The 72,089-nt window shown below is 36.7% G+C and overlaps 3 protein-coding genes and 1 pseudogene across 3 annotated transcripts; 1 reads left to right on the top strand and 3 right to left on the bottom strand.

Annotated features, from left to right (window-relative positions):
* Positions 1–12,200: 12,200 nt before the first annotated feature.
* On the bottom strand, positions 12,201–14,591 carry LOC121989967 (annotated as a pseudogene).
* A 9,693-nt stretch (positions 14,592–24,284) lies between these two features.
* On the top strand, positions 24,285–29,035 carry LOC121991726 (beta-galactosidase-like). The gene is made up of 18 exons (XM_042545745.1): positions 24,285–24,744; positions 24,843–24,938; positions 25,016–25,128; positions 25,227–25,293; positions 25,380–25,472; positions 25,568–25,714; positions 25,986–26,074; positions 26,185–26,290; positions 26,373–26,460; positions 26,744–26,862; positions 26,943–27,107; positions 27,222–27,391; positions 27,478–27,587; positions 27,679–27,788; positions 27,933–28,043; positions 28,120–28,221; positions 28,343–28,548; positions 28,633–29,035. Exons 1-18 carry the CDS (start codon positions 24,535–24,537, stop codon positions 28,742–28,744), a joined length of 2,214 nt encoding a protein of 737 aa, XP_042401679.1. The 5' UTR covers positions 24,285–24,534; the 3' UTR covers positions 28,745–29,035.
* A 1,330-nt stretch (positions 29,036–30,365) lies between these two features.
* LOC121991727 (GDSL esterase/lipase APG-like) lies at positions 30,366–33,428 on the bottom strand. Its single transcript, XM_042545746.1, has 5 exons — positions 33,124–33,428; positions 32,876–33,006; positions 31,405–31,635; positions 31,072–31,327; positions 30,366–30,773 (listed from the first exon to the last, which is right to left on the bottom strand). The coding sequence occupies exons 1-5, from the start codon at positions 33,374–33,376 to the stop codon at positions 30,577–30,579; spliced, it is 1,068 nt and encodes a 355-aa protein (XP_042401680.1). The 5' UTR covers positions 33,377–33,428; the 3' UTR covers positions 30,366–30,576.
* A 1,844-nt stretch (positions 33,429–35,272) lies between these two features.
* On the bottom strand, positions 35,273–70,224 carry LOC121991725. Its single transcript, XM_042545744.1, has 22 exons — positions 69,131–70,224; positions 65,695–65,810; positions 57,601–57,809; positions 55,726–55,845; positions 54,893–55,021; positions 54,649–54,774; positions 48,260–48,315; positions 48,048–48,147; positions 47,860–47,977; positions 45,369–45,578; positions 44,783–45,104; positions 43,410–43,503; positions 42,012–42,120; positions 41,572–41,843; positions 41,355–41,482; positions 40,950–41,184; positions 39,562–39,750; positions 39,152–39,435; positions 38,842–39,019; positions 38,488–38,730; positions 37,232–37,314; positions 35,273–35,770 (listed from the first exon to the last, which is right to left on the bottom strand). Exons 1-22 carry the CDS (start codon positions 69,964–69,966, stop codon positions 35,623–35,625), a joined length of 4,305 nt encoding a protein of 1,434 aa, XP_042401678.1. The 5' UTR covers positions 69,967–70,224; the 3' UTR covers positions 35,273–35,622.
* Positions 70,225–72,089: the final 1,865 nt, after the last annotated feature.

The raw sequence follows: 72,089 nt of genomic DNA, 5'->3' as shown, positions 1-72,089 counted from the left end.
CCCAAGCGAGCGGAGCAGGAGTGGAAGACCTGAACCAAGGCAAGCGGAACCGGAGCGGAAGACCCGGACGAAAATAGTCAATTGTGTTGACTTTCTTGGTTCGGGCGCTCGGACCAAGTCGGGGCACCAGGACTATCCGAGTGTCCGAAACCCTTCCGAGCGCCCAGATTCCAAACTTTACCCAAATCAATGTGGCATTTAACCGTTGCGTCGAAGATAGAATTTTATCCCATTACAGGTGCCTGGAACCCTTCTAGGCGCCCCGACCAAGGCTATAAATACAACCCTGGTCCAAGAGGTTCAGGACAACACTTGTGATTCATTCTAGTTTTGTTTTATTCTGTAATTGAGTACTTCAACTATTGTAAGAAGCTTCTCTGCCTGAAGGAAATTATTTACTAAGCTCCAACTTCTTTAGATTAACAACCTCCTCGGTTGTAACTAAGTAACCCTTTCATGCCTCTTTTCTTTCTGTCATTTATTTTATTTATGCAAGTGTTAGATTAATTGAGCCAGAAATTCGAGAAAGGTTCTTTTTATTTATCAGGGCTATTCACCTCCCTCTAGTCGGCCGCCAACAATCCAACAGTCCTAATTGGAGATTAGGCATGAGCAAGTCCAACGAGAAAGTTGGCAGAAAATGAAAATCCAGTTGGGTCAATGTTGACCGGACACTATGATGTGAAAGTCCTAGTGAGTGAAGCTAGGCAAATCCTAGTGAGTAAAGCCAAGTGAAAGTCTTATTGAGTGAAGCTAGGCTGATAAAAAGTCCTAGTGAGTGAAGCCAGATGAAAGTCCTAGTGAATGAAGCTAGGCAGATAGAAAAATCCTGGTGAATGAAGTCGAGCAGTTGGAAAATCCTAGTGAATAAAGTCAGTTGAAAGCCCTAGTGAGTGAAGCTAGGCAGATAGAAATCCTAGTGAGTGAAGCCAGGTGAAAAGTCCTAGTGAATAAAGCAAAGCAATAAGGAAGTCCTAATGAATGAAGTCAGGCATGTGGAAATCCAGGTGGGTTAAGGTTGACTGGACACCTGGTGTTTGGAAGTCCAAGTGGGTCATGGAGGACTGGACACTTGACACGAGATGGTAAGTCCAAGTAGGTCAAGGTTGATCGGACACTTGGCATATGGAGAAAAGTCCAAGTGGGTCAAAGGATTGACCAAACGCTTGGTGACGAAGTCCCAGCATGTCAAGGTTAACTAGATGCTAGGCACGAGGAAGTCCTAGTAAGTCAAGGTTGACCAAATATTGGGCAAGGGAACCTTAGACTTGTATTTAGTGAGATAGGGTTGGGCAATCGATCAAATGGATTGGCCCGAAGTCTAATCTATTAGTTGATCGATTGGGAGTTTATCACAAATACACAAAAGGGTTTCTAATCGATCGGTTGATCGATTGGGACATGCTGATCGATAAGGCGATCGATTGGGCTTAAATTTCTCACGATGACGCGAGGAAGCTAGAATCAATTGGTCAACCAATTCCAAGTCTTCTATGATAGCACAGAAAGATTATGGATCTATCAATCGATCGATCTAGATGCCTCTAATCGATCATCCGATAGATTGGGAGATGATCGTTGCACAGAATACGAGGTTTGGATGGCCGAGATCGATCAGATCTGATGTGGCAATCGATTGGGAGCAGGTCCAATCGATTAGAAGCCCTAAATCATGGAATATAAAGGTGACGACGATGTTCAAATGAAAACAACTCTCACACGCTCCTCTCCGCCAGTTCTTGGAAGTTTTGGGAGACAAAGTGTTGCTGCATTTTCCACCTTCAAGAGGTGCTTAAAGCAAGAAAATCTCAAGGGATTCAAGGTATAAAGTATTAGGTCATGTTTTGATTTGTATTTACATTTGCTTCCTTATTTCGAGTTGTGTTTTCTTGTTCTTAAGTTATATGAGGTTTCTCTACCTCCGGATTGTTCCGAGAAGGAGTGTATTTCATAGTAGAGAATATGCTCAGTGTAGATTCTTGGATTAGTCACCTCTTCTTGAGGTGGATATCAAGTAAATCCTTTGTGTTAGTATTGGAGGAGTTCACTTCATGTTTTTCCTCTACAAATCATCTTCAACGAAGCGAGATGAACTATTCACCCCCCCCCCCCTCTAGCTCCGGAGTGTCCCAACAAATATCAATGTTAGTATGATAATGGTGGAGTATTGAGATAAAAGTAAATAATTATAGAAAAAATAGCTTAAAATTATTTTAAATTAGGTTTTCAGGTTATTCGGGTCAGGTTCAGGTTGGTTGGGTTGGTCAGGTTCGGATTTAGAGGTTTCAGGTTGAATTCGGGTTTGGGTCGAGTTCGAGTTGGGTTTTAAAAAAAAATTCAACTCGACCCAAACCCTACTCGATCCTTCCAAATTGACACCCTTAAGCCTGAAGCAGCTCAAGAGTGACCGGATACTCATGGTGAGGCCTGGACCATGAGAGTAATGGTGGTCTTCCATTTGAGGGGAGGATTGTTAGAGATACAATCAAAGTCTCACCATGGAAAGATATAGAAAAGATCATGGGTTTAAAGGATACAAGATATCTCCATTGACATGAGGTGTTGGTGCAGGTAACACCATAATCAAACCTATATTTTGATGTTGTCAAAGGTTAAAGTTAAGTCCTGCTATTATCTGATAAATTAATCCACTGTACATGATGCTCAACTCGGAAATCCCTAATAGGTTAGCTGGACCTGATATGAGGCAAAGAAAGTTTCAGCAGATCGTGGAACTAGGCAGGAAGTCCAGATAGGTCAAGTGGACTTGACATCTGGCAAGTGAACTCGATAGGTTTGGAGGACCCGATATTGAGTCAAGTGGAAGCTCTAGTAGTCGATCCTGTTAGAGTATATACTAAAAGCCTAGCTTTTGTATAAACATTTATTTAGAAATAAGAATCACATTGGTCAAGTATCTACATTTATATATACTAAGTGTAGTCATTCAATTAATTTATATTGTAGATAACACGGTGTGTGGTGACACACACAGGAGATCGTGTTATCGGTTCTTTATAAATTATAAACAGTAGCTCACGACTAAGATGGAAAGGAACAAACCGTCGGTAAAGTCGTAGTGTGATTAGGGATTAGTTTATCTTGACTAATAAATTACACTAGTACACTCTAAGTGTATTAAGTAGGACCATTTTAGGTAAGTTCTTTTTATACTGACTTGATAAAAGAACTAGACCTTAGTTATTATGGAAGTGTGTGCTCTTAATCCTAATATAATAACAAACACATATATTTAGTATTTATTTCTTTGACTTATCAATGGGTGAGATTTAACTCAATAAATCAATAAGCCCGATAAGTTGGGAAATGATATTACTTATAGTGTGTGTTGTTGATTATAGAAGGAAATTGTGTCCTAGTAATCTAGGTTGAGAATGACCCCAAGAGGAGCTTATAAGGATTGTCATGTTAAACCCTGCAGGTGGACTTAGTCCGACATGACGATGAGGTTGAGTGGTACTACTCTTGGACTAAGATATTAATTAAGTGAGTTGTCAGTAACTCATTTAATTAGTGGGCATTTGATATCTTAAACACAGGGAGACTAACACACTCATAATAAGAAGGAGCCCAAAATGTAATTTGGGATTGGTGCGGTAGTTCAATAATAATTCTTTAATGGTATGAATTATTATTGATGAAGTTAAGTTGTGTGTTCGGGGTGAACACGGGAAGCTTAATTTCATCGGGAGACCAAAACCAATTCCTCCTCTCGGTCCCTATCTTAGCCTCTTGTATATAGAGAATTATATCCACCTATACCCACATTCTTACCCATCCTAATGGGGCCGACCAAGCTAGCTTGAAGCCCAAGCTAGGGCCGGCCAAGATCAAAGGATTGAGCCAAGTTAATTGGCCGACCATGGCTTGGAGCCCAAGCTTGATTGGTCGGCCATATTAAAAGGGATTTTATTTTTAATTTTTTCTTAATGTAGATATCATGGTTTTAAAAGAGAGTTTAAAATTTAAATCTTTCCTTTTATAGCTTTCTACAAAAGATTAAGAAAAGATTTGAAATCTTTCCTTATTTGTAGATTGAAAGGTGGATTTTAATTTTAAGAAAACTTTCCTTTTTTAACCATGTTCATGATTTAAAAGAGAGTTTAAAAATTAAATATTTCTTTTATAAGTTTCTATAAAAGATTAAGAAAAGATTTAATATCTTTCCTTATTTGTAGATTGAAAGGAGATTTTAATTTTTAGAGATAACTTTCCTTTTTGGAAATCATCCACATGTTTAAAAGAAAGATTTTAATTTATAAAATTTCCTTTTTACAAACCACCATAAAGGGAAAAATTATTGGAGAAATTTTTATAAATTTCCGGAAACAAATTAGGAGTTTTAATTCTTGTGTTGATTAAAACTCTCCTTGTTTGGGATTAGAAGGTGGCCGACCATGTTTAAATTGAGAATAAAATTATTTTTTAATTAAAATAAATTTTCCTTTTAATGGCAAAAGAATTAAGGAAGTTTTTTATTTAAATTTCCTTATTTGCCAAGACCAAGGATTATAAAAGAGGGGGTAGAGGTGCCTTCATGGCTAGAGAACTCTATTCTTTTTCTTCCTCTCTTTTCCTCCTTGGTGTGGCCGGCCCTAGAGGTTCTCCCTCTTCTCTTCTCTTATCTTCTTCTTTAGTGGCCGGTTTCATCTTTCTTTTGGAGTTGGTGATGGTGGCCGGTTCTAGCTAGGAGAAGAAGGAGAGAAAGGAGGTTTTGTTTCTAGCATCCCTTGGAGCTTGGTGGTGGTGGTCGGACCTCTACTTCTCTTGGAGAATTGATGGTGGCTGAATCTAGCTTGGAGAAGGAGCTTGGTGGTTCTCGTCTCAGAAGATCATTGCCCACATAACGTTCGAGATTAGAAGAGGAATACGGTAGAAGATCAAGAGGTTATTTGCTTACAAAGAAAGATATAACTAGTCATTAATTTTCGCATTATACTAGTTTTCTTTGTATAATTATTTTTGGAAATACCAAACACAAGAGGCATATGATTCTAGAGTTTTTGGATTTGTTTCGAATTTGTGTTTTTTTTTTATTTTTCGAATTTGTGATTCGATTGTTCTTTTTGGTTAAACCTAGAATTATATAAGAAAATTAAATATTAGCTTTCCTTAAAAGGCTTTGTCTAGGCGGTGGTGGATGCTCCCATATCCAAGAAGGTCATGTGCCTCGTCATGCAGTCCTGGAAGCCAATTTTGGAAATTAATATTTAATTGAATTTATAACATAGTTTGATTTGGATCAATAGTGTTAAGTTTCGCTTGCGATTCAAGTCTAAACCATTAAGAACAGATAAGTTAAATTTGGAATCAATAATGTTAAGTTCCGTTTGCAATTCCTAATTTAATTTCTAAAGAACACAATAGGTTGTTTAGGAAAGGTTCAACACTTGTACAAAATTTTTGTACAGTGGAACCGGTACGATCTTCCTAGGACTAACCCACATATCCGATGCTTAGCAATTAAGTATAAACAGGTCTGAAGGATCCGATGTTTGGCAGGTAAGTTAAGGTGAGTTACTGGAGGTAGTCTGGTGAGGTCGTGTCCCAGTAGGGACAAACCTTCGGTGTTGATCCAACTGAAGAAACCATCAGAAGTTTCTAAGTTGAGATCAAATAGTCATAACTATCTTATTCATGCTTTATATATCTATCTAACTCTGTTTTGTAGGACTATTATTGTTACACTAACTTTATTTTACAGATTGAACAAAGTTTGAATTGACCGAGGGTTCGGTCTACTGAACAAAAGGTTTGGTCAACCGATCCAGCCAGTGTGGCATTGTTACGATCAAGTTCTGCAAAGTTGGAAACAGAGGCTTATCGATTGACGAAACAGGTTGTTCAATCGATCGATCCAGTGAGATCAGATCAAATTGACGTAGAAGTGGTAAAATTCAGATTCGGTCGACTGACCAGTTGGATCAGTCGACTAAACAGCGTGATTTATGGGATCAAATAGATCGGATCGTGGCAAACAAGGAAGGGTGCGGAGTTCAATCGACCAATAAGAGGTTCAGTAAACTGATAGGTTTAGTCGCTCAAACAATTTTTCAGTTAACCAAATGATACCTATAAAAGAAGGCCTTGGGGTTCAAGCTAAGACAACAATTCTTTATTCTGCTTCATTCTATTTGCAATTCTATTGCAACAACGTCAGAAGGCTCACCGAAACCCAAGCTTCATCTTCATTTATATTTTGTCGGTATCTTTATTTTACATACACATTATATTCATACTTGTACTATTTCATCATTTAGTGGATTGTTCAAGGAAAGTGATCAAAGATTATGGACTTTGGAGTAGGAGTCGGTTGGACTCCAAACCAAGTAAAAAAGAAGACTTGTGTTAGTGCAGGGTGCACTAGATGATCGAACCTAAATTTTGATTATGGCAAAGAGTCCAAAGTTAAGATGTCTTATTATCTAACAAGTGTGAATGAGCTTACAGGAAAATCCTAAGTGTTCTTAGGCAAAAGTCCTAGTGTATTCTAGGCAGATGGAAAACCCTAGGGGGAGGTAACCGTAGGTCCTGGGGGGAGGTAACCCTAGGTGATGGAAAGTCCTAACTGCGGTTAGGCAAGGCAAAGTCTTGGCAGGTCGAGCACTTTGGATGAAATCCTAGAGTCGAGGACTCTAGGTGAAAATCCTGATGGTCGCGAACCAGGTGGAAGTCTAGACGGGTTGGGGATCGGACGTCTAGAAAAAAAGTCCTGAAGACTCGAACGCTGAGCAAAAGTTCATTCAGTCTGGAGGACTAGTCTGACAAAAGGTAAACTCTCCTGAGAGGAGTAGGTGAGGATGCGTTCACCGAAAAGGGAACAGTAGGCGTCAGTTCGACCTAGAGTTTCAGGGAAACTCAAAGTCAGAACCGGACAGTCCGGAGACTGTCAAAATAATTTCATATTTTATTGTGCTAACTCTATTTTGCAGATTATATTTTGTATTTGAGCTAATATGCCTTGCAGGAAGTGGAAAGAACAAAAGAGCCTCCAGTGAGCAGTGTTTAAGGCGTCTTCCATGGAGATTGAAGGCGCCTTCGGACAAATAGAATTCGCAAAAAGCAGATTTTATCAACGACCAAATCTGCGGGGATGGAATTTAAGCTGGAGGCAACTTCCATGGAGGCTGAAGGCGCCTTCAACATCCTATTTAAGTTAGGTTTGAGTAGATCCTTAATATACTTGATCTTCACAATCTTTCTATTGCGCGCTGCTTAAAAGACGATCCGATGAAACTGTAACGCAATTCCGACAACCGGAAGCCTGAAATTCCTTATTCGTAGTTGTCGGTATACTTTCAATTATTGTACTTGTAATTTTCAAATTGATAGTGAATTGCCCAAAGTAAACACTCAACGAGTGTGAGCCTTGGAGTAGAAGTCACTACAGGCTCCGAACCAAGTAAAAGAAAAGTGTTAGCGCTTGTTTTGCTTCCACTTTATTTCTTATTTCTGTTGTGTTACTCTGTGCTTTTCGAAATGAGTGAAAAAGCCACGAGCGCTATTCACCCCCTCTAGCACATCTCGATCCTACAATTGGTATCAGAGTGGGGTTGCTCTGAATTAGTACAACTATCGTTCAAGCATTTCTTCGTAGCTTTTTCGTTCATTTTTGGTAAAAATAAATTCTTACTCCTTTCATTTTTTTCCCTTCCAAATTTTTTGAAAAATCTATTCTCAAAGTTTCACCATTAGTTAGAATTGGTAAAATATCGCATTTAACAAAATTTATCACAATAATTTTTAATATTTTTTTTTATTTTTTAATTATTTTTTTTCTCGAAATTCTTGGAACATCCTTATTTTATCTTCTCCAGCACTACTAATTCAAAACTAAATCTTAGAACAAGTTTTATCGTTTTTGTCTTTGCAAGAGACTTTTCCTAAATGGCCTACCAAGAAGGGTATAGCACTGCACGTCCTCTCCTCTTCTCCGGCGAAGACTTCGGCTACTGGAAGAGCCGAATGGAGTGCTATTTGAAAACCGAGGTAGAAATGTGGATAATCGTCCAAACCGGCCTCGTACTTCCACTCGACGGTGATGGCAAACTAGTATCATGTGTAAACTAGGACGCAAGTCTAATGAAGAAAATCGAGGCTAATGCCAAGGCGACTTGAGCCCTATAATGCGGCCTAACAAAAGAAGAGCTAAACCGAGTTGGCCCATTTTTAAGCTCAAAGGAGTTGTGGGAGAAGCTAATCAAACTACATGAAGGGACTTCCAACACCAAGGTAAGTAAGCATGATTTAATATTAAATAAATTGTATAATATAAAAATGCAAGATGGTGAATTGGCAAGCCAACTTCACACTCGCATCCAAGACCTCCTCAACGGTCTTCACGCAATAGGACAAAAGGTGAAAAATTGTGATGTCATCAGGTATGCACTCAATGCATTTCCAAGGAACACTTTGTGGGCATCCATGATAGATGCTTACAAAGTATCCAAGGATCTTTCAATTATTAGATTAGATGAATTATTCTCAGAATTCAAATTACATGAACAGACTAATACACCTTCGTTCAAGAAAACTATTGTTGGCGCAGCGGGGCCGGCAAGAGGGGATGAATTGCCTACCAAAATAAAAGTACACCCTCCTTGATTCTTTCAACTCCAAAATATGCAACAGTAATAAAAGTAAACTAACATAAAGAAAAAGAAAGACTCAGCTATTTACTTGGTTACGACCAAGAAAGTTGTTAATCCAAGGCAGTAGAAAAAGCTCTGAAGAATTTCCTTCTCTAAAGGCAGAGAAGTCTTTTACATACTAGAAGCTCAGAACTATTGCAAGAAAGGAATACAGAGTTGTTTGCTTGATTTCGAGTAGCTGTTCGAGACCCCTTTATATAGGGGTTCCAACACTCATCCAGATCACCTGATCTTCGGGATCAGGCTTTGACTCGAGCGGGATCGGTCGACCGATCCCTAGGTTCGGTCGACCGAACCTGATGAACTTTCCCAGCTTTCCATCTGGATGCAGGCTCTGTGGATCGAGCTTAGATTCGGTCGACCGATCTTTTGTGTTCGGTCGACCGATCAGCCAATGGTCTCTACTCGATCTGACCCGATCAAATCGCTCGACCAAGTCTCTGATTATTTTCAGTTCGGTCGATCGATCAGAAGGTTCGGTCGACCGATCACTTCACCAACGGCTGGCTGCCTGTCGTGGCTTCTGACGTGTCACCAACAGCTGACTTTTTGATGATAGGGGTTCGGTCGACCGATAAGGGCGTTCGGTCGACCGAACACTTGCCAAGTCAACGTCCCAGTTGACTTGCTCTAGTTCTGCTCACTTGGGCGATGGCGGCTAACCGGAATAGGGCTCACCCGAATCCAATTCCCGGCCTTCTCCTCGATCAGTCTTCCGTCCTGGCTTTACGTCCCTCGAACGTCGTGCACGTTCTTCTCACCCACCAGTGTACTCTTCCGCAACTCTCTCGTCCTTCAGACGCACCGAGCCCGTCGACTCCCTTCCCGTGCCGTCCTTCTCGCTAGTTGCATCTTCCGCTCGACTTCCTGTGCTCCTAAGCTCCTGCACACTTAGACAAAGGGATCAAAAACAAACAGTACCTAACTAACTTGGTTGATCACATCAAAATAACCACGGGGTCCAACAATCTCCCCCTCTTTGATGTGCATCAACCCAAGTTCAAGTTAGGGTAAAAACAAATAGTAATTTCAAGAAAATTACTAAACTAACATTTTAAGCACAAAAATTACAATGATAAAATTTGCAACATAAGTTAGAAAAATATTAAAAATTTTAATTTTTCTAACTCCCTAAACTTAGAAAAATATTAAAACTTTTAATTTTCCTAACTCCCCCTGAACTTGTTACTTAACTCTCCCCCTTTGATCACAGCAAAAACGGGATAAAAACAATTTTCTAAGTCATTTCTAAAATCCTAAAAAAAATTTCTAAGTCATTTGAAAAGTTTGCTAAGTAAAAATTTAATATTATTTTAAGAAAAACTTAGCTTAGATAATTTTTTTTAAAAAAAATCTAATTTCAGAAAATTAATTTTAAAAAATTGAGAATTTTTCTAAGTAAAAAATTCAAGCAAGAAACATTTTTCTAGATATAAAAATATTTTTAAAGAATTTTCATGAAGATGTTTAAAAACTTTTCAAAGCATTTTTTAATTTCAATTTTAATGCTTTACCAGAAAGTTAATTAAACATTTTATTTCAATATTTTGGTTTCCAGGTAGTGGCGAGGCACTAGGCCTTCTTGGTTATTGGAGCAACAACCACTTCCTTAGATAATATCTCATAAAGAAATTGTAATGTTTAATTTTCTCGCTATAAGCCCTAACTTAAAAGTAATTTAAACTAGCAAAAATTTTGGAACCCAGTATAGGTTCCTTCCTATAGGATTGTTTAAGAACTTAGGGGGTATATAATTTCTTGGAATTCTTCTAAGTTGTCCCTGATGCTTTCTTACATACCAGTTTAATTTTTCATAAATTTTAATTTTTGATTTTGAAAAACATTAGTATTTAAACATGCATCAGATTTTAAACTTTCAATTTGAAGTTTCAATTTATCATTTTCAGATTTCAAATTTTCTAACATTTTATTTAAGTTAGCAATTTCTTTTTTTGATTCAGCTAAGTCTTTAGAAAGAGCTTTAATAAATTGAAACGACTGTTTAGGGTTTAGAGCACGTATCTTACTTACCTTACTTTGTGATGCTCCTCCTTCATCATAGCTTTCCTCTTCTGATGTTCAGCACCTTCAAGATGCTACAGTGACACTATAAAGGGGGTCTCCATCTACAGGCGAAGGTAGGAGATACTTTACTATTCAACACACTCATTGCTATAGTTTTTCTACTATTCTTCTCTGAACCGAGGACTGACTTGAGCGTCGGAGGGCCAACGCCAAGGACCCTTTCCCAACCTAGCACAAATGCTCCTGATTTTACAAGATGGCAAGGAGTCTTCATCTAGTCAACTACGGAGCTACATTCCCAGCCTACCATCTTCTCAGCTTTCGGACAGAATCAATTTACAATATATTAAATCAAAATTTATTCAAAGATCTACAATTGATTATCGGGTTCACTTGTAACAACCCAATTTCAAGCCCAAAAAAATTTGTTTGATACATTTTTAAAGGCCCAAAACAATTTGTCTTTTTTATCTTTTGCCAAGTTTAGGTTTTGAGGGTAATTTTCATCTTTGCAATGTTAGAATTTTGAGTTTATTTAAACACTCGTTTAGTTGTTTTTGAAAAGTTTTTGATAAATAATAATTTTCAACCACGTCATTCTCTTTTCCCAAACAACAAGTTTGATTGTCTATTTCCTGTTATTCTATTGAATTAATGGGGTTTAGAAGATTATTTTTAATATTCATGTTCGAATTAACAGAATCAATAGCTTTTGTTGCGTGGCAAAGCAAACAACATAATAGACCTCAAGCCATACTATAAGCTCTCTATCCCCTATTTTACTTTGTTTTTTTTTGTTCTCCTTCCTTTCTCTATCAACAACAACAACCATAACCACTAAGTTTATCCCACTATATGAGGTTAGTTATATAGATCCTTTTATATCATTGGACTCTATCCTCTACTATATCATCATCTATACTTAATAAATTTATCTTGTTTTATTATTGCTAATCAAGTCTTTTTTTGTCTTTCTCTTCCTCATTTGATGTGCGTGTTTGTCATAGTTTCACATCGCCAAACTAGAACATTTATTGGTCATTTAAGTGTATGCCCATACCATCTTAAACGTGTCTCTTGGAGTTTTTCCTCAATAGATGCAACTCTGACGTTCTCTCTAATGCTCTCATTTCTTATTCTATCCATCCTCGTATATCTACACATCCACCTTAACATCCTCATCTCTATAACTTTCATCTTTTACTGATGTGTTTAAGTCATAGCCCAACATTCAGGTTCATCCAGCATAGTAGGTTTAACTATAGTTTTATAGAATTTTCCTTTAAATTTTAGATGTACTTTATGATCACATACAGGGCCGTACCTGAGTTTTCGTAGGCCTGAGTCGAAGTTTTAAAATTAGGCCCCTGCAATCAATTTTTCTTAATCAAAAGTATTCTTTATTAAGACCTACAAAATACAAAGCAAAATATTAATTTGAAATTGTATATACAATATATGTAATTTAGTTAAACAATAATAAATTATAGATATTACCAATACTCACTTAAATATAACACGTCTTGTCGTTTTTGATGCAAAAATATCAATTAAGCATGAGTAATCAAGATATTCCACAATTTTCTTCTCAATTGATAGCATGGCCAGCCCGTTCAATCTTTCTTGTGACATAGTTGATCGAAGATAATTTTTGATCAATTTCAACTTTGAGAAACTTCTTTCGGCAGTTGCAACTGTAACTGGTATAGTCAACAAAATTCTGTAAGCAATATAAGCATTCGGATAACAGCCATCCACATCTTTGAGATGATTCAACACGTCTATTGCTCTTTTTGCTTCTGTTGGTAAAGAATGCTTCAAAGGAGTTAACTCCATGAATAACTCATGTCCATCAATATCAGAATTGCCATTATGCTTTAAACATTGTTCAAGATTTTCACAAGATCTTAACAAATTATCATCATCAACACACTTTAATTTCTCCAAACTGAATAAAAATCCAAAAGTTCTTCATATTTTTTAAATTGTTCAAACCGGCTTTGTAGAGAAGAATACCCTTGATCAATCAAAAAGAGAAAGTAGTTAACTCTGAAAGATTCCTCCGCTGATTGTGTTACCTCATTTGTAACAGTTTCATCAAACTATTTTTTTCTTCTAATAATACGTTTTTCCTTGAATGAAGCTTCAATTCCCAATTCATTTGCCATTTGTTTAGCTTCATTAACAGCCTTTTCAAATCCATGTGCTCTATATTCGTCAAAATTCAACATAAGACCCTTTATATGTTTAATAGCAACATCAATATCTACATCTTCAGCTTGAAGAATCTTGCTTACAATATTTACTGAATGCAACAACTTATACCAAATTACCAAACCAACCAAGAATTCAAAATTTTCAAGATCATGTGTTGCTAAAGACTCAGCCTCACTCTTTCCGGTTGGATCATCACCCATGTCTGCTAAGTCAAGTAAAGCATCCCTTATCTTTGAAATTTATTCTTTTATCGGTCTCACACTTTCAACGTGACTTTCCCAACGGGTTTGTGACAATGGCTTAAGTGTTAAACCTTCCACGTGATGTTTGAAAATTTTCCATCACTTGGTAGAAGATGAGAACAATTTATATATCCATTGTATTACTCCAAAAAATGACATAGCTTGAGGACAACAATTTGCAATATCACATAATGCCAAATTTAGGCTGTGACATCCACAAGGAGTATAGAAAGCTCTAGGGTTAATATCTAATAATCTTCTCTGCACTCCATTATGTTTTCCTTTCATATTTGATCCATTGTCATATCCTTGGCCTCTTATATCATCAAGATTAAGTCCAAGATTTTTCAACACAATTTTTAACTCAGTAAAAAGTCCATGTCCTGATGTATCATCTACCTTCAAAAATTCAACCCAATATTCTTCTATCATTGCAGAGCTTGCTGAATCATCCACACAACGTATTACAAGGGACATTTGTTCCTCATGACCTGCATCTGGAGTACAATCTAGTATAACTACATAATATTTGGCCTTTTTAACTTTTGCAATGATTGATTTTTTCACTTCATGTGCTAGCATCTGTATCAACTCATTTTGGATTTTAGGACCAAGATATGTATAATGAGTTTCCCTTGATTGTATCCGACGAATGTGTTCTTTCATTATTGGATCAAACTCCGCTATCATTTCAATCATTTGCAAAAAGTTGCCATTGTTTTCAGCATAAATTTTCTCATAATCTCCTCGAAATGCCAAGTTGTTTTTTGCCAATCTATGCACAATAGCAATTATCCTCTTTAATAGTTGTCTCCAATGCTCCTTCTCTTTGTTGATTTCTACTTGTATGCTATCATCAATTGTCTTATTTTTTCCAACCTTTTCTCCAATTCAATCCAATTAATCATACAATTAATATGTTCCTTACTTGCTTCATGATTTTTCAGACTACGACTCAAGTTATGCCAATCTTTGTACCCTTCATTAGCCAATTGACCAATTTTGTACATGGTACTTTGAGTTTTGAATAATTTGCAACAGAAGCAAAATACTTTGTCAGAAGAAATTGAATACACAAGCCACTTTCTATCTTTTTTTTCTCCATTAGGTAGTAATCTCTTGTAATGTGATGCATCAAAATGCCTACCATTATTGTCTTTAGGAAACAAAACAAAACACCATCAACTAAAAAATCCCGAATATTTTGATCAATCTTATCCCAATTTTCTGGATCATCAATATTAAGTGGAAACAAAGTCTCTTGATTTTCAGATTGATTATTAACCACATTCACATCATCTTCATCATTCGATTCATTTACATTGAGGGTTTGAATCAATTCTATATCCAAAGATTGATCAAGTTCTTCAACATGAATGTTGTTTTCATTCTCTTGCTCCACATTCGTTGGATTATCAATTGTTTCTTCTACCATCATTCTCTTGTTACTAGAAAAATATTTATCAATATCTCCTGCTTGACTTTGAATTAATGCTTCTTCCTTTTGCTTTCTCTTTCTTTTCTGATAGCCAGATAGATGTTTGGGATTGGGAGCCATTAATTATATATTTTACCTAAAAAATGTGTAAGAATTATCAAAATATTAAAACTCTTATAGTCTTATGTTGTCCAAATTTTTCTAAGGAATTACATTAACTACAAGAAAAACCCATCTCAAGGGAAGAATTTCCAATTTGATATTTTTGCCTATATTATGCTCCCCTTAGTTAACTGTAACCAAATATACAAGATATAAACAAGATTCCAATTCTTACTAATGATCTTAATTATCAAGACAAAATCAAAAAAAAAAAAAATCCAGCGGCATTGAAAGATACAAATGGAAGCTTTAATCTTGTGTCTCATACCTTATCGAACCTTAGGTAAAGAGAAATGGAAGCTCTAATCTTTAATCTTGTGCCAGATAAATGGAAGGCTTCAGCAAAATCTGTAAAGAGAAATGGAAGCTCTAGTCCATCATTGGCGAAATCTGATTTATTGTCTTGGCTGAAGCAAAATCCCAGATAGCAAAATCCAAACACAACAAATTCACCGACAAATTCTGATTTCTGCAATAAGTAAAGAGAAATAGGGTTATAACATTAAAACCCTAGATTGAAACATCATCAAATTCAAACCCACTAGAGAAGATGTGGAGGAGAAGAGACTGCAATAATAAGGGGAGGAGAAGCATCACAGGTGGCTTCGTGGAACAACGGCGAGTCGGCGACGCGGAACGACAGCAGCAGTGTGGACTGACGGCGACGGCGGGGAAGTGAAAAATCGAGAACATGTGGAAGAAAAAGGGAAAATAGGGTTCAACTTATTATTTTACACTTTTACATAAAGTTTTTAAAATTATAATTAAGTCCTTGAAAAGTGTAGCTCGATTATTACAAAGACCCATTATTGTGCTCCAACTATTGGGCCCCCTAAGATGATGGGCCCTGAGACAATTGACTCTTGGGACTGCGCTCAGGTCCGGCCCTGATCACATAAAACACTCAACGCTTTCCTTCATTTCAATCATCCTTCTTGTATTATATGTAAGACATTTCTCTTAATCCCTTTATCATTTTATAAAAATGATCCTAAATATTTAAATTTTTTAGTTCCAGATAACTCATCATCTCTTATCTTAACAATTGTCTTATTACATCTAATATTATTAAATTTGAATTTTATATATTATGTCTTTATTCTACTAAGTCTAAATCTTTCACTTTTAGTGTTTCTTGTCAAGATTCTAATTTAATATTTACTATTTTATGTAGTTTATCTATCAAAATAATATCATCGGTAAATAATATGCACACAGTAAATTTCCTTTTTTCCCTTTATCTGCTCTTCAGAAATTCACAAATATTCAAAACGACCCACTAGCAAAGAATTCTAAGTTGAAAATGTTTAATTCAGATTTTTTTTCCCCCTCATCCATTAGCTAACATATAGGAGCATATTAAGTTATTTTGTGAAATATCTTGAAGAAACTATTTTGTATTACAACGATGCTAAACATAATCTAGAGTATTTTGATAAATCTTAGCAATGCTAAAAATTGCATTATCTCTTCTTTCTTAAATAAATAAAGCATAGGAAGTCTCTCCCTCCATACATACCATATCTTCTTGGATATTACAAAAAAGCAAAATAAAAAAAAATGATTCATACCAATTTTCATAAATTTCCATTCAATTTTATCCGATGTCTCCTACGAAACTCACATATGATGATTGTGGATGTTGAACCAATCTTTGATGGACCATCTAATCTTACCGAGGGGACCAAATTAGAGTGTCACATCTTCCATTTATATATCTTTGGCATTGGTTGTGGCTTGGAAGATCTAGATTATCGGTGGGACAATGAAGTGCATGGACTCAAAAGACAAACAAATAATATGGACACAAAGATAAATAGATGAACTTGGAGGTGCTTGCATATACACAATGCATTCGATCATGTTTTAATGTATAAAATATGGAGTTAATAGGTTAATGGATATTTTATGATTGAGCAGTTACTCGATCACTAGATGTTTTATAATTGAATAATTAGTGAGATAGTGGATATTTCTTTTAGACTGATTTTAGTTACATTGAAAGGGAGCTTTGATGTAATAGTAAAATTATTATCATGTGATCTGATGATTATCAATTTTGATCATAAAAATAATTTCTTATAATGTAGAATAAAATTGCGTATAATAGATGTAATATGTTTAGATGGAACCTATTTCCTAGGATCTCTTCATTTCTTATCTTTTACATATTTCATCAAGATGAAACTTTCAAAGTCAAACTGTAGGATACAATCAAAGTCCCATATTAAAAAGATATAAAAAAGATCATGAGTTTAAAAGGATATAAGATATCTCACTTGGCATGAGGTATTTTAGGTAGAGTCCAAAAATAAAGTCATGAGTGTTTAGACCAAAAGTGGACAATATCATGTCATTATGGAGATATGTGAATTCCTTTTGGACATAACAAATGGTATCAGAATTATGGTCTAGATCAAATGTCATGTAGGGTGACCTTGAACTAAGTTACAGGGAGGCTCGGAACAGGTCAAGAGTGATCAGATGCTCGTGAAAAGACCTGGAGCAGGTTAGGGTGACCGGATGATCGTTGGGAGGCCTGAATAGGGGTATCAAAAATGAACTCGACCCGACGACCCAACCTGAGTCAATCCGAAAAAATAGGCTCAGATTGGAGGGATTTTGGGTTGAAAATTTTTAGGTCATGTTTGAGTTGCTTCGGGTTGACCCAAATTTAGGGTTTAATGGTTTTTTAGAGTTAAATCAAATTTTATTTGAAAATTTAAGATATTTTAATGTATATTAATATTATTGGTGCAATTTTTCTTGGGTCAAGGTTGATTGATTTGACTAAACTTGAATTGGCTCAAGCTTGAGACTTGATGTTTGAGTTTTGATGTTTGACAATATATGGAGATTATAGGTACAATTATCCATATGAAGATTGATGGTCAAAATTTGACCAGAAGCAAAGTAAGTCAAGGTTGATCAGATACTTAACAAGAAAGTCCTTGTTGGAACCCCAAGGTAGTTTTGATGTGATCAAACAAGTTAGGTTAGGTTCTATTGGGTTTAACCTTGTGTCTAAGTGTACAGGAACTTAGGAGCACAGGAAGTTGAGCAAAAGACGCAACTAGCAAGAAGGACAACACGAAAGAGAGCTGACGGACTCGGTACGTCTGAGGGACGAGGTGCTGCGGAAGAGTACGCGGGCAAACAAGAAGGAGGCACGCGATATTTTCGAGGGACGAGAAGTCGAAGCGGAAGGTTGCTCGAGAAGGCCAAAAGTTGGATTCGGGTGAGTCCTATTTCGAATGGTCGAAATCACCCAAGCGAGCGAAATAGGAGCGAAAGACCCGGATTGAGGCGAGTAGAACCGGAGCGGAAGACTCGGATGGAAAAAGTCGACTATGTTGACTTTCCTAGTCCGGGCGCCCAGACCTGGTCGAGGCACCAGGACAAGGTCGGGGTGCCCGGACCAGGTCAGGGCGCCCGGATCAGGTCGGGGTGCCTGAACCAGCTCGGGGTGCCCGGACCAGCTCGGGGCGCCCGGACCAACTCGGGGCGCCCGGACCATCCGAGCGACCGAAACCCTTCCAGGCGCTCGGAATCTAAACTTTACCCAAATCAATGTGGCATTGAACCGTTGCATCAGAGATAGAATTCTATCCCACTCCAGGCACCTGGAACCCTTCCAGGCGCTCCGACCAGGGCTATAAATACATCCCTGGTCCAAGAGGTTTAGTACAACACTTGTGATTCATTCTAGTTTTGTTTTGTTCTGTAATTGAGTATTTCAACTGCTGTAAGAGGCTTCTTTGCCTGAAGGAGATTGTTTACTGAGCTCCAACTTCTTTGGATTAACAACCTCTCTGATTATAACTAAGTAACCCTTTCGTGTCTCTTTTCTTTTAATCATTCATTTTATGTATACAAGCGTTAGATTAATTAAGCCGTAAATTCTAAAAAGGTTCTTTTTATTTGTCAGGGCTATTCATCTCTCTCTAGCCGGCCGCCAACAGTCTGACAGTCTTAACTAGAGGTTAGGCAAGAGCAAGTCCAACGAGAAAGTTGGCAGAAAATAAAAATCCAAGTGGATCAATGTTGACCGGTCACTTGGTGTGAAAGTCCTAGTGAGTTAAGCTAGGTAGATCATAGTGAGTGAAGCCAGGTGAAAGTCTTAGTGAGTGAAGCTAGGCTGATGAAAAGTCCTGGTGAGTGAAGTAAGATAAAAGTCCTAGTGAGTGAAGCTAGGCAGATGGAAAAGTCCTGGTGAATGAAGTTAAGTAGTTGGAAAATCCTGGTGAGTAAAGTCAGTTGAAAACCCTAGTGAGTGAAGCTAGGCAGATATAAATCCTAGTGAGTGAAGTCAGGTAAAAAGTCCTAGTAAATAAAGCTAAGTAGTGAGGAAGTCCTAATAAATGAAGTCAGGCATGTGGAAATCTAGGTGGGTCAAGGTTGACTGGACACCTGGTGTTTGGAAGTTCAAGTGGGTCATAGAGGATCGGACACTTGGCATGAGATGGTAAGTCCAAGTAGGTCAAGGTTGACCGGACACTTGGCACGGAGAGAAAAATCCAAGTGGGTCAAAGGATTGACCAAACACTTGGTGACCAAGTCCCACCAGGTCAAAGCTAACTAGATGCTAGGCACGAGGAAGTCCCAGCAAGTCAAGGTTGATTGAATGTTGGGCAAGGGAACCTTAGACTTGTATTTAGTGAGATAAGGCTGGGCAATCGATCAAATTGATTGGCCCGAAGCCTAATCGATTAGTTGATTGATTGGGAGTTTATCACAAACACACAGAAGGATTTTTAATCGATCAGTTGATCGATTGGGACATGCTAATCGATAAGGCGATCGATTGGGCTCGAATTTCTCATGATGATGCGAGGAAGCTAGAATCAATTGGTCAATCAATTCCAAGTCTTATACGATAGTACAGAAGGATTCTGGATCTATCAATTGATCGATCTAGATGCCCCTAATCGATCAGCCGATAGATTGGGAGATGATCGTTGCACAGAATACAATGTTTGGATGGTCGAGATCGATCATATCTGATGTGCAATCGATTGGGAGCAGGTCTAATCGATTGGAAGCCCTAAATCGTGGAATATAAAGGCGACGATGATGTTCAAACGAAAACAACTCTTACACGCTCCTCTTTGCCAGTTCTTGGAAGTTATAGGAGACAAAGTGTTGTTGCATTTCCCACCTTCAAGAGGTGCTCAAAGCAAGAAAATCTCAAGGGATTCAAGGTTTAAAGTATTAGGTCATGTTTCGATTTGTATTTACATTTGCTTCCTTGTTTCGAGTTATGTTTTCTTGTTCTTGAGTTATATGAGGTTTCTCCACCTCCGGATTGTTCCGAGAAAGAGTGTATTTCATAGTAAAGAATATGCTCAGCGTAAATCCTTGGATTAGTCACCTCTTCTTGAGGTGAATATCAAGTAAACCCTTTGTGTTAGTTTTGGACGAGTTCACTTCATGTTTTTCCGCTACAAATCATCTTCAAAGAAGCGAGACGAGTTATTCACCCCCCTCTAGCTCCGGAGTGTCCCAACAAATATCAATGTTAGTATGATAATGATGGAATATTGAGATAAAAGTAAAGAATTATAGAAAAATAGCTTAAAAATTTATTTTGAATCAGGTTTTCGGGTTATTCGGTCAGGTTCGAGTTTAGGGATTTTAGATTGAATTCGGGTTTGGGTTGAGTTCGGGTTAGGTTTTTAAAAAAAATTCAACTCGACCCAAACTCTACTCAATCCGTCCGAATTGACACCCTTAAGCCTGAAGCAGCTCATGAGTGATCAGATACTCGCGGGGAGGCCTGGACCATGAGAGTAATGGTGGTCTTCCATTTGAGGGGAGGATAGAGATACAATCAAAGTCTCACCTTGGAAAGATATACAAAAGATCATAGGTTTAAAAAGATATAAGATATCTCCATTGGCATGAGGTGTTGGTGCAGGTAACACCATAATCAAACCTATATTTTGATGTTATCAAAAGTTCAAGTTAAGTCTTGTTATTATCTGATAAATTAATCCACTGTATAGGATGCTCAACTCGGAAAGCCCTAATAGGTCAGCTGGACTTGAAACTAGGCAAAGAAAGTTTCAGCAGATCGTGGAACTAGGTAGGAAGTCCAGATAGGTCAAGTGGACTTGACATCTGGCAGGTGAACTCGATAGGTTTGGAGGACTCGATATTGAGTCAAGTGGAAGCCCTAGTAGTCGATCTGATGCTGAGCAGTTAAGTCTAAACAGGTCTGAAGGATCCGATGTTTGGCAAGTGAGTTGAGGTAAGTTACTAGAGGTAGTCCGGTGAGGTCGTGTCCCAATAGGGACAAACCTTAGGTGTTAATCCAACTGAAGAAACCATCAGAGGTTTCTAAGTTGAGATCAAACAACCATAATTGTCTTATTCATGCATTTATATATCTATCTAACTCTGTTTTGCAGGACTATTATTGTTGCACTAACTTTATTTTGCAGATTGAACAAAGTTTGAATTGACCTAGGGTTCGGTCTACTGAATAGAAGGTTTGGTCAACCGATCCAGCTAGTGTGGCACTGTTATGATCAAGTTCTACAAAGTTGGAAACAGAGGCTTATCGATCGACCAAACAGGTTGTTCAATCGACCAATCCAGTGAGATCAGATCAAATTGACGTCGAAGTGGTAAGATTCAGATTCGGTTCACTGACTAGCTAGATTAGTCGACCAAACAACGTGATTTATGGGATCAGACAGATCAGATCGTGGCAAACAAGGAAGGGTGCGGAGTTCAATCGACCAATAAGAGGTTCAGTCGATTGATAGGTTCAGTTGATCAAACGGTTTTTCAGTCGACTGAACGATACCTATAAAAGAAGGCCTTGGGGTTCAACCCAAGACAACAATTCTTTATTCTGCTTCATTCTATTTGCAATTCTACTGCTTTGACGTCAGAAGGCTCACCGAACCCCAAGCTTTATCTTCATTTCTATTTTGTCGGTATCTTTATTTTACATACACATTATATTCATACTTGTACTATTTCATCATTTAGTGGATTGTTTAAGGAAAGTGATCAAAGATCATGGACCTTAGAGTAGGATTCGGTTGGACTCCGAACCAAGTAAAAAAGGAGACGTGTGTTGGTGCAGGTTGTACTAGATGATCGAACCTAAGTTTTGATTATGGCAAAGAGTCCAAAGTTAAGATGTCTTGTTATCTAACAAGTGTGAATAAGGTTGCAGAAAAATCCTAAGTGTTCTTAGACAAAAGTCCTAGTGTATTCTAGGAAGATGAAAAACCCTAAGGGAAGGTAACCGTAGGTCCTAGGGGAAGGTAATCGTAGGTGATGAAAAGTTCTAACTGCAGTTAGGTAAGGCGAAGTCTTGGTGGGTCGAGCACTTTGGGCAAAATCCTAGAGTCGGGGACTCTAGGTAAAAATCCTAGTGGTTGCAAACCATGTGGAAGTCTGGACGGGTCGGAGATTAGACGTCCAGCAGAAAAGTTTTGAAGACTCGGACGCTGAACAAAAGTCCAGTTGGTCTAGAGGACCGGTCTGGCAAAGGTAAACTCTCCTGAGAGGAGTAGGTGAGGACGTGTTCCCCGAAGAGGGAACAGTAGGCGTCAGTTCGACCTAGAGTTTCAGCGAAACTCAAAGTCAGAACCGGACAGTCCGGAGATTGTCAAAATAATTTCATATTTTATTGTGCTAACTCTATTTTGCAGAGTATATTTTATATTTGAACCAATATGCCTTGCAGGAAGTGGAAAGCACAAAAGAGCCTTAGTGAACAGTGTTCAAGGCACTTTCCATGGAGCTTGAAGACGCCTTCGGACAGTTAGAATTCGCAGAAAGCGGATTTTATCGACGACCGAATCTGCGGGGATGGAATTCAAGCTGAAGGCGCCTTCCATGGAGGCTGAAGGCACCTTCAACAGCCTATTTAAGGCAGGTTTGAGTAGAACCTTAATATACTTGATCTTCGTAATCTTTCTATTGCGCGCTGCTCAAAAGACGATCTGACAAAACTGTAACGCAACTTCGACAACCGGAAGCCCAAAATTCATTATTCGTAGTTGTCGGTAGACTTTCAATTATTGTACTTAAATTATTGTACTTGTAATTTCCAGATTGACAGTGAATTGCCTAAAGTAAATACTCAACGAGTGTGGACCTTGGAGTAGGAGTCATCACATGCTCCAAACCAAGTAAAAGAAAAGTATTACCGCTTGTTTTGCTTCTGCTTTATTTCTTATTTCCGCTGCGTTACTCTGTGCTTTCCGAAACGAGTGAAAAAGTCACGAGTGCTATTCACCCCTCCCCCTCTAGCGCATCTCGATCCTGCAACTTGTCTTTTGTCTTTATTTGTTTTTATTTCCGCTGCTTAACTCGTGTTTTTATTATTACGAAAAGAAAAGATTTCAAACGAACAAGATTCTGCCCTTTCTCTCGTCTTTCTCAATCCAACACATGGTCTTTTAGGTAGAACTCAAAAATAAAGTCACGAAGAATTAGGTCCAAAATGGACAATATATTTATATATCATGTCATTATAGAGATATATGTATTCCTTTTGGTCACAACACAATGTGAAAAAAAACAAGTTGTATCATTATGCGCCAAGAGAATCTATGACTATGAGACCAATAGGTAATTACAATAATGGAGCTTACTAATCTGAGATAACCCGATGCTTCATTTTTTCGAAGAAAACCATGAATTATAATATCTAACATCTTCTGCAAAAAATAAATAAATAAATAAATCTGTATAATAATCAAAATTGGGTGGATGGTCAGTAGGAGATTACGGTTGTTAGGGTATCCATTCTGTAACGGAGGAGCTCGGTTAATGGTCAGAAGGGAAGAATCTAAAAGATAAAGAGTACTTGTCAAGTGTTTTGCCAACAACAAGAAAAACATAAAAATCAAAGATGTACCAGAGCTTGTTTCAGTAATGTAGGTTTCTTATGGAGTTCATATATCTACTTGATGTACAAAGATTCCAAAAGATGAATGATAAGCATTTAGGTATGATGTTGTCCATCCACCAAATTTCTTGAGCGAGATCACTTTAAAGTTGGACTGAACTGTGTGTTCTGAGGCTAGTTAATACACACACAGGCAAGCCTTTGAGCAACCACAAGCATGATCCTAAGAAGCCCTTGTCTCTTGATTGTTAATTATATATATGAGAAAAATATTCTATGCCAACCAACTTTTATCTTCACAAGTAGAAAAGGGAACCAAGAATCAAATTGATTTAAAGTTTTTATTGTTTTTTTAATCCCATGGTATGGCAAAGAGCATGCAACATGACAAACTTGGTTGTTTCGTGCAGTTGGTGCAGTGTCCTCTTCAAGATATCTTTGATGCCGGCTTAGCATGCAAATACAAGAGACTCATGGAAAAACCTTGCAGCAAAGGATTGAATAAGCTCCATGAAAAATGTGAAGAGAACAACCTCTTTATCTTGCTTCTCAGCATCAATTGTGCACATTGTGGAAGGTGTTTTTTTCTCCTAATCTTTATGCCAAAATTTCTTTTTTATGTTCCTTCGCTTCTCTCTTTATTCTGTGGACAGGTTTAAGAAGACTGTCCGTATACGGGCTCGCTTTCACTCACCGGTATTAAATTGCAGCGGTCTTGCTTGCATCCACTGCACATTCTCCAAGGTCCTCTCTTTCTCGGTGAAGACGATGCTGCAGAGAAGGCAAACGAAGGGAGGAAGATAACAGTGGCGTGTTAAAGAGAATCATAGCGAAATCGAAGTAGAGAAAGCCGATATTTGAATAAAGGTGACACCTTTGCAGTGGAGAACATCTGACGAGATAATGGGCGCCGACGCTGTAACGCTTGGGCGCCGCCGGGGGCTTTCCGCGCCGCTGCTACTGGCGATGGTCGCAGCGATAGCGATTTGTTCGCCATCTCCGTTCACTCCGGTCGACGCCTCCGTTTCCTACGACCGCAAGGCCCTCATCATCGATGGCCGTCGGAGGATCCTCATCTCTGGTTCCATTCACTATCCCCGGAGCACTCCGGAGGTGAGGAGTCTGCTCTCGCGCCAAATGTGGCTCCTTTCTGGTAGTTCGATTTAGATTGCTGCGCAAAGGACCAATTTTTATTCGCCGCTTGTCCCCAGATGTGGCCGGATCTAATCAAGAAGGCCAAAGATGGCGGCTTGGATGTCATCCAGACCTACGTGTTCTGGAACGGCCATGAGCCTTCGCCCGGCCAGGTATGCCGGTTATTCCATCCCAACATCTCTCTCTGTGGTAACTTTTGGTATCTTTAATAGAGTTTAGGGTTTTGCAGTATTATTTTGGAGGGAATTATGATCTAGTTCGCTTCGTCAAGCTGGTGAACCAAGCTGGTCTCTATGTTCATCTCCGAATCGGCCCTTATGTCTGTGCAGAATGGAACTTTGGGTAAGCTTCTGATTGATTGTCAAGAAGAACTAAGTGAAATCGAATTTTCGACTTTGCTTTGGATTTTATTTGGTTCTTCATCTTCGATTGTGGAACAGGGGATTTCCTATCTGGCTAAAGTATGTTCCTGGTATCAGCTTCCGGACTAACAATGGGCCTTTCAAGGTGAGTTTTTAGACTTTTTTTTTTGTTTTTTTTTGTTTCTCTCAACCTATCGTTTCGATCAAATCATTCATTTGTTGATATAAAAGGTTGCAATGGAGAGATTCACAGCCAAGATAGTCTCCATATTGAAGTCTGAACGACTATTCGGGTCTCAAGGTGGTCCAATAATCCTCTCTCAGGTATCGTTTACTCATTCTTTTCCTTCCTCTAATGAATCTGATATCAAGGTTGACAATGTAGTTTCATCCAAGAAATTCTTTGTTAAATTGAACAGATTGAAAACGAATATGGTCCGATGGAGGACTACTATGGTGGTTCCGTTGCAAAGAGTTATGCAACTTGGGCAGCTCAAATGGCAGTTGGCCTCAACACTGGTGTCCCATGGGTCATGTGTAAACAAGATGATGCACCAGATCCAGTAGTAAGTTTAAAAATCAGTACTCCGTTCTCGCTCGCCTGAATTCTCACTGCAATGAATGGTTATAAATGTGCATAGCATCAATTTAAACTGTTTGCATCCTCAATGAAACACCAGTGCCTTTTGCTTTGAGTTCACTTTATTTGTCACAGATAATAGCATTGATTTCATATGATTCCAATTCATCCTGTTCCTATCCATCTTCGATGTTATGTTTCCTATCTTTTAGGGGGCCAATGTTATATGCGATAGTATAATCGAAGTTTCTTCACAGATTAATACTTGCAATGGATTCTACTGTGATGACTTCTCTCCAAACAAGCCTTATAAACCATCTATCTGGACTGAAGCTTGGACTGGCTGGTAATGTTCCCTTCAACTATTAATTCATGTAAAAGTAAACTAGCTTTGAGTTTGAACTATGATTTATTTCAGAACGAACCACACTTTACCGTATTCATTTTATCCAACAGGTTTACGGCTTTTGGGGGTCCAGTTCCTCACAGGCCAGTTGAGGATTTGGCTTTTGCTGTTGCAAGGTTTATACAAAAAGGTGGATCCTTCGTTAATTACTATATGGTAAGAAGTCGAATGTTCTATTCAGATCCACTGATTGTTAATCCTTTATGTGATGCCTATGAACTTTCTTTGTCGAATCTAGTACCATGGAGGAACAAACTTTGGTCGGACAGCTGGTGGTCCTTTCATATCGACGAGCTATGACTACGATGCTCCTATTGATGAATATGGTATGCAGGTTATAACTTGTTCAATACATCTACAGCCAAAGTTTGGTTTTGGCCTACTGGTGTCTTTCATTGATACTATGTTCATGGTTTCTCATCAGTTTAACACTCGCAACTTCTGTATTACAAAACCAGGCCGATACGTTTGCTTTTTCTTTTTCTTTTTCTTTTTGTTCTTTGAAGCCTTAAAGTAGCCTTGTTATGCAATCGGTCATCGGTGACAAACATATGTCAAGCACCAAACTAGAAATTCCTTCATCTAGTGTTGTTCACTATATGTACTCAGGTCTCCTGAGGCAACCAAAATGGGGTCATCTGAGAGACCTGCATAAAGCAATCAAAATGACTGAACCGGCACTCGTATCTGCAGATCCGACCATTTCAAAACTCGGAGATCATGAGCAGGTTTATATCTAATGAGTTTTTGTACGATTAGGAACGAATCATTCAAATAGTTGAAACAATTCATACATAATTCCTTTCAGGCACATGTTTACAGAACAAAATCGGGTGCTTGTGCAGCATTCCTTTCTAATGACAACCCGAGATCGGCTGCAAGAATTAGTTTTAATGGATTGAAGTATGACCTTCCGGCTTGGTCCATCAGTATACTTCCTGATTGCAAAACCGATGTATTCAACACTGCAAGGGTGAGAAATTTTTTTGTAACCTATTTTCTATGCTTGCTTCAATTTTATGATGGTTTTTTCCTCAACATTTGTACTCGACATTCTTGAACAACTTGATGCAAATCATGATCATAGGTAGTAGCCCCAACAATTCAGTACAGAATGGCATCGGTTGGCAAGTTTTCTTGGAAGTCCTTTAGTGAACCGACCAACTCATTGGACGATGAATCATTCGCGAAGAATGGGCTAGTGGAGCAGCTTAGCCAGACGTGGGACAAATCAGACTACCTGTGGTACACTACTATGTGAGTAGAAGAGTGCCATAAACATATTTTGGGATCTTGATTTGCAGCTTCCATTCAGTTGAATAAAACGAGTTCTCATCTTCCAGTGTTGATATAAGCCCAAATGAGCAATTTTTGAGCAATGGTCGGAACCCCTACCTCGCCGTGATGTCAGCAGGTCATGCTATGCATGTTTTCATCAATGGAGAAAGAGTTGGTAAGTAAGTTTAGTTCAAGCACTGCAGTTTCTTCTGTAAGAATTTATCGAATTTGATGTGTTTCGATCAACTCCTTGAACTCTGTGGCAGGGATTGTTTATGGTGGCCTAGACAGTCCAAAGCTGACTTACACAGGAAATGTAAAGCTCTGGGCAGGAAGGAACAAGATATCTATTCTAAGTGTAGCTGTTGGTCTACCAGTGAGTACCTGTGTCCCGAAAGTTTTCAAGATGATAAAATTAAACAATAGGTTAAGATGATATGTAAATTATCTTCAAAGATGATCGACTAACAAGTTCTAAAACCAATACTAGTGATGATTTTTCTCTATTTGTTTCTTTCAGAATGTGGGTAACCACTTTGAGACATGGAATGCCGGGGTTCTCGGTCCCGTGACTCTAGAAGGACTCAATGAAGGAAAAAGAGACCTCGGATCTCAGACATGGACTTACCAGGTCTATGAATGTGCACAACTTGCTTCTTTTTTTTCGCGGCAGTATCCTAAATTGTAACCTTGATGATTGTGTGCAGATTGGCTTGCGAGGTGAGCATTTAAATCTTCATACGCTTAATGGAGGTTCTTCAGTTGAGTGGGATGGTGCTTCCACAAGAATGCCCTTGACATGGCACAAGGTTTGTATCGCATAGCACAAACATCGTCATAGCTCGAAATGCTTAGCATATCATTTTTAAATGTTTATAGTGGGATAATGCTTGGTTATTGTTGTTATTGATTATCTTATTGTCATCCCAGGCTTACTTCAATGCTCCAACAGGGAATGACCCGTTGGCCTTAGATATGAGCGCGATGGGTAAAGGTCAAATATGGATAAATGGACAAAGTATCGGTCGATATTGGCCGGCCTATAAAGCATATGGTTCGTGCGGTGGTTGCGATTACCGTGGAACATACGATGAGAAAAAATGCCAAACTAATTGCGGGGATTCTTCTCAAAAATGGTAAGAAATGTCAAAGTACCACAAGCATAATGATTATGCTAAAAGTAGATATAGTTAACTTTTCAAGTGATTGCTAATTCTCAGGTATCATGTTCCTCGCTCCTGGCTAAACCCGACCGGAAATCTTCTGGTTGTGTTCGAAGAGATGGGTGCCGACCGATCTGGAATTTCGATGGTAAGAAGAACAGCTCAGTAAAAGAGCTTATGGTTCGAGATGTCTATGAATAATAGCTAAGGTGGGGATTAAGTTAAATTGCCAATTGCGCCATAATGGTGGATATAGTTCTAGGATCACTTGTGCAAAGACATAGTCGACATTCCTGGTGATCAATGGAGAAGCACGAACTGCGCGCAGCCATTGAAAACCAAGATTTGACCGGCGAAGTCGAGTAAGTGTAGTACATTACATAGAGCAAGTGTGCTCGATATGAATTGCTATAAGATGTATATGAATTATTTGTGCACTAGTATATTTCACAATGTATTATTCTACGTTCATGCAACCGTATAGACGAGAGCAATTCTACTTATGAACTTTAAGTCATGATCTTGAAGTCGCCGAATCAACTTGATGATCAAGAAGCAAATCAAACAACAAGTTTGAGGTTAGGGGAACAAGAAGAAGAAGAACAAGTTTGAGGTTAGGGGAACCAAAAGAAGAGTCAATCATGGTTATTCTAGGAGATCACAATCCTTTATATATAGCTTTAGATCCATTTTCATTATCAACCCGTTAACAGATTTCATGCAATAAAAGGTAATTCGTTCCCCCCTAGCACTCCCGTCATACTGTCCCTAGGCCAACACAAAGAAGGTAAATCAAAGGTAGTTACTAGTCACTAGTGCAGGTGGCTAAGGCATGGGGGAGGCATATTCGGACACGCCTAATTTCGACCTCAAGACCTCATATGGCAATACCTCATGTCTTAACCATCGCACCACCCCAAGGGGACACTTGTTAACGAATTTCAACACACATAATTCATATTCATTAAATAAAAAATCGACAGTAAATTATTTTAAAATCTTCAATCACAATTTCAACTTTACATACAGTATCCATGTCCAAAAAACTTTGTTTCCATTCTATACATGCAAAATTTTATTTGCTTCAACTCCCTCGTATAAACATCGTTACCTAATTACCCCTCATATTTGTTAGGTTAAAAAAAGTCTAAAAATAAATATAATTCCTCTTAAATTCAACATTTTAAACTAGAATCGAATATATTTTTTATCAAATTGAACACGATTTTTTTCCGCTTAATATAATTCCTCCTAAATTCAGTACTATTTAAAGAGAATTTAGTATATTTTTCATCAAATGAAGCATCATAAAAGAGTCATGCTCAATTTAATAGAAAATAGAGGAATTACATTCACTTTTAGATTTTTTGTATCTAAAAAATATGAGGGGCAATTAAGTAAATAGGTATTCATTATGTTATTCATTATGTTTGATTAGGGAGTGAAATAAAAAAAATTTGGATATGGGGATTACATGTAAAGTTAAGTTGTACTTGCGGATTTTAAGACAATTTTTCCTCCAATCAACTCATAATTATATAATTAATTAAATCATTTTATTGAACTAATTTTTATGACAAATTCATGTGTTGTGATCTTAACCCACTACAACTAAGCAAAAGACATTTGGCATAACTAAATAAATACATCAATATTTTATTTTTATTAAAATATAATGAAGACACTAATTACAATTAGATAAACAACATCTAATATAATAAACACAAACTTATTGAAAAATTAAGAAAGATATTTTTAAATTAATTCTATATCAAGATTCCTATAATATCTATGTAAATATCTTCGCATTTTTACATTTTATTCATGTATTCAAATAAATACACAAGCCTATAACGGAATTCGAGTAAGCATTAATTATGCAACTTAATTGTGACATACAACCTTCTATATAGCTACTTTAATTATTTCAACAATTAACACACTTAATTAATTTATTGTGCTCTTAAGCTCCTTTGCATTATATCGACGCACATTGTTGGGCTAGAGAATGAGGTTGATCCCTTGGCCGATGAGGGAGTCGGAGAGTAGTTGGTTGGCCGACTCCGATGGATGCACCGCATCCCAAAACACATACCCCGTAGCATTTGGGCACGTCCCGATCGAGTGAGGATTGCACAAGAACACCGTCGTCTCCACTGTTCCGGTGCCGCAGCACCCTCTCCTCGACTCGAAGAACCCTAGTCCATGTGCACAAAATTTTAACATAGTGCAATTTGAACAGTGCTGATCTTAAAGGTAAACTGTAATTTATGAAACTCTAAAGAGTAAAATGCAAAATAGAGCATATCTAAAATACGAAATTATCAAACGGTTATCAGTCTAATCCTGAAAGTTTAGGAAATTATCATTCGCCCCCTATAATTCTTGCAACTGTTTCATTTTCACGTAACGGCCTTCTTCTTGTTTTTGGTTTATAAAAATGAAGCCAATTCAAAATATTAGAAAAGTGAGGGAGCAAAACATAAATAATGTTACCGAAGTCAGCGGGTCTGTTGACGAGGTCATAGAACGGCTGATAGATATCGAAGATCGAGATCCGGAGATCAGGGAACTCCCGCGTCAACGACTCTGTCGACGCGTTGACCTGCCTGTTGAACTCCTGCGCGGCGGCGTTGAGGAAACCGATGCACCCGCCGCTGCCATGGCCGTACAGCGTGATCGACACCGGCACGCAGCCCAGCGGCGGAAGGTTGGTCACGCCGATCCGGCGAGCTCCTAAATGGTACAAATCCTACACGCAGCTAGCAACCGATCGATCGATCAACAGGTTCGCAAATGTGAGTCGTCGGAGAATAATTAGATTCTGACCCTGATGAAGTTTGCGTAGATGCCGACGAGGAAGGCGGAGAACTGCGCCGGCGACTGCGTCTTGAAGAGAAAAGGGTTGACGTAGTAGTTCTGGATGAAGTCGCTGGATCCGGTGCTGACCACGTAGAGGGATTCGGTGATGATGGACGACGTCTGGCCGCCGGCCACCTGAGCAAGCCGCGACTGGTATTCCCGGAAGTACTCCAACTGCTGAGACAGTGGAATCGCATGCTGCAAGACGTGCGTGTACACGCATAGAGGATTATTGTGTAATTGATGCTTAATTACAAACTACTTTGTTTTTTTTAAAAAAAATTAGCTCGTAAAATAAGAATAAAAATAGAGGGGTGTTATTTATCATCGCTAGAAAAGTAATTTAAAAGAACTAAAATATCCTTTAATATTCCTTTTTTTTTAAAAAAAAAAAGTTAGTATTACATTAGGGTTACGTGGCCAAAGTATGCATGCAAGAGGAGACAATCTTGTAGTAAAGGTTCCTACTTTATATTGGATTATAAAGGGATTAAATGATATATAATTCTTCACGATAAAATTATCGTTGTGTGATTTAAAAGTATCAGGCTGACCCAAGTTTGAGCTGAGACTCGATTCGTTATCCCTAATTAAGCTCGAGCTTGGCTTGGCATGGCTTCGATATAAACTTTAGTTTTTAAGCTCAAGCTCGGCTCAAAATAAAATTAAATAATTCTAGCTCAATTAAAAAAAATTCGTTTGAAAATTAAATAAGGTTAGTCAAAGCTCATTTAAAATAATTAGTTATAATAATTAATAATTTATTATTATTATTATTATTATTATTATTATTATATATATATATATATATATATATATATATATAAATGATATGCTGCGAATAAAGCCGTGCGAATAGCTGCGGACTTATCTTCCTGATCGGTCACCAGTCCGATCAGGGAATCTCCTGATCGATCTGTAGACCGATCAGAAAATGATCGGTTCCCTGATCGGTCTACAGACCGATCAGGAGGTTCCCTGATCGGTCCAGAGACCGATCAGGAGGTTCCCTGATCGGACTGGTGACCGATCAAGAAGGCATGTCCGCAGCGGTCCGTACGATATTATTCGCAGCATAGCACTTCTATATATATATATATATATATATATATAGTCTTTTAAAGAGTATTTTTGTAAATCTCTTAATGAATATGTTCGTGAGCCTCTAAATGGATATATTCGAGAGTTCATGAACTAAATACTGTTAAACTCGAGTTTGAAATCAGACTCGATCGAGCTTGGTTCGATAATATTTTTGAGTTCGAAATTAGACTCGAACTCGGCTTGTTAAATTAATTGAACTTACTCGAACAAATTTTTTTTCAAACCAACCGAAATCCCAATATCTATAATTGATCTTTTATAAGAATCTATATTAACGGAGCTTCGTCGGTGAGGTAAAAATGAGAAAACAGAGAGGGAGGGGGCATGCACTCACAGCACTGTTGGAAGTGTCATCGGAATAACCAGAGCCAGCAGAGGCGAAGTTGGCTCCGATCAGCAGGTTGCTTCCTGACGCCTGCGGACTGAGATAAGCAGGCGCGTAGCTGGTGAATCCCAGCGTATCAGCTGCAATTACGTACAGCAACGCTCGATGATATATTCAGTACTTTCACCGGAGAATTAATTAATAGATACATAGAAATAATGCAAGGTAGACGACGCCGGCCCAAAATTAATTCCTACCAGTGAGGTCCGTCGCCAGTTTTCCATTGCAGAACCTTCCTGTCGCCTGATGGTTAGGGAAGTCCCTTCCGTAGGGAGGAAAGTCGGCTCTGAAGAGGGTTTTGAGGTAGTTGTTGTTGCCCACGTCCACGGAGGAGTCGCCGAAGGTAAAAATCGCAGGGACCAGCGGCTGTGCGCCGCCGCCGCCGGTGAGCTGAAGCAGCAAGAGGGCCACCAAGCCAATGCCGGCCAGCATCCTCATCTCGCTTCCCATCTCTATAGCTCCTAGCTCCTAGCTCCTCGCTCCTCCTAATTAACGCTGACAATGTAGGTATAAATAAGGATTATATTATGCAAGCATTGTTAGCGATCTGCATTCGCTTCATTAATCTCTGCAACTGCAATGGCGACTCATAACTTCGATGAACTTGGAGTGGTTGAGGAGTTGGGTGTGCCATAATAATGAGAGGCATTTGTGTGGGGCTGTGTGGCGTACGTGCAGTCCTTATGTGCAAACTAACACTGTTTGTCAGCAACAGCTGCCTCCGATCGATCGAGAAGGAGCAGCAGTAAGTAGATTCCACGGCGACGAGAGAGGCAGTAACACAATTGTCTGACAACTTTGGTACTTTCAAATCGGAGAATTAATACCAAGTAGTTATGGTTACTCCTTTTCTGGGAGCTAGGCTTTACTGCATGAATATGAGAATTCAGATGGATTGATCGAACTGCAGTTTGTTCACCGTGGCAATTTAAGAATAAGAGATGAAGGAGTTGGGCCCTGGGAGAAGTGACCAAGGGGGCAGTGCCGGAGATGGCATGGAATCAGTACTACTGAAGAAAACTCAGGGGCAATAAATGGGGGAAGTAATGATAAGGGATGTCATTAACGTTAGGCAAGGTCAAATCAACCTAGAAGATATTGTGGGAAGACGAAACTGAATGGTAGCTAGCCAACAGAGCACGTGAAGGTCTTAAATCAGAAGCCAGGCGGGCTGACAGGGTTTGGTTAAGGGTCAGGAACCAAGCATTGAGAGCAAATTGTTTTTATTTTTTATTTTTTTTTTATTTTTTTGAGACTCTTGATTTGTTCACTGGGAATTAGATGTTATGGAACTGTTTGTTTAGGTTATGGAGAACAGACTTGAAGAAGCATTTGCATTCACGTCATGCATGTTTGTATCTTTGAATAGAGAGGGGCTTGCTAACTAATGCAATTACTTTGAACGGCCCACACCATTAAGGACGAGGTTAATTAGGAAAAATGGGAATAATTTATTTGACCATCTACTAATTTTTTAAAAATGGTCCCCTTTTCAGTTTTATGATCGTCAAAGTACTTTTGGAGTTTAAAAAGTTTTATTATTTAGAAATTAAAATAGAAGAACGTAAATGTGTATTTGATAGAAGTAGCAGCAACATTTGAATGTTTAAAGTGTGATGCAGATTGCTAAGAACAAGGGAAGCTTGACAAAGATATGAATGTCTATGACCCATTTTCCAGCCTCATTTCTGTTTGTCTGATTGCTTGCGTCCAAGTAAATAATGAGAAGAATTTTTTTATCCGCTATTTTCTATCCATTTTCCTTCCCTATTTTAATTTCCACCCAAGTAAAGAACTATTAATCTCTTTTGCTTAAACATGGAACGTATTGTTACTAGGATGTATTTGGTAGGAAGGAATAGAATTGAAATAGTTATACTTTAAATTAGGTGGACAAGACACGTCAACTGATCTAGTGAACCGAAAGAATTGATCCAATTTAGCTAAGTTGGATTACTGAGAATCAGACGGACCGAGAATATCAAACAGGTCATACAGACTGAACTGGGTATAGAGAAGCAGATACATTGAACATGTTAGATAATTGACAGACCAAGCATGTCGGCAAATTAAGAATACTAAACTGATATTTTAAATTGAGGGGAAAATATAAAATGAATCATCCCACATATGACATTGCCATTTCTTTTATGCAATCAAATAAAGGAAATGAATCATTCATCTTCCATTCTATTTCCACTCCCGTACAATTCCTTTTTATTGCCATCTACCAAACTAATTATTCAACAAAAAGAGAAGAAAAAACAAGAATATGTAATAATACTTCGATAGCTCATGACCAACAATCACAAGGGTACAACACTATTGACAATCAAACGACAAATGTAAAATCTAATGAGTCGTTGATAATTTCATCCAAATAAAGCAGTCTAAAGTTTACATATAGCTTTCTAGTTTCGAACTACCAAAAGTACAACTTTATATTGGAACCTATTGGCCTACAAAAGAATGAATGGTACACTATTATATTTACAGAGGAGAAAACTGTAACTGCACAATGTTCATTAGGGTTAGTCTGCATCATGAGTGATAAATAGGGCCAGATGCAGAGACATGAAAAAGGGAGAAGAAAAAAAAACAAAAACAAAAAAACTTGTTTTCTTCTATAGCCTTCACATGACTCCAAAAAAAGGGTCAAGTTCGCTACTAGCTTGGGTAACTCCAACTCAAATATGTCATGATTGCCAGAAAATGGTTGGATCATTGCTATACAATGAACGATCTTGAATCTCTAAATTAGCAACATGCCAATCCACGAGTCTCGCTTGAACACATTTACACAGAACAAGAACAGCTGGGAACAACCACCATCCACTCTCTTCTCTGGTTGTAAACAGTAAGAAACAAGAGTTAGATTTCAATTTATCCATCTGTATGCAGCTAATCAATATGTAAGGAAGTGAAAATTAAAAAAATAAAAATAAAAATAACACTAAGTGCACACGGGTTGCCCATAACAAAACTCTCCTCTCTCTCTCTCACTCTCACGCATATATATATATATATATATATATATATATAATATTAATATCCTGCGCGGCACGTACAGTGCGTGACTGTGCGCGTCGCGCAGGATATCAGCACTTTTTTTTTCTTTTTTATTTTTATTTTAATTTTGAATTAAAAAAATAATTAAAATATTTTTTAAAATTTTATTTCTAGGATTCATGCTTTCCAATTGGGTTATAATTTGTAAGCTCTTTTTTTTAAAAAGATTTTACCTCTAGGGTTCAGATTTTCCAATTGAGTTATAGTATTTAGTAAAAAGAAAAATTAAAAATAAAATAAATTTAAGTATTTATGGAGTATTGTAATATGTTTAGGGGATATATTCATGGATTAAGGATTTATATATAAGGAAATATTGATTTTTTAAAATTCAAAATCGAAATAATAGATATCGTATGTTATTATTTGTTATTATTATTTTTTTAAAATTTTGAATTAAAAATATTAATTAAAATATTTTTTAAGATTTTATTTTAGGGTTCATGCATCCCAATTAGGTTATAATTTTCAATCTAATTTTTTTTAAGATTTTACCTCTAGGGTTTAAGCATCCCAATTGGGTTATAATGTTTAGTAAAAAGAAAAATTAAAAATGAAATAAATTTAAATATTTATGGAATATTATAATGTGTTTAGGGGATATATTAAGAATTTATATATAGAAATATGGATTTTAATTCAAATTATAAAAAAAAATAATTCTATTAGAGTGTGATATGCTGCGCGCGCACTGTGCGGCACGCAACATATCACCATATTATATATATATATATAGAAATCTTATGCTGCGGTGCCTTATGTGCGGTTTTGCTGCGGTACTTGACACGTCAGCGGCCTGGACCGATCAGGCTCCAACCTGATCGGTCTGGGAGTCTCCTGATCAGTCTGTGAACCGATCAGGAGACTCCTAGAAAACACAAAAAAAAATCAACCTATAGCCTGTCAGGAGGCAGAAAAAGGTAGGGGGATCGGTCTGTGGACCGATCCACCTATAGCCTGATCGGTCCACAGACCGATCAGGTTGGAGCCTGATCGGTCCAGGCCGCTGACATGGCAAGTACCGCAGCAAAACCGCACATAAGGCACCGCAGCATAAGATTTCTCTCTCTCTCTATATATATATATATATCACCGTTATCCACATGGGGTGTGCATCATATCATCCCCTCTATATATATATATATATATATATATATATATATATAGGAAATATTACAGCTATGGAGAAAATAATGGATAACAATTTGCTTTAGAGAGGCAAGGAAAGCTTCTTACATGCCCAGATTCCACGGCTGCAGGTTTTGATGTTTTTGACTTGATGACTTGTAATGCACAAACCCACATATGAACGCTACAATCTGCAAAGTTGGCATTCAAGGAAAAAAATGAACATTATGCTTAGGAGCATCAATGTTATATTTCTATCTTCATTGAACGATGAAAAGATGCCTACTGTAAAACAACATTATGAGCTCACTATTTAAATACGCAAGTTTGAGCTGTTAGGAAAAGAAAAAAAAAGTTATTAGTTATCAAGAAAATATGGCAATTTTCCCAGATACCTTCATATCAACATAAATGGTAATTTTTCCAGTTAATGTCTCACACCAACAGGAGTACTACGTTCTAACAGTTCTAGGCTAAAGAAACCTGAATATAATCCAATTCAATCGATTGATTCTGACCCATATAAAGTCACTCCTAAAGGGATTGTTTATTCTGACTAATTCTATCTATCCTAGCTTGAAATTGTAGCAGGGACCCTTTGTCAAGCTTAGAACTAATTAAACAAAATATTAACATTTCACAACAGACTGATGTTTATCATGGGCAGAACCCAATGTGCAATCAAAATATCATTTTCGTCACCAACATTAGAGATAAAAAAAACTTGAGGCAGAATTACTCTACAATATAAAACCAGATAATATTGATTCATTCAATTAAGTGGAATTATTAAGACCCTGTGCAAATATAATACTAACCTAACCAAGTATAGACCAAAAAAATGTTAGATTAAGATCAAACAAAACAAACCAAGTGAATAAATTTTGTATTCTTGGCAACTCTTTCTGTCACTCAAGGATGCAAGAACAAAATTCTAAAGGTCTTTGGGTGTTACTGATATAGCAATATCAGTACCTAGGTCATTGTCATCCCAGTTTAATACCATGTCTAGTATTGACACATAAATCAAAGATCCTCAACAACAGACAATTCAAGCTCAAACATGCAACACTGTCCAATGTTGCCTCAACCAAAAGACAATAGAGACAAATGAGCACAAGGATACAAGGCCATGGTCATTAGCATTCTCCTGTAAAAGTAACCTTTCATACCATACTACAATCTCATCCCATATTATTAAAGGTTTCTTTGTCGACCATATCCACTAGATTCAAAATTGGATTCATTTCCAGTATAAATGGAATTTAGAAACATTTAAATGTACCTAAACAGGGCCCTATAGATTTGCAGGAAGATGACAAAATATAGTCTAGAGTAACTAATGAAGAGAATAAACAACTTACGACATTGATCAAAGATGTAATGTTCCATAGTGCATATACACGAGCAAGTCCTGCAGATCGTCGAGGTCCATGACTAAAAAGCGCATTGATTCCAGCAGGGAAAGGTGAAAGTATACCAAGGGGAAGAACAAACAAAACAAACAAAACGTCTGCCATTGAAAATGAATATAGTTGAAGCAAAGTAAGCAAGACCAAGCTGAAATCTGCTAATAACAATATCGATATAATCAAACCAACAAGATCCTGCAACCAATAAACAAATAAAGAAAAAAATCAAGATCATTGTCAACAAGTTATTCATATATCTATAAGACTAAGATGGGAAAATTAAATAAATTCAGTTCAAGAACACACCTGATGTCCAATAGGTTTAGTATTGTGCAAAATGAGTGAGAAGGGGTAGAACAAATCCTTTTTCTCCTCAAGCAATTTAAGGTTATCACCATCTAGAAGTCCACCAATCCTTTTATGTGTAAACAACCCTTTGTTCCTCATATCATTAGATTTACTAGCCCTACTAGGCCTATGAACACTGTAGAACACATCAATAATGAATTGGAGGTTATGACATAACTTCAGCTCAACTACAAGGTCTTGGTGAATATTAAATAACAATATCAAGAGGAAAAAACTAATAGTTAGAGATAAATTCTGAAAGACTTACTGTGAAAGTTCATCCATTTTTGAAACTCTAAAGACACCATCAATTGCTGAAGTTTCCCGTTCCACAGCATAAACTACCAAACCAAGTTGGGAATAGCCTAATGTACTAGCTTGAATCTGAGTCAGATCAATGCAAACACCATGCTGTTTCAAAGGAAGACTAGCATGGGTCTCAATCCAACTGAGGACAGGCATAAGAGTTGTTTTAAGCAGACCACGACGAACTAGGCGCAACTGTGCATTCAGTCCAGCAACTAACCTGTACCATATTGTTGGTGGTACAGCCTGCAATATAAAAAGACCAAAACATTGTATCTATTTATTGGGCATCAGTATAAGACCCTTTTTTCAAACCATAAAAAAAAAGCAGGATAAGTTTAGAGATTTTTCAGAGAAGAGAAGAACCAAAACCTGACTCATGAGGCTAGTCAGAACATTATCGCTCTGAAGCGAAAAAGGAGCCATGTAACTACCATCACCTCCAAAAACAAGGCACATTGGAAATCTTTGATGGAGGCGAGGAGGAAGATCAGGTCTCTTCTCATCTCCACCAAGAAAGAAATCTACATAACCAAGCATCAGATCTGGGGTAGCAGCCACCTGTACAGACAAACATCTATATCTAAGAAACTTGTGATCTTGGTATTCTGAACTTTCGGAGAGCATAAGATTAAAACCAGCAAAGCAGAATGGAGAATGAAACCAACTGTTACTGATTTCAAAATTTGTTATGTTACTTGTTTGACTTAACAGTGGCATCCGCCAGTTTAACAGCCAGAGAACACAAGTAGAGAAATTGTTCTAAAAAAATTGGCATTACTGCACTCCTAAACCAAACTGAACAGCAAGGCTGTTCACGCCAGAGTTCAAATGTGAGCCAGATCATCAACGACTCGACACTAAACAAAGTCCTATCAAATAATTGGCATTCACATAGCTTAAAACACGGTCTAATTTTAGTTTGAACAGGTGGAACGTGAAAGAACTAAGACCATGCATGTGAACCATCATTTAAAATCTCGAGTCATGCCTGTTGAGAGAGGTGAAACTTTTCATTCTGCACACTGACTAACATGCAAGATCCTTGATATTGGTGGTGAGCGATTGTGGTTCCTTCATTGGCATTTTCCACGAAATCCAAAATACACCTTCTTGGCTTCCTTCGTGGCTCCTCATCTATGCCCAAAAATGAAAGTCTAGCTTTATTGAAATCCAGGTTCAGCGTCAGCTTCCTTGTCTCGTACTCTTCTTCCTCTTTCTCAACATTGCCATTCTTCCTCTTCTCCTTCTCTTCCTCTAGCATTATTGGTGCACCGTTCAACACACCTCCAACATAGATCCGACTCCTACTTCCCTTCTTCTCCTTCAGCATACCTTCGACACAGATCTGGTTCCTACTTCTGTTCTTCCTTCTCCTCAAACACCGGCATCCTATCTCCTCTGGGACACCTTTGACACCAATATCATCACTGGCGACATCATCTTAACTAACTGAGGGCTTGAGATTTCAATCCCCTAATATGAACTTCAATCCCCCTTCTATCCAGAACATGGACACACATTGAGTAACGTCTTTTCACAATTCCCTATTTCTACTTCTGATTTATGCAAGTGATCCATGAAGCTACCAAATGGGGGTTACCAACAAACTATAATTTCCTTCTTGAAAGGAGAAGAGACAAATTTTTAATAAAATATATGCATAACTGTGCTTTGTCCTCCAATTGAATTTGAATTAGGACAAAATCTGAAGAGAGACAAAGTATGAAAATGGTTCGAAAATTATTCTAATAACAAACCTTAAGCCCTTCATAGAGAGCGCGTGATCGGCAAGAACGCAAACAAGCATGATCGTACTCTGAGCGAACAAATTCCCGCAGTCGCTGTAACTTCTTTCTCCTCCTCCACTGCTGCCAAGACCAAGCAAGTGGATAGGCAACTATACAAAGAATGCTGTGGACAGCTCCTTCCCACCAGTGATAAGCAGCAAGTGCATTTATCTCATCAACAAATCTATTATACGCATCCTCATACCTAATAAAATATCAAAGAGAGTTAAGTTCAGAATTTATTTAGACATATAATTGTTTTTTATAAGATAAATACAACAAAAGGAAATAATATATATATCCAAACATAGACAAACCAAATTAAAGGTAAGAAACATTGTAACACATAATATCAACACCAAACATCCAACTCACACTATCTCCGTAATTTGTTCAGGTGGACAGTGCGGAAGATGCCAAGGCTCACTGAAAGTGTTTGGGCCCATGAAGAACATTCGATGCACATGACTTTGAGATTCCTCAGCCCTGTGTGTTTCCAAAACCTATCCACAGTAAAAGGAATCAAAATAATATTTGAACTTGGAAAACAGAAAGGATGAATGTGGAATTGGAGAACTGAAATGTTGAGAACCTCATTCAATGATTCAAGAAAGGGGAATGAATGATCAATATGAGACCCATGTTGAGTTGGTGCAGGACCTGGTAACTCATCCGTACCAACAAATTTCATTCGTGCAACACTTAGAACTAGAGCTAATAAGATAAGAAGACCAGAAAGGAGAAGACCAAACAGCCATGGGCCACCAAAAGTGTATATCAATTCTTCAAGAGCTGTGAAACAGTGTGGCATATGATATCTCTCGGAAACACATTTGTATGGGCAAGGAGCTTCAGCAACACCTCCTGTTAAGAATGACTCAATAAATAATTCATTGAGTGGTGAGAACATTAACTACATTGACCAATTTTTTCAAAAAAAAAAGAAGAGAAAAATAAATGAGCTAGCTAATAAATGGTAATATTTGATCAGGTAAAGTTCAAGAAAATTACGAAGATATCTACAGGGAATACCTCGAACACTCGTATATACAGCCCGATGGGGAAGTTCATTAGAAGGACATGGATAACATAGAGCTTTATCAGATCCAGTAATGTTCTTGAACGTTCCCAACGGACATTCCTAAAGCATTCAAAAAGAAACTTAAATTTCTCAAGAGTGGGTATCAAAGTTACAACCAATAAAGTATTATGGAATGATGAAGTATCAACCTAACAGTGTAATATGCGAAGAACCAAAACAAGAATGCCCAAATACAACAAGCAAAGCATATAGAAATGCATTTCTCAAAGTATGAACTCTCAAATGTCATCAAATGGAGTTTCAAGGCCATAGAAACTATGTTGGCACACATGCTACAGAACAAGGGCAAAAAGTACTAGGAGTGCATTATGATCAAGTTCAAAATGACATAGAGCAATCAAAGTCTCATGGCATGCGAGAGTTTCTGTCTCCTACCAGGGTAGTACAATTTTAGTGTTGTCTCCTATCGACACTCGACACACTAAGCATGCCAAGATGAATTTGAATAAGTTTTAATTAATGATTCTCAACTTGTTTACTTTCAAATATAAGTGCAGAGCAATTAAAGAAATGTTGAATTAAAATTTCATAGCAATAAGTTACATAATAGAATCAACTATTGATTATACTATGCTGATATCAAAACATGTTGCATAGCATAGGAGCATGGTTTAAAGTATTGCTCTGCATTGGAGATGTGATCCCCAGCTGAGCAAGTACGGCCCAATACCATATTATGTCTAACACTTGGCACATTTTGGCACACATTGAAACATGCCAAAATGAATTTAGATGAAGTTTACTCCTTTAATCCTCTTAATTTATTTATTCTAAAAATAACCTTATAGCAATTAAATAGTTATTAAATTAAAATTTTATTGCACTATACCATACCAACACACCACACTTCAAAATGTGTTGAAGCTTAACAAAATGAATCCACATATAGAGTATTCATGTAACCTTTTTTCATTTACATTTCTAAATTTTAATAAGGCTAAATAATTTTTTATATTTGAATTGAAAATGATTTTTTACTTCAATGTTTGTAGAGTTGAACTAAATTGTATTGCTGTAATCTTCTGTCACTTAATCTGTTTTAGAAATAAGGCAGACAAATAAATAGCCAATTAAATTAGAATTTTAAAGAAACAAGATATAAGAATAATAAACATTTGGAATTCATCGTCACACTTGTTGAATGATGCCAAAAAGCATGTCAAGTATTTGCATGGTACAAACGGAGGGGCAGCAAAGGAAACATAACTGATACTGATAAATATCAAATTTTGGTTAATTTAGCAGATGAGAAAGTTTCAATAGACGTCCAACACAGTATGAGGCTTCAAACCATGGCATAGAGTACTATATTAAAAGCAATAAGTTACCTTGCAAAAAATCCCATAAAGCCCTTTAGGGCAAGCTTTTCCAGTAAGTGTTCCATTCTCCCCTGCGACACCATGGCCTCTACTAATGCCTCCACTGTCAAAAGATGCTAAAATTCAGATGAAAGATAAGGAAATGTGGCATATATTGCAAGTATTGTACAATGACAATTGTATAGCAAAGTATCCTAGCAAATCAGAAATTCATGGAAATCAATTGATAGGCTAGCATTATTAGATTTACAACACTTGTTGTAGTAATGCACAGGCAACAAACATTTGAATATTAACTTTAGTTAATAGGCTAAGATAAACACCAGACAAAGCAATATTATTAAAATTTGATTACAAATATAATAAACTCAAATAATAAAATAAAATTTTAAAATCTGATAATTAAAATATTTATTTTTAAAACATTAACAAGATAAAATATCGCAATATATTGCACATTATTATAAATAAATAAAGATTGAAATGTAAATAAACAATTTAATTTAAATCTAAATCAACAATATTTATTGTTTTACTTGGATTGAAAAGTGTTATCTAAATACACAAAACATTACAGGTCACAAGCAACTTTGAGATATACATTATCATACACTAACTGTCAGTGATACAGGCCGTCAATGACTAAACTAATTTTGCATAATGCTCTTTAGCACAAAATTCATTTCCTAAATGCATTTTTAAAATGTAAGTACAATGTCAATACCAGTTTTAATTTATTGAAATTAGATTTGTTAGGTTGGCTGTAGAATTATTGTGGAATTGTAAACTTAAAAAAAAAATATATATAGTAACCTTTTTGACTTACAAAACCATAATCCAACTATATATTATCCTTCAAAACTAAAAATAATTTTAAAAAAATGTATGAAGTGCAAATAACCTATAATTAACCGCTTGAATATACCATGTAAAGATGGTTTACTTCTAATGATCCAAAGAGGCCTCAGATGATGATAAACATCGAACATAAATGGATTCCTACATCCGACCAAAAAGATGGATCTTATCAAATTGAAATCATTAGAGATCCTATATAAGTAGGGGATGTTTATCTTGTAGTTTTTAAATCTTAAAATGGCAATCAAGACAGTGGTCAAGATAAACAGGCTTTAGATTGGCAATAGTGTATACAAATAGACAGCAATTCATAAGGAAATGAAGTATAAACTTAGCCACCAAGATCACTAAACAGGTATGTAGTTCAACTGGATACTGTGTTTTTGGCATCAAGCATATATGCTAAACATATTAAGACATGTGTAACAAACTTCCTCAAAGTAGGTAAGGACCTAAACTTTTGACAATTCCAACATAATAGATAATAATGTTTTCCTTATCTACTTAGAGAAATTAACTCAGACCTTGTGTTTATGACTCCCTTTACATTTGCAACTGGAAGATATTCATCACCGGTGGGAATATCTGACCAATGGAAGTGAATCCTTCCACCACCTCCTCCACCACCACCACTACTACTGCCAAGCCCACCAACACTAGAAAGGATAGATGAATCACCCAGGGTTAAGGAGTGCAGAAATAGAAGAATAGTACCACCAGAACCACCACCAGGCCCTGCATCTAACAAGCCAGTGCTAATGGTAGCTTCTTTGAAATCTTCCCCATCTGCTTCAACTGAGCCATCGACTGAGAAGCTGACTAGGGCATGCTCCATTGAACCCATAACTGAAGTGGTTGTCATGATAAGAACAGCATTCCAGAACAAGATATCAGCAGTTTTACAAAGATAGTTTCAAAAAAATTAAAAACATGAATAAACACATACTAATGTTGTGAAATTGATTCACAGATCACAGACATAATAGAATAGACAACAACTAAGTAGATTTTTTTTTCCTATGAATCAAAATCCATTCTCCCTTTGGACCTCTTTTACCTAAATGATCTAGCAATAAACAAAGCCGAAAGTTGATCACAGGCAAGACATACCTATGATACCACCACCAGAAGTTGCATATGGTAGACTATCATTTCCACTACCACTACCAAGCTCACAAGGAAAATCAGCATTTCCATAGGCAATGCCACCCTTAACAACAAGATCTTTAAAATGACCATCTCCTCCCTTTCCACCATGCCCACCACCACCACCAACACCATTCTCTAATATATTTCCATGTCCAACACCACCTTTACAGCCTGCACATAAGCAAAAAAAAAAATGCATCTAGCTGAATTTATCATGTTGTATTCAAGTCCCACACTTTATGGAATTCCAAAAAAAGTTAAGGTAAAAAAAACTAAGCCATCAGATCCAATACAGAATATATAAATTTGTGTGAATGAATGCCCTTTTAACACTTATAGATATGATGATGCAGGAATAATCATTTTAAGACAATTTTGTAATCTATAGCCAGAAACAATAAATTATTCCAAACTGAAAAATAACCCAAGTGAGAAGCCTCACAATTTAAGCTTTCCATCAAATTATGAAAACAAAAGAATGAAGAAATAAACAAAAGATGAAAGGCTGATAGTTCTACTGGAAGTCACTTGAAGAACAGCCCTTTACAATGCTGGCGGGTGTACTTTATATAGTAATTAATTCAGCAATTATGCCACTTCCATGTAGGACTATGCAATGGTAGTGCAGGATTTAATTAGGCAGCCTACGAGTGCAGAATAAGCAAGTAATTTGACCAACTCTACAACAACAATAACAATTAAGTCTATCCCACTAGGTGAGGTCGGCTATATGGATCTTTCTGCGTCATTGGGCTCTATCTCCTATTCTATCATTATCTATATTAAAATAAATTTTATCTTATTTTATCATTGTCAACCCAGTCTTCTTTGGTCTTCCTTTCCTCGTTTAATATGCATATTTGTCATATTTTCACATCACTTAACTAGAATAATTATTGATGGTCTAAGTACATATCTGTAGCATCATCTCCCGGAGTTTTCCTTCACATCAAATATATATACATATATATGTTAAGAACTAGAAGTTTATTTTTGCCAACTAATTTAAGCATCATTTCGAACTCTCCTTTGTTTCTTAACAATCAACTAAAGTTGAGAGAAGCCATAAAGGAGAAGAAAAAGCTCAAGGCAATCTCGTTGAACTCTAGTTTTCTCATCGCTTGCTTGTACAACCCTCGGACGTTACAAAAATCAAAATATTAAAAAATGTTAGATACTAATTTAATTTTATCCTATTAATTTTTTTTACAATTACAATTATTATTTAAATGACTAATTATGTTAAATTGAACTAATATTTTAAATTTTGAGATTGGGTGGAAGTCGAGTTAGAGTCCATCCAATAGATATAGTGATTAAGATAAGAATATTCAAATCGAACTCGATTTGGATTTATTTTAACATTTAAATTTAAACCAAGTTTATCAATAAAATGGTCTGGGTTTAATCACATTTAATTAGGTTTATATTATTGTTAAAAGGTTAGGAATTGTTTAATTCTCTTCCTTCTCTCTCTCTACTTAATCTTCTCCAGATTTCCTGCACATCTACATCGCTTTCTTGCCACTGTTAGCCGACTGCCATCCACCGCTCGATACACTTTCCTCTCCTCTCTTCTCTCCCTCAATCTCTCTTCTCTCCCTCTCTATTTCCTTCATCGCCCCTCCCCTTCTTTCTCCATCAGTCTCTCTTCTCCCCCTCTCTATTGTCATTTTGTCATGCACCTCCCCCATATTAAAATTGTCCCGCATGCTAGTCAGCGGGCGAACTATAAATCTTGCCTATGCCAGCCAACATAGCTCAGCACACAAAAGTATGGTTCCTATCCTCAAAAAAGTGGGGAAAAAGTTACCAAGTAATATTCCTCTCCCATAAGTATCCAACAATATCTCTTGGAACATTAAGACACAGAGTCACCGATTAATTCAAGCAACTATCTTAAGAACTCTCTGAGCTTGAAACAAGCATTATAGAATCACAAAATCCATATGCATACCAGTTCTCACCTCAACCACAGATATTTTCAAACAAGCTCCAAATGTGACTGGCAAAACCACAGTCAATATGAAGCAGCAGTTACATCCTTTTCAACCATCAACCTAATGTAATTTAATATATATGACCCTGTAGCAAAACTATGATAAAGCACAACCTGCATATTAATTTTGGTGTTAAAATTCAATCCAATGTTCAAATTAAAGAGAGAGCAAATCCTAACATAGTGACAACACTGACAAGGGAACAAGATTGCAAGATTCTAGACTGAATTTGACCAAACTGCCCAAAGAAAATCTTAAGGAAAAAAATGCAGCAGAAACCCAGTGTAACTATGGAAGACAATAATAACTCATTACTATCATGAGAAAACAGTATGTATTATTAACCAAGGACAGTTATGCAACAACATAAGAAAAAGAATGAAACACAAGTAATTGTTGGGAAGATAAAAGGGAAAACAGCATTTCAGAAGCAGAGATTTAAAACTTCTTACCCAAACCAGTTGCACTAATTTTTCCTGTGGGGTACACAACAATGCTTCTTGCTCTATGGAAATGAACAACAGTTCCTTGTACAAGGCCAGCAACATCAATATCTTCAACACGACAAATCTGAAAGCCAAAAATATATTAGCAATTCAAGAAACTTACTACACAGGATACAGAGATGCAAAAACATTACCTGGAGGGTGAACGAGAGTGAAGTATTGACATTACAGTCTTCTGGTGGATGAACTAACTCAAAGGGACAATCTTTTTTCTCACAATTCAGACTTGGGGTCCTAAACTCACATATACAGCCAGCCAATAAAATTTAATTAGTCAGACAACACAATCCAAGTAAAGAAAGGCAGATAGATAATATCCAAGGAAAAAAGAGAGCAAAAAAATTACATTTCATCAGTAGTTGCATTTATCAATGGCCCACGCAGAATGGATCCAGGTCCAACCTATGAGGATAGAAACTATCTGAGGATTTAAGCATTGCAACTAAACATCATAGATTATAAGATTGTATCAACAACATGAAATGGCAGAAATGAGGAACTGCGTCAGATAATGCTGAAAATATAGGAAGAAGAATAGTATTGACCAAAAAATCAAGTTAATCATATCATGTAATTAAAATGATATTCCAACAACTTAAGTGTAACTAAAATATTGACAGGCTGAGGTATAAATTTTGTCCAGTAATTTGATGATCTAGAATCCAGCATAACATGTTCAATATATCCATAACATGTTCAGTAATACTGATCTTTGCACATACAGATTCAGAACTAAAGCAAACCACGTGGCAAAGGCAGAAGCAATCAGAGTATTCTCTTGACAAAGACAAGTGTTCAAAAAAAAAAAGCTAATATTCATTGAGTTAACATAATTGAATTATTTAAATTTTCCAATTTTGCTTATGAAAAATGATATGCAGAGGGAAAGAATCTCAGGAAAATGCTCGGGATAGACACATAAAATGATGGGCCCACAAAAAGTGAAAATGGTAGGACATGAATTTACGTGTCTATCTCTAAGCTTGTCTTTTTCCACTTGCATATCATTATTCTTTGGAAGGGGAGCTTTGGCGCAACGGTAAAATTGTTGCTTTGTAACCAAAAAGGTCACGGGTTCGAATCCTGGAAATAGCCTTTTGCAAAAAGCAAGGTAAGGCTGCGTACAATGGATCCTTCCCCGAGACCCCGCATAGCGGGAGCTTCGTGCACCAGGCTGCCCCTTTTTTTTATATATATATCATTACTCTTTGCTTATTTTAGTTTTCTTGTGCAATCATTCTAGTGTTATTGAGGTTCAAACGATCCTCAAATCCAATCCATACAGCTGTGCACCAAAAACTTGTGTAGATTAAACAATCATGAAAAAAAACAAATATTTTCATGTTAGTCAAGCTTTGCCAATATCCACCACACTCCAAGTAAAATGCATGTGATATGTCACAATCCATCCTTGTACAGATGAGAACACCAATAAGTTTAACTTTATTATGCTCAACGACTGGTTTGAAATGCAGCACTGAGGTTGTCAAGCACTAGGACAAATATTTTCATGTTAATCGAGCTCTGCCAATATCCACCACACTCTTGTGACATAACACAACCTACCCTTGCCTAGACGAGAGAACTAATCCAGTAAACTTTATTATGCTCAATGACTAACTCAAAATGCTTAAGTACAAGATAATCATATGCTACTCATTTTGCAGACCCTTCATTAGCCTAACACTCTGCATGTGCAACTAAATTACGGTGTTGCAATCTCCCTTGCATATGGAATTTGTTCCTGTCAATCCCCTAAATTCAACTGAAAGCTTAGAATCATCCCTAAGTGGTAGAATGTGATATCCAATGGTAGTTCCGCCATCATACATATACTACATTATGCTTAGAATTAAGTTTGCAATGATACTGATTGTCCTAGCCCGTCCAAATGAGAAAACTTATCCATTAAATGATTGGGCCCAATCACTAGCCAAAAATAGTTAAATCCAAGATAATAGTAGCACCATCATCTACCCTTATGAATCCTTAATTTTAGTTTCATGACAAATCCCCTAGTGAGATTAAAGCATGATGTCAAATTTCATGAAAGTTGCAACCACTGAATAACCTCTTATAATGGCATGTGAGTTCTTCCTAAAGTATTATAGTTTCAATAATAAAAACAAACAAGAAAACGAGAATCAATCTAACACTTGTCTGAATTCAGTGCCATATCAAAATTTGGGCAGAAATCAAAAGGGTGCCTCTAATTATCAAATTACCCTTACATAGTAAAAAGGGGGTTCCTTTTTAAAAATAAAATCAAGATACAGCCCCACAATATTTCTCATCCCGAAAATATCTTATTCCAATGTTGTTGTAGAAGCTCCAGAGTAGCTGTTACAATGTGTTAAAATAAACTTATTCGATTTGGTAAAAAAAGTATACATAGAGCACTTTTATATTAAAAAAAAATACAAACATGGTCAAAATTACTTAACTTGTTCAAAATCATTTCAACATATTCAAAATCATTTTAAAATTATCGTGGCAGCTACAATAATTTTAAAGTGATTTTGACCATGTTGAAGACCATTTTGATCAAGTTTAAGCAATTTTGACCATCTTAGTAAAGAGTTTTTTAATATAAAAGTGCTCTATGTATAATTTTTTTTAATCAAGTTGTAGATCCTATGGTGTAGCCATTGCAACATTGAAATAAAGGTATCAGGATGAGAAACATGATGAGGTGTTGTTTTGACTATTTTTTAAGAAGGAGCTCTTTTGAGGAAACTGATAATTAGGAGTGCCTTTTGATTTTTTGCCTTTGAAATTTGACTTCACACTTAGTAGTAGAATAGAAATTTACTTTTGCTATAGGTATTAGAAAAGTTAAGGTCTTAACAAGACATCAAAGCTTAACCGGAGGAGATTGTAAAACAATAGTTTAATCCCATAAAAAGTAGTTGTGGGTTAATGAAAGGTTTTATAACCTTAGACAGACAAGGTTTGAAGTCTCGAGTTGTACCAGAGTTTTGATCTTTAGCTAGGACAATATTATTTCGGTATCATGCCGAAGTTCCAATATAGGGTGCCAGTGATAAATTAGAGGTGCAAGGATGAAATAAATAAATAAAAAAAGATAAACAAAAATAATAATTGTCAAGAAATGCCATGCAATCATCTAGAATGCTATGACTTTGATATTATCTTTTATGGAGATAAAATATAAAAATATTATCTCAATTTTAGCATGTCAAGAGGTGTTGAGCATTAACATGAAATGATACTTGTCGACATGATTCACAGAAACGGCACAATAAAACATTGTCTCTGGTATTGAGTTTCGATAACAGGAACAATACTCCATACAAGATTTCAAACCATGTAGACAGGTCAAAGGCCAATAATTAATTTGGCTAAAGATACTGCATTGGTAGTTGGACCTAACAAAGTTAATCAATGAATCCTCTCATTGAGCAAAGTGTGACAACCTTAATCACCTCATAGCATTATCACTTCAAAATTGTATATTGTGCAGATTACTCCAATTAAGGGTACTCTTAGATACTCTATGGAAAGTGGAAGGTAATTGAGGTTAAGAAGGGCAAAATGTGTTTATGGACAATCTGATCATGAACATCAGGTAAAGAAATAGAGCACCTCTACAAAGTCACTACGTATCAACTTAATCAACTTCACACAGTGTGCCTCCAGTATGTTATGCATCAACAAGTAGAAGTCATCATAAAGTTCCTTATGCCCTATTAAAGGGTTATCAAATTTGTTAGAAAGATGCCATATTAAGCTCATGATGATTTCTATGCTGTAATATGTATGTATATTTTCCTTTGTTTAGTAGAGAAGCACATTCTCCTCCTTAGTTCTTAATGGAGCTTTTCAATTAAGAAAGGTTGGCTTGCTAGAGCATGAGTGGTGAAGTGCATTAGCCCAAGTCATTCTTATGACAAACGTTGACTTGTTATCACACTACTAGAGTTATTAGATTAGTTACAGTATGGAAATTTCCATTTTTAGGATACTTCCATATGCAACAAAGATGACATGCAAAAGCAAGTATATTAAGTTTAGCTTTCCCATTGTTGATTTGATCCACACTAAAAGTCTATGATCAAAGCAATGAAGACCAACCGACTTGTGAGTTGGGAACAAAAGGTAATTTCGTTCAATTGAAACAACAGAAGATTTTTTTAACATTAAATTTTTGGTCCATTCAACCCAAAAAAATTATGTACGAGAGTTGCCTCGCTTAGCCACTGCTCCAAGTTTCAAAGAACAGTTCATAACATGCAAACCTTTTTTTTCTCTTTTTTGCACAAGAGAAAATTGATAAACATAGCTTCCAAAACTTAGTTGTTGCCTTCTTCTTCTGATGCCTTCGTCATTATAATAGTCTTGTAGGCATCCATAACCATGTGGCCAACAAAGTTCTCTTTTTGTTCCTTGGAATTCTTGTATAGCAAGAAGTTGACTTGGTGAATATGATTTGAATAAATTTGACTCTTGGAAGAAAGAGTTGTCTTAAAAGTTATCCATCGCAACTGCAATTGCCAAACTAGTCACACAGGCTATTAGAAATAACAACCTATGGAAACTCAACACCACTGTTCTTGGTTTCTTTGTAATCCAAAATGATCACAACGGTGATGACAATGAGGTTATGCTGCCACATTGTGGAAGGACGTGGAGAGGTCAAGCAACATAAGATGCAGTCAATGACCAGCATGTTAGAGCAAGGTGAGCACCTCATCATCATCATGCCAATGAAGCTTTTCAAAGAAGTCATCATCACAGTTATTGTGGGAGAAAAGAGTGTCGAAATTCTTGTAGAAAAAGCAATCCGTGTCCAAGAGTGGCAGCGGGTTAATGCCTCTTCAAAGTGGTGATCATGATGAACATTTTCAAGTAATTCATACAGATAATAGTCAATCAATCAGTTTCAAAAGATGGCATAGTTAACCACCAGAAATTGTTGAATTGAGATGGGACTTCCTTGATCTAGGGAAGAGAAAGATGCAGAGAATGAAGTCCATTCTGACCCTTCTCTCCTACTACTTACATAGATAATGTAGCTACAAATTAAGAGGTTGCACATGCAAGAGGAAAAGAGATAGGGGCTCGATTCTTGGTGTAGAGTAAGCAAGGTTTAAAATTTCGACCAGTGCCGAAGTTTGGTCCTGACCGGAACAATACGATTTCGGAATTATATCGTGACGTGCCGATACGGTTTCAATATTTTTTTTATTTATCTATAGTAATTATAAGATAAATATATTTATAGTGTTTATAAAAATAAGTTGTATATTGATTTTGTATAAATTCTCAATTATTGAACAACTTAATATTGTTAGAAAAAATAATTAAATATAGTTTTCTTTAAAAAAATTGATATATCAAATTATCAATAACTAAAAATTAAAATTGATCTATCTATTCTAAAAATAATAATAAAAAAAAAAGGCAACCCGGTGCACGAAGCTCCCACTATGCGAGGTCCCGGGGAAGGATTCATTGTACGCAGTCTTACCCTGCTTTTTGCAAGAGACTGTTTCCAGGATTTGAGCCCGTGACCTTTTGGTCACAAAGCAACAACTCTACTGTTGCACCAAGGCTCCCCTTCTCTATTCTATAATAATAAGTATATAAATTAATATAAAGATATTATTTTATATATAATAATTATATAAATTAACTATTTATTCATTTAATTAATTCTTAATTAAAATAATATATATTTTAAATAGTAAAAAAAATATATCAAAATATAAATCTAATTTATTAGATTTTTTAGAATTTAAAAAAATTAGAATTTTTAAAGTATTTTTTAAAAAAATTAAATGAAATTTAAAATAATACAAAATAATAAATATATATATATATATATATATTAGAATATAAATCAGAATTATTAGATTTTTTAAAATTTTTAAATGAAATTTAAAACATCAAAAATAAATTTTAAGAATATTAATTAATAAATTTTATTTTAATTTTAAATATATTTTTTATATGTTTTATTAGGATAATTTAATTAGGGTTTATAAAAGTTTGTTCAAAATATCACACCGCCTACGACGCATCCAAAACGAGGACGCCTCCGGTGCCAGTTTCACCCGTCCGATGGAACGGTAAAAATCATCTGTGTCAAACGGCACGAAATGACATTTCATTTGCTGGTAGTAAGGGAGTGAAGAACAAGAAGAACTTCATGAAGATAATGCAGATATTTAAAGACTTACCTGATACTGATAGAAGGGGGTAAGTTGGAATAATTTGTATACTCTAGGGTTGAAATGAAAGAATTGGAGCTGATGCAAAATGAAATTTTCCAACAAGAATAAAATTTGCAACAAAGTCATTCAAAAAGTATGTTTAAGACATCCAATACATGATTGTCATGGTTACACATGGATGACCTTTTACATAACATTTATGGCCAACACTAAGTATGGCCACATTGGACAGGCAATGCAGGAGAGTTTCTGCTTGAATGGTAAAAGATGACAATGGGATAAAAATAATTGTTTGATATGAAACCAGATAAGCCAAATGAAAGACTAATAAATATGACAAATGGACACCAAGAAAGTACCAAATGACATTAGTCAATAGCAAAACAAGGTTTTGACTATCAAATTTTAACTATAAAAGATACTGACATTTAGCAGACGATAGTACTAGAATTGATATTATAAATTGAATGAATTAATTGCATCTAGCAATCATATTATATCAATAGCAAGAAAATAAACATATAACCCGCTAACATACATGGATGCTGTAGAAAAGCGACAAAATCAAACGTTGTGCCTCAATGATATCTCCTGGTCCAGATAAATTGAGCAGACCTTGACCATGAACACCTAGATTTGCATTAGAATGTATAACAGATGATTCCTGAAAAAACAAAGTTAATGAATAAAATTGGCTCATATCACTAATCCTTTGCCCACAATGAACCTTGTTTTGAAAACTGATAATGAACAAATTTAGCCCAGAATAAGAACTAGCTTACCCTCAGAACAATCAAATTACTAGCTTCAAGCAATGTCGTTGCCACTATTGTATCCTCACCACCAGCAATAATCATTTTAGAATTCCACATCAAGAGCATTTTAACAGACATACGTAGAGCACCAAACACCTAAAATTAGATATGAAGAGAAGATAAATAGCGAATGTAAGATAAATTTACGCTCTTAGATAGCAATTATAGATACAACCATTGATTAAACATTTAACGTGATGGTATTCATCAATCAAACAAAATAAAGTGATGAGAATAGCAGCACCGACATGAGAATTTGTATGAAAAAGAATGGTATCCATATCAAGAATAACAATCTTCAAGGTATCATTGCCAATCATCAAATTTATCAATCATATTCATGATTATTCTTCTTAACAGAAAATTAAGATCCAGGTTGACCATTTATAAAATTTTTAAAAAAAAATGTCACGAAGAAAGAAATCACAGGTTTCAGTCATTTTATTGCTAACGTATAGCAGCTGAATGTTACCAGCTAAAATTAGGAAATCAGAGACATAAAAAACATACGTATGGTTCCATTCATGAGGCTCCATCCATTGTAAAGCCTATCAGTGATTTGATGATCAATAGTGCAGCCTTACCCCCACAATTGCAAATGTCATTACTATTATTTTAAGAACACGTCACACAGAGTAGAAAAGGAGCAACCTTTATCATGGCTCTGAGGCTAAGCCTCAAACTAACATCAATGAGCAAACAATAGAATTGAAAAAGAGAGGCACAAAAAACATAAGTTGCTGATAATACACTTGCAAAGGAATAACAACGACAATAAGAAGTAATTGTTCCGGGAGCACCTTAATTACTGAGTCACTCATCAAAAGTTCTTCAGCCAAAAGCTCAAACTCAGAAAACGGATAATGAATCAAACCAAAGGTCAATATGCCACCACTAAGTAGACTAAGTTGCCCTTGAACCTGGTAATTACAGAGAGTAGGGTAAGCTGATCTGACGGAAGCAAATAAATTTTCAAACATGAAGTTGATATTCTAACATTTGAAAAAAAAAAATACCATAACTAGGTGATCTTACAAACAAGAACCCTACACAACCTATAAAATGAACACCTCCAAACCAACTGCACAGATATCATAAAATCAGCTATGAAGGCCCAACGTTTAAAACAAGCATATTAAGAATAAACCACTAACAAAACCATATCAAATAAATGACATAAAAGCATTTTTAAAAAGTTTGAAAAACATAGCTTCAGGGACATCAGTTTACTTCAGTTGAATTACCAGAAAATCAGAACAGTTTGGGCAGACAACACTTCTAACCTAACTTACCCGTTTTAACTATTTTAACCATATGAGTAGAAGCAAGTTTGATGTATTTCAAAAAATAAAAAAAATGAAGCAGACTCTACTCGTAAGCACTTGCAAGTTGAAACTACATAAGTCAGTGATATCACCAAAATATTGCTAAATGCAAAACATTTCATTTTTGTCAAAGCTTATGACTCTAGTAAGTTTTCAAAAGTTCCAAGAAGTCCTGCTTGTTAAAGAGAAGACAATACAACAGCAAATGCCATCTCACAAAACTACTTGGATTCGTTTGGTTATGGACATAGTTTCAAGCCATCAGGACCTAAAGCAACCTTATTCATCCAAAGGTGGACAGACACTGGATGTGTTTTGAAAAGAATCGCAGAAAGTAATTAAACAATGTCCTAAAGCAATCTTTGTACAAATTCTGAAGTATTTGTATCACTTACTAATATGATTGCCGTTAGGAAATCCTTAGCTATACATTCTATGCATAAGCATGGAAATGCTAACTTACGTTGTTAAATTCTATGCATTTATATCCTCCAGCAATTTGTGTTTCTTCAATTACTACTGCATTGATCCTATTCATGTTATCAATTTATAAATGGAATTATATTTAAGAAAATAAGTTCCCAAAGATGTATAAAAATAAAGTATAAACTGTAAACCAATAATTGTTATAGTTGCTTGATCTAATGGTAAGCAAGCTAGATCCAGAGGTGACCCAACCCAAGGTCAGGATTCAAATTCTTATAACAGTATTGTTGGAAGGGTTAACCTTTTTGTTCCCACCCTAGTCAAACACCCAATGTGGTGTAGGAACACATCGTGGTCAAAACAAAAAAAAATATATAAGCTGTAAACATTTTGTCTACCATAGCACATATTCACATGCAAAACTGATTTTCTCAAACAAGAAATGAGCAAATGAATTACATACTCAATTTGTAAAGACAAATATAGTAATTAATTTTCTAATATAGGTCTTTGCATCCTCTTAGTCAATCCCACCTAGTGGGATAAGACCTGGTTGTCGTTGTTGTATATGTATTTGCATCCTCCATTCAGATTTTGCAGTACTAAGCCTCAGTGGGTTTCCTGTAGTTCTCTAATATTTTAACTAACCATAACATTTAAGCCAATCAATCATAGACAAAACCCTGAACTGTCAAATACAAAATCCTGGGTGCCAGAATTACTGTCTCTTCATGATGTACTAAACCAACAATAGTTTCAAATGGCTTCATTTAAAAAAACACCAAAATCCTCCTTGTGCTATTTTATATTAACATTTTGGGCAACCTGGAAGCTATGGAACAATTCTGTATGTTCATAGACGTAGTTGGGTTTTGGAATATAATACTGCTCAACACAAAATGACATTCAATCAAGGAAACTAACCTGTACTCGACTCCATAGTAGAGGAACAGCAACTTTGGCACAATTCCTAATAAAAACATTTGTCCAAAGCGGCTGATAAGGAAATTCAAGTAGAAGTGTATCAGTCTGTGTTGATCGGTTATGGTTGCTAACTATAAGGCTTTTAGGAACTGAGTCATAAAGTGTTCCAGCAGCACCAGCATTATCAAGACAGCCAAAACTCTTTCCACCTGTGCAAGAAATAACAGAATAAGCCCCCAAAAAAATCATGACATGGCAAACACCAAGAAGAAGCAACCTAAAAACAGCTTATAGTCTAAATAGAATAATATAGCAAGAATGCCAAAAGGAAACACATTCCTTAGTTATGTCTCAGATTTTGATATCCCATAAAGATGGGATAGATATAACAACCAAATCCAAAGTGAAATAGTTAAGCTTATTTATAGAGATACATAACCTTGAAAGTAACCAAGTGTTTATCTAAAGATATCTAACAAAAGAACAATAACATTAAGGTCGTTCAAGGAATTTCAGTGTGCAGTGAAGTACTTTCAGAAACAGTAAACCTATTATTGCCAACTAGAAAATGTTATAAAATAGACAGCAAATCATGCATATGCAATGCCCAAGTATTTACAGAAAAGTTGACTGTCTAAGAACCACATATTAGCCCAAACAAGAATAAATGATCTGAATTTTGATAATTGATGCTCAAAGCATGACCAAGCAGGATTTAAAAAGCAGAAAATCGAGATCAGGAAAAAAAATGAAAAATTTGAATATGCAGATAACATGCAATCATGTTCATGAATCAACAATATAAATATGAGAAAGAAAAGAGAATATCAGGATAGAGAACTTATATTATTACTTGAAAAAAAGCATATCAAGGAGATGAAGACATCTTTTATAGGGTTTTATAACCCAATCTCATAAAGACTCAGTTTTGCTAAAAATAAAATAAAATAAAATTGTTCATAGCCCTTAAAAATGAAACTGCTTTTAAAAATTTTGAACCAATTTTTTTATTGGAAAAACTTATTTTAAAATACTCTCTCTAAAACCGAGAGAAATCAATAAAGCGGCAGAAGTCCCATACCAACCTTGCAAAGCCAATAAATTTTGTTAACAATATAAACATATAATTTAGTTCCTTCCTAAGAGCTTGAATTTCTGGGACAACTGGTTAGCCAATAAATTTTAAAATAGTATCAGAGCAGCAGGAGTTCCATACCAACCTTGCAAAGCGGGCTAATCAAGTTAAGCACTCCACCTAACATAAAGAGGGAGTATAACCCATACATGAGGGAGGAATATTAAAAACACAAGCATATTAATTGGTCTTCTTGCTTACAGCTCGATCTTTAGGACAAGGACAAGTAGTCAGCCAATCAATTTTAACAAATTTAATATCTGGATGAACATAGGGTTAAAAGTAGAAAATTTAAAATAAAAGTTTAATATAAATTTTTAAAAGTAATTTTAAGTAAAGTTTGTTATATTATTAGGGTAAGAATAACCTTATGAATTAGTTAAGAAAATTATACCTTTTAATTGTTCCATAAAATTGGCCCTAAACCCCATTATAAAGCAGATTTATGTTAAACAAAGTTATCTTCAATAGTTTCCTCTCATTGTGAGATTCTAATTTCTCTATATGAGATAGCTATCAATTTGTGTGAGTTTTAGTTAATTTTGGTATTGTATCAGAGCCTTCCTATTCACTGTTTGGTATTTCAACATTCCTATATTGATTCAACCTAATTCTCCTTGTGTAACCCACCACATTGACCAACTATCACCCTTTTGGCCTGGCTACTTGGTCTGAGGACCTCCACCATCCACCATTGTTGCCTGAACTAACAACTATGACAAGCAATAACAACAAGATTTTGTAGATCTGTCCAGAGCTAACCCCTACAGGAAGTGGTTCCTTCACGGACTGTTTCCCTGCAGAAGCAACCCATAACCCCATGGCTTCTTCTAGTTGCAAAAGAGCTCACACCCCGCCCAATGCTTTCTCTTCTATGATTGCAAGCCACTGCGAGTTCACAGATTTGTCAGACACCCATCTCCATGTTGAGCTTCCGGTCGCAAGCAGCGAGGGGTGGATAACAAGAAGACTTCTTCCTTGTCTGCTTCACCACCACAAGCAGATGCATCCTGTAGATTGCAACTTCCTCACCACCATGACGTAGCAGAGTCTCATCCCACATACAAACTTGTTCTCCTCTTCCTCAGCAAATCCACTTCACTGAGAAGACTTGAACAGATCCATCCCGTAGCTTGCAACTTCCTCACCACCATGACGTAGCAGAGTCTCATCCCACATCCAAACTTGTTCTCCTCTTCCTCAGCAAATCCACTTCACTGAGAAGACTTGTACCTCTCCCGTCATCCTATAGGGCCTTCGATCAATTGGCTCTTGCCAGTGATCTTGTAGCCTCCTTGTTCATCTGAAGAAGACCTGGTCTACCTCAATCTTGTCATAGACCTAGTCTATCGCACAAACACCGTGAACAAGAGGATCTCTCCTCGCTGGTAGCCAACTCTCCCACTTGTTGGTTAGATAACCTCTCCAAGGGCCACTATAGGCCTACTAACATTGGCTGCCGCACATGGCCTACTTCATACTGACAACCCCATGCCCACCTTCCACCTGTCGCAATAGGATCCGATGTCATCTGCCCTACTACAGTTGTCACATTTCCAGATCCAGCCCAACAAGGCCTCCAAACCAAGATAGTTTTTCATGACAGTTAACAAATCAGACATATTAGATCTAACAGATTGTTAAAGTTAGAGAACTCGAATTTTAACACATTTGGTGATATCCCTCAACTTATGTCCAAGTCTATTCTCATGCCTGTGATGTTGAGTTGCACTTATGTTATAGCATCTAAAACAACAACAATAACAACCAAGCCTTATCCCACTAGGTGAAGTCGGCTATATAGATTCTTTTACGTCATTGAACTCTATCTCCTACTATATCATCATCTATACTTAAATAAATTTTATCTTGTTTTATTGTTGCTAACTAAGTCTTTTTTGGTTTTCTCTTTCTCGTTTGATATGTGTGTTTGTCATAGTTTCACGTCGCCTGGAGCATTTATTTGTCGTCTAAGTGCATGCATGTACCATCTTAAACGTGTCTCTTGGAGTTTTCCCTCAATAAATGCACAACTCCGACTTTCTCTCTAATGCTCTCATTTCTTATTCTGTCCATCCTCGTATGTCCACACATTCACCTTAACATCCTCATCTCTGCATCTCTCATCTTCTGCGCTCGAGTCATAGCCCAACATTCAGCTTCATATAACATAGCAGGTCTAACTGCGATTTTGCAGAACTTTCCTTTATGTTTAGAAGCACTTTACGGTCACATAAAACACCCGATGATCTCCTCCATTTCAACCATCCTGCTTGTATTCTAGGTAACACATTTCTCTCAATCTCTCCATCATTTTGCAAAAATGATCCTAAATATTTAAAACTCTCAGTTCCGGATAACTTATCATCTCCTATCTTAACAATTGTCTCATTACGTCTAATATTGTTAAACTTAAATTTTACATATTCTGTGTTTATTCTACTAAACCTAAAATATTTCCCTTCTAGTGTTTCCCGCCAAAATTTTAGTTTAGCATTTACTCCTTCACGTGTTTCATCTACCAAAACAATATCATCTGCAAACAACAAACATCACTGTCCTGTGTCTTGAATGTGTATAATGAGTTCATCCATAATTAGAGTAAAAAGATAGGGATTTTAAGTTGATCCTTATTGAAACCCTATCTTTAGGGAAAATGCTTCAGTTATTCCGCCTGAAGTTTTTCACTCTAGTCGTTATATCCTCGTACATATCCTTAATTAGTTCAATATATGTTCCGCTAACACCACTCTTTTCTAGAATTCTCCATATAATTTCTTTTAGGATTCTATTATAAGTTTTTTCCAAGTCAATGAATACCATATGTAGATCTTATTTTTGCTCCCGATATTTTTCAACTAATTGTCTAAGTTGATGTATAGCTTCTATTGTCGACCTTCCAAGTATGAACCTAAATTGATTTTCGATCACTATGTCTCCTTCATTAGTCTTTCTTCTATTACTTTTTTCCAAAGTTTCATGGTACAATTGCACAATTTTATACGTCTCCCTTATTCTTATATAAAAGAACTAGAGTACTTACCCTCCATTGATTAGGCATTTTTTTCATTTTCAATATCATGTTAAATAATTTTGTAAATCATTCAATACCTTGTTTCCCTAGGCACTTTCATACCTCTATCGGAATATCATCTGGTCCAACAGCTTTTTCATTGTGCATCCCATGTAAAGCTTGTTTTACTGAAGTTTGAATTCTACAATAAAAATTTAAATTTCTATACTGATTTGACCTACTTAAATTACCTAAGTTAAGTTTGTCACCTAAATTTTCATTAAAAAATTGATGAAAATACCTCTTCCACCGCTCTTTTATTTCTCCATTGTTTACTAATACTCTATTACATTCATCTTTAATACATTTTATTTGGATAAGATCCCTTGTCTTCCTTTTTCTCACTTTAGCTATTCTATAAATGTCTCTTTTCCCTTCTTTTGTATCCAATTTTTAATATAATCATTCAAAAGTTTCATTTTTGCTTCATTCATTACTTTCTTAGCTTCTTTCTTGGCTATTGTATATTTTTAAAAAAAAAAATCGTTCTTATAAATATATAATTCCTTATAAGCTGTTCGTTTTTCATTCAATTTCTCTTGTACTTTCTCATTCCACCGCAAAGATTCCTTCTTTAGTGGTGCATGTCCCTTTGACTCACCGACTACCCTCTTAGCTCTTATTTTCAACTTTAATATCATCTTATCTCATGTCATATTAGAGTCACAATATATTTACCTAATCCGGGTACTCTTACCTTCTCCTTAAATATATTTTGTTTCCTATCCTTTAATTTCCGCCACTTAATTTTAGGAGTCGTATATATTTTCTTTCTATTGATATTATGCTTGAAGCGTATATCCAACACTACTAACCTATGTTGGGCAATTAAGATTTTTCCAGGAATGACCTTGCAATCATTACAAATTTTTCTATCCTTCTTACTAACCATAAGAAAGTCAATTTACGATTTATTATTCCCACTTTTGAACATGACTAAGTATTCTTCTCTTTTCTTTAAAAATATATTAGCTAATATAAGGTTATATGCTATCGCAAAATCTAATATAATTTTCTTTCTTCATTTCTCATTCCAAACTCATAACCCCCATGTACCCTCTCATATTCGTCATTTTTCAAAATCATTTCATTTAATGGAATGTTTTGTAATACTTCATCTAAGTCATCCCAAAACCTTGATTTGATAGCTTCATCTAATCTTACTTGCGGTGCATATACGCTAATTATACTCATAGTTTCTTTCGCCACTATTATCTTAACGATTATAATTCGATCTCCTTTTCTAACTACTCCTACAACTTTATCCTTTAACGTATCTACAACAATACCCACTCCATTTCTTGCTTTACTCTTTCCCGTGTACCATAACTTAAAATCTGAGTTCTCTATCATCTTTGCCTTCTCGCCTACCTATTTTGTCTGTTGTACACACAAAATACTAATTCTTCTCCTAATCATCGTATCTACTACCTCCATTGATTTACCGAGTTCCTATGTTCCATATTCCAAATCTTAGATTATTAGTTTTCCTATCACACCCAAGTTCTCACGGAGATATAGCGGTCCTTGTCGATATGTTTCAGTAGTCGAACCTGCAGCACAAACTCTTGCATATTTAGCACTACACCCAAGTTCTGGAGATATAATGGTCCTTGCCGAGACGTTACAGTCGGATCATGCAATGAGTTCCTTCCGAGGAACAACCTAGCATTAGCACAATAATTCAGTGGATCCATTCATTGAACATTTGTCATAGTTTTAACATTGCCCGGCAATCTAACGCAACCCTCCTCCTTTATCCAGGCTTGGAATCGACCATGTCTAGTTCGTCATGGGTCGAGTTTTATAGCATCTAAAACATAAGATTAAATTTTCCTAAGCGTGCAATGTGTAATGCATATTGCCATCGTTCTTGTTGGGTTTGCATCAATTGAGTGATTAGCTCGTGTAAGATTCCAGGTTTTTAATTCAACAAATAGCTTATTAACAAATTCATCTGAATTTTTTTAGGTTAGAGTATTTGATTTCAAGATTCACACACCTATGATCTGTATTAGGTTTTATATGTCACATCATTTAGATTGGCATAGTCAAGATATCTTATTCAGTCACCCAAATAAAACCAACATGAGCAGACACAATATTAGTGCTCTATGTAGCAATGACAGCAGTAACATTTTTGATATATTCTTCTTCCCTGTCTTCCCCCTCCATGATTTTCCTTCTAATTGATGTCAACGGGCTGGATGCCATGCGAACAAACAGTAATAGCTGATATTTCAATCAACTCACTCAGATCAAGCACCAAAACCTTAGTACAAAATGAGACTTCAAACCATTGTCTGCATCTCTTATGCTAATGGTGTTATCCCACTTGACACTTGTTTATATGGGATAATAACAAATAATTATGGTTATAAAGTGAAGGTGCATAATAAACTAATGCACAATAAAGGAACTTGTATATATGGATTTTTTTACAAAAGTATTATGGCATATGGAGCTAATTTACAAATGATTTCCAAAAGAGATTGTGGCTATGGAAGTGATTCAACTATTCAAGCACTGATCAAGAGGTTACTCCATATCTGAGATACACTACAAATCCCGGCACCTGCAGAACAGTCTTCCGAGCTGCTGATTAGGTGGTTTTCTGAAGCCTATGAAGCCTAGGCTCCATCAAAGTGTGGGCAAAGGTGGTGTGGAAATCCTACCTCTTGCCCAAGCACTGGTCCACTTTATGGCTGATGGCTCATGGATGGTTGGGCACCAAAGATAGGTTGGTCTATGAGATGGACAAGGTCTGTCCTCTTTGTAGGCAAGCAGATGAAACACTAGATCATCTCTATTTTGCCTACCCGTTCAGCAAGATGTTATGGGACAAGGTGAGGCATTGGCTATGTATACGGCAATTGGCGTCCACTCACAAACAACTACTAAGAGTGTTTCATACAAACATACATGGTACTGGTGACCTAACAAAAGCAAGGTTTTTGGTCATATCTTGTACGGGTTTTCTTCTTTGGCAAGCTAGGAACAAGTACCTACATGAGGGGGCTGTCCCAAATGTAAATAGCATCTAAAGATACAAACCCATGCGTTTCAGTTCTTAGACGCCCCCTAAGCGTATCCTCTGTAATAGTTTGTTTTAGTAATATATTTACCTTCTCAAAAAAAAAAAATTCAAGCAAGTTTATTGTTGAAATTTCCATGCATTTAGATCTTGATCAATTCGATGTAGATTTGCATAGGTAGGTTCCTCCCTTCAATTTGCAATAGTTGATTGAGGGACGCCTAACTTCAATTGCATTGAATCCATGTTGTCTAGCAGAGTTGGAGGTGTGCTCTAGAGATCCTGTACAAGTGGCAAAATAGGAGCAATATGGGCTTCTATCTAGCCAAGAGAATGGGATAAAGCTTTGTGTGGGTGGTTGGGGGAATGAGAAGTCCAAGAGGGGATGGAAACGGCTTCTATCAGATAGAGGTACTGGGTTGGTAGAAGAAGACAATGAGATGAGGAGAGTTGGATAAGTGGACCAAGGATTGCAAACCAAGAATGATGCAGTACATGTGTGCCTCTGTCGGTGATTTCATTATAATAGAGAAGAGAGAGAGAGGGAAAAAAAAAGGACAGCATAGTACACGAAGATGTCGCCAATGTGGGGTCCCGAAGAAGGATCTATTGCACGCAGCCTTACCCTCTTTGCAAGAGGTTGTTTCCGAGACTTAAACGTATGACCTCCAAGTCACACGGCAGCAACTTTACCGTTGTGTCAAGGCTCCCTTTCTAATAGAGAAGAGAGAATATGATAATAAATGTGCTAATGGAATAAAAGCCTCTTTTGTAGGCATTCGGAACAATGGCCTTTTTAAGACTAAAAAAAAAGACAAGTTGTACTGAAAGTAGGACAAATCATAATCATACCATGAACAAAAACATGTGGTTCGTCATGCCAACTGAAAACTGCAATAGATACACGACCTCCACCACCACCGGCCAAGCCACTACCTCCCGATGCACTTACCATGCCTGTTCCTTTCCTGCAATTAGAAAACGAACATTAGATCGATCTTCAAGACACGATAATTTTGTATATTGATCAAACATGACAAGTAGATCAGCTGTAAATAAAGGCAATAGTTTAGATACTTTTTATATATATGTATATATATATATATGAGTACTGAATGATAAGAATACATCTAGTTAAGGAACTTCTATATATATGATTAAGAATAAATGAAAGAAAACATAATTAAGAATTCTGAATTGCCTTGGTATTGAGCTCAATGATGAGATATGATATGCCCATACTATCCTAGAGTTTGGGCATACTTCTTTGCTTGATGGTATTTACAATATTAGCTAGAGTATAGCACACTATTAATCAGTAAATTATACATTTTTGTATTCTGGATTGATTTCTTTCTTTTAACAAAGATGGTTGCTTGCTTAGGGTCTTACTAGTGTTGCATTTAAGGATTGCAGCTCACCAAATAAATGCATTAGATATGCCTGATAGGACAGTGATTTCTAGTCAGTAGTTAAATTGTGAACATAAATGTAATATTCATTATAAAATTGCTGCTCATGCTTTGCCTGTTGATATCTAACTTCCCTTGTCCTTGAGCATATGTCATGATGGATTCTTCATGCTTCCACTGCTTTAGTTACATTGGATCTGCTTCTCATCTAATATTGCAAGTTACACTTCGAGGTGACTCAAATCTCAATTTACCATTCATTAAACAAGCACTCCATCTCAAGCTTCATAACAACCAACATAGTTGTAGGCTTTGATATGGCATACACGTTCAGCTTCACAAGGTAGCAAGTCAACCAAATCAATATCGTTTTTAGGAAAAAATAACACCCTCAGATATTCAAATCTGAACAAATACAAGTGCCACAAGCACACTATCTGGCATGCATACTCCATCGTGCACCTCATATCTCCCACAAGCCACACTGAAGATTGTATCTCAAAAATGATAATGGAGCAATGTTCAGGCTGCATCTTCTAAGTCACTCATGACACCTGTCAGAGGTTATTGTCCTTATTCATTGCGACTCTATGACAGCATTGGTTTTGTAAGATCATTTGCAACCATAATCGCATTTGTACGACCTTGAAGGGCTACTTAGCATTGAATTTTACTCCCTTGCCAATTGGACATAGAAATCCTCTCTAATTTGAGTAACTTTCCCAAGTTATCTGAGCACATCAAGCATAGTACAAAAATCAGATGTGGTACAGCAAATAGACAGTAGTCCTCTACAATGTCAATTCATTTTGGTTTCCCAAGTTCTCGGAATGGATCAAGCATTGTTCAAAAAATCAGATCAGTATGGAACATACAATAATTATCAGTCATACCAGCTGTTAGAATGATTAGAATCATATTCAATTAAAGAATAAAAACTAAAAATTATAAAATTAAGGATAAAAAAGAAAGAAAGAGGGAAACTATCTTAAAAAATATATTTCCTAATATTACAAATTTACAATTTTTTGATATTTATTCATTTCAATTGCATAAGAATATGGCATCATATATTGCATTTATTAGTTAACATTTCAATCCAAATTTAAATAACCTACTGATCATGCCTTTTCCATGCTTTTAACATCTTAATTACTATGTCTAAAAAATTGTGTTTGTCATAATATCATATTTGTATACTATATTTTGTACAATAGTTAATATTTAAAGGTAATCTTCCATCATGTTCAATGGAACAATAATATTAATGTAACTAGCCTCAAATAGTTGAGACAATGCTAATTGATGATAATGAAGTTTCAATTTTGTATAACAGTTTCTAGAATATTTTTTTAGATGCTCATTAATTGATATATTATATAGTCTTCATTAGTATTACTCCATTTATATGCTTTCAAATTGTTGTCTACTATTTTCCTTAATGTGGTCTTAGTCTGTAGCATATATAATTATCTTACTGGGTGAAAGTTAGTGGAAACATAAGAAAATATACAGACTACAGTTACATAAACAAAATCTTCAACTTAGAACCAAGTGCTAGTTAGAGTTATGTGATAAGGGACTTGAACATCTACTGTGTGGGTCTACATACCCTGAAAAAACTCAAACATCTTTCAACTTCCTGTGACAAATTAGAGCCTATGCCTTCCCCAATTAACCGTCTATATCTTCTGATTTCTCCACCAAAGCATTCAATACCAAAATCGATTGATTCACCAAATTTAGGATTAATCTTCTGTAGGTTTAGTTGCTTGTTGTCTGATTGATACACAATTTCTTGAGAGATATTAGTTGAGGACCTTGAGGTGAACACTAATCCTACTTGGCTGGTAGAATCTCCCAAGATGGGAATCTATGGGATCAATAGTTCCAATTATTGGGCCCCAGATCTCTCCCTTCAGTACACATGTGTGCTTGTCCCTGAGATATTGTGCGCCGAAAACTTTAAATTGTTGTAGCAATGATTTGCCCTTGATAAGCTGTGATATGATGATGATACCCATGCATTGAATCCAGGGGTAGTGTTTTTAACAGCCTTGCATCAGCTTTGTTATCGTTTCATCCACCCAATATATCATAGTGGTGTTCAAAATTGCTTAACTTAACTAAAAGGATCCTAACTGCATGACTAATTTGAAGAAGATAGTCTTACCTAATAAGATTAATGCAAAGTCAAAAAGGTTCCCCTAAGATAGTTCAAAGCATATGACTAAGTCATGACAAACATCTCCAAGCTGCAATCCATCTATCTTGTCATGTTGTGCATCAAAAACTGCTTCTCAAAGTTGTGTTACAAAATCCATAACAACCAAGCTAAAGTCAAAAGGTATGGAATTCACTATGCACACGTGTTTTTTTGTGATTTGTTATACAGATCAGTTGACTCAAGATTTTAAGAATTGAATTCAGAATTCAACACAAAAAAAATCAACATCCATGAAATCTCAAAACAAAATATAAGTATATAACCAAACAGTTTCTCCCTTTAACCATACCTATTAAACTCATATGAAATTTTCACTGAGTAGTGAAATAGTAAATCATGCCAGAAATCAATTTAGACTGATTTGATAATTGAGCAACATTTCATTAGTGCTTAGAATTTGTTGCCAAATTACATCTAGTTTGTTATAGATTCCAATGGATTGGTGTATATCTAGCATGCAGGCTATATCAATTTACAGCAAAAGCTTAAGTAGTCAACAAACAGAAAGTTAAATAATGGTGACTGTAGTATAATAACCTTACTTTGATTAAGGAAGATATCTAATGTTTACACATTTTCAGAACATTAACAACGTTACACATTTAAGTCCACAGTAAAGGCATGTTAATCGAAATTATTTTGCACTTACATTTTAGTTGCATTGATATAGATGCTCCCACCTGACCCTCCACCACCTAAAGAGCCGCCCTCACCACCATCAGCCAAAATGCTTCCATTAACCTCAAGGAAATCTTTGACTATGAAAAAGACCTGCCCGCCACCTCCTCCTCCATAATCCTTCTCCCGGCTTGTCGAACCCCCTTTGCTTCCGTAGCTTTCAGGCTTCGTCAGATATGACCAGGAGTATGCATCTCCACCCCAGGAGTCCTCCTGCGTCTGCCCCTCCTTCACCACGCAGCTCGCGCCCCTTCCCCCATGTCCACCACCATCACCATTTACCCCGGAGGGGACCCCACTGGTCTGTGGCGGCGGATCCCCCGCCAGCGCCGTAGTATCGATGGCTGCACCGTCAGCTAGACTCATGTTTCCCGCCCCTAAGCGCACCGACCCAGCCACAATCTTCGCATTGCGCCCGATCCGGATTTCACCCGTAAGATTGACGACGAGGGAGCACCCTGCCAGCGGGCAGCTGAGGACCACATCCGGGTAGACCACGAAGCTCCCATTCGCCTTCACAAAGATGTCCTCGGAGAGTTGCACGCTGGTATGGACCTCGCAGAGGCCGTCGAAGTCGCCGGTGCCGCCCAAGTCACCCTCACATGAGGCCGAGGGCGGGTCCGGCGGAGAAGGAGGCGGGGATGGCGGCGCATAGTCGTGCCACAAAGACTCCAAGTTCAAGATCGAAAAGCGATCCCCGCGATCCGCTCCGCCATCGTCCAGCCGAGGGAAGCTGGCAGCAGGGGAGGCAAACGTGAAGAGGAGGAGGAGGAGGACAACTACAAAAGACGCAGAGGCGGCGACCATGGACGGAGTTGCAACTCATCACCACGCTTTGGCCGGAGGAGAGAATTAGGGCAAGGGACGATTCCCCCAGCCCTGTGGTTAGGATTTGGATGGTTTCCGCTCCTTCTCCCCCCTGCTCTTGACAATTTGGGAAAGTGAGAGCGAGAGGATGGCGAGGAAGGCGACGGGAATTGCTGGTGGCGGTCGGGAGATACCTTTTTACCAGGGCAAGCCGTTCGCGAGAGAAACGGGGAGCCGACGAGGAAAGCAAGAGGAGACTGGACAGGAGGAGGCGAGTCGCCAGGAAATAAAACGGGGGCAGGATAACGACGGTTGCCGGCTCGAGCTCGCATCTGGCCGTAGCGGCTGCCTTAAGATTCGCAATTCGTCGACGGGGACGAAGCAGCCACGCGGCGACTCGTGGATGGATCGTTAGTTACGTTGCTGTTCTAAGAGGCACAGCGTGTACTTGGGGGGAAACAGACGGTTCGTTCGCGTCACTGAGCGAGACCGGTCGAGTTAGGACGATCGGGTGCACTTGGCTCGAACCGACTCATGTACTTGCCTTAGGGAAGAAGATGTTGTCAAGCATTCATCGGTCTTCTAGTTAACCATTGCTTTGTTTGTTTTTTGTTTTTTTGTGTGTAAATGAGTTTCCTTTCTTTTGTTTACTATGAAAATATTTAGAATAATTGACAAGTCAACCACCACTTACTATGTTGACACATCATTAATATAATGGCTCCTTTACACGTATAATTTTGTTTATGATTTCTTTTCCCTCTAAACGTAACTCTGGATCGCTCCTCATAAATATTTTTTTTATTTATCTTAATAATTAATAAATAAAAATTATAGAATAAGATGGATCGCTCCAGATTAGTATTACTTAGTTCAATATTTTACTTAACTATTTAGATGATCAAATATAAGTTAATTTTATGATTTATAGGGATAGACTATGAGAGATATTTTAAAAGCTCCTAAGATTATATATGGTATAATAAAAGAGTATTAAGTTATTATCTAGAAATATATAGTTCGATCCTCTATTATTATAATGTATTTGTAAAAAGTTTTCTATAATGAAATGTACAATTACATGATGATAAAATACTTCCCAATTTCCCTGTGTGATGGAAATTTTTTTTTAAAACCGAATCAGTAGCCTCAGTTTTGATACTACTACTTCAACATTTTTGTTTTTTAAGCTTTGATGTTATCTGATTAAATTTGTTTTTTATGATGTTAAATAAAATTGAAAAGAATATGAATGTCTCTTCTTTCATCATCATGGTATAAGGATGGATAGGGATGATAATTTTTTCCGTAGGCTCAAGATTCTGTAGGAAAAATCTGAAATGAGGACGGGGATTTCCCATTTATTCGAAGATGGGGACAGGTTCAGGAATGAGGAGGATTCGGGGCGGGTATGAGGATATTGTCCTCATCCCCGAATCTGTCCCGAAAATAATAATAATAATATTATTATTATTATTAATATAATAATATTATTTTTAAAAATATTAATAATAATATTGATAATAATATTAATATTAAAATATTAAAATATTAATAATAAAATTATTATTAATACTGATATTAATATTAATAGTAAAATAATAATATTATTAAATTAATTTAGGGATGAAAGCAGAGATGGGTCAGGATGGAGATTTGATCCCTGATGGTTCGGGTTTGGGGATTCCCTAAACCCGAAAAAATAGGGATGGGGGCGAGGATCGAGGGCAGGGATGGGGACGATGATGAAATTTGAGAGCGGGGATGGGGATGGCAAACCCGTCCCCGTCCCGCCCCATTGTCATCCTAGGGATTGAGCATCTTCATATCTCCTCTCTTTCGTCCGATTGGATTTGAGCGATGAGGATTGAAAATTTATGATTGCTTAAATCAACGGTGATTGAACTCAAATGACCAACGGTGATTGAACTGAAATGACCCTCGAGCGTAGCGCTATTATGAAATCATATTTATTATACCCCTTGGCGGTTAATCGCTCTTTGTTGGAAAATTATTAATGTAATCATTAGATCAAGATTGATCAATTTAACTAAGCTAAAGTGAGTTTGAACTTAAGTTTCAATATTTAGACAATATATGAGACGGGAATTAAGTAGGTCATA

Source organism: Zingiber officinale, chromosome 6B (genome assembly GCF_018446385.1).
Source record: "Zingiber officinale cultivar Zhangliang chromosome 6B, Zo_v1.1, whole genome shotgun sequence".
Lineage (NCBI taxonomy): Eukaryota > Viridiplantae > Streptophyta > Magnoliopsida > Zingiberales > Zingiberaceae > Zingiber > Zingiber officinale.
The sequence above is the reverse complement of the archived record's forward strand: the minus strand, read 5'-3'. Positions and strand labels throughout refer to the sequence as shown.

Bases quoted from the DNA above. Each gene is read 5' to 3' on its own strand.
- LOC121991727 (XM_042545746.1), bottom strand. From the start codon at position 33,376: ATGGGAAGCGAGATGAGGATGCTGGCCGGCATTGGCTTGGTGGCCCTC. The intron at 33,007-33,123 runs GTAGGAATTAAT...ACGTAATTGCAG, and splicing joins ACTGGCGACGGACCTCACTG to CTGATACGCTGGGATTCACC. The intron at 31,636-32,875 runs GTGAGTGCATGC...CACGTCTTGCAG, and splicing joins ATGACACTTCCAACAGTGCT to CATGCGATTCCACTGTCTCA.
- LOC121991726 (XM_042545745.1), top strand. From the start codon at position 24,535: ATGGGCGCCGACGCTGTAACGCTTGGGCGCCGCCGGGGGCTTTCCGCG. The intron at 27,789-27,932 runs GTGAGTACCTGT...TGTTTCTTTCAG, and splicing joins GTGTAGCTGTTGGTCTACCA to AATGTGGGTAACCACTTTGA. The intron at 28,549-28,632 runs GTAAGAAATGTC...GCTAATTCTCAG, and splicing joins GGGGATTCTTCTCAAAAATG to GTATCATGTTCCTCGCTCCT.
- LOC121991725 (XM_042545744.1), bottom strand. From the start codon at position 69,966: ATGGTCGCCGCCTCTGCGTCTTTTGTAGTTGTCCTCCTCCTCCTCCTC. The intron at 55,022-55,725 runs GTGCTCCCGGAA...ATCTAATTTTAG, and splicing joins TGAGTGACTCAGTAATTAAG to GTGTTTGGTGCTCTACGTAT. The intron at 45,105-45,368 runs GTATGTCTTGCC...CAACCACTTCAG, and splicing joins TTCTGGTGGTGGTATCATAG to TTATGGGTTCAATGGAGCAT.